Source organism: Phyllostomus discolor, chromosome 2, assembly GCF_004126475.2.
Source record: "Phyllostomus discolor isolate MPI-MPIP mPhyDis1 chromosome 2, mPhyDis1.pri.v3, whole genome shotgun sequence".
Taxonomy (NCBI): domain Eukaryota; kingdom Metazoa; phylum Chordata; class Mammalia; order Chiroptera; family Phyllostomidae; genus Phyllostomus; species Phyllostomus discolor.
In genome coordinates, this window is record NC_040904.2 from 23,931,740 (window position 1) to 23,991,708 (window position 59,969).

Below are 59,969 nucleotides of genomic sequence, written 5' to 3' on the forward strand. Positions count from 1 at the left end.
TTTTCAGTGAGTGTTTCAGCAAAAAATCATCCATGGATGCCAAAATTAGTAGCTAGAATTATAATGAAAAAAAAAAAAAAAACCCACCAAAAAACCCTATCTAAAAGTATCTCCCCCATGAAATACTTATTGGTTACAAAGGTAAAAATAGCAACCTTTAAGCAGAGAACGCCACCTTATCCAAAGCTAAGCACAAAGTAACACCGGCAGGACTGAGACAAACCATGTGCCCCCTACTCTGCTGCATTTAGGACCCAACCAGAAACACGAAACCCAGAAATCTGGTCACGAGGAAAGACTGGACGAATCCCAGTTAAGGCACATTCTCCGAAACCGCCATCTTCCACTGTGAGGCTGGAGGGAAAGAACCTTGGAGTGATGGATTGGAATCAGAGGTTCCAAATGAAAGGAATGAATGACACCCAGTACCATTGGGCCTACCCGGTGCCAGAACTTGATCCCTCACTAAAAAGAACACGTACTTGGAGGAATGGCTTGTTCCAGGGCTGAAGCTGAGACGGTACCAGGTAAGCCCGGATTATCTCGCTGTACAAGAAAGTAACACAATGCCCCCAAACTAACGGGGACACATTGAAAGGTCAAGGGAGCTGGCTTACAGGAGCTTCTACCGGCCTAATTCAAGATGATTTCAGCATCATAATGCAAAACGATAGGAATGAATTATAACATTGAATTTTTAAAAACCTGTGAGTCCATAGATACTTAAAAAAAATAAAAATCGCTAGAGAAGGGAAAGTTCTTCTTTACAGAAAAATGTCAACCAATAAATGTTTAAGCTGGCTAGAAATAGAAAAAAACCCACCATTTTCTAACTACTATTTAAAAATAATACAACTTGATGCAGGAAAACCCACTAATGGATGGTAAAGCAACTGGTGAACACTAAAGGCACAGGCACTGCATTCGGTTTTCATGCCCAGCCCCATGGAGTGCCGCTCAGAGACGCCTCTGGCGAGCACCCAGTCCGATGACGCATGATAGAACTGTACACCTGAGGCCTGCATAACTGTATTAACCCCAATGAATCTATCGCCCCAGTGAAGTCAATTTTAGAAAAAGATACTTTCACAATGGAAAAATCAGTTGAACACTATTTTAGTCAAATTACCAAACTTAATGTCACTGATAAGGGGTAAATTGATAGGTGCCCTCTTAGTGACACATGGAGAACATACCATCCATGCCTACCAAAAACGTTTAACCTGGATCTAATCACGGGGAAGTCTAACAAGGCCTGAGAGACAGTCAACAAGATCCAATGTATAATCTTTGAGTGAATCCTAGATCAAACAACTGATCCATGGGTATAAAGAACATCCCTACAACAGTCTGGAAATTCAAATATAAACTGTGATGCGTAACACTGATTACATAGCCGTCTGTGTTGAATTTCTTGAGTGTGCTGACAATGGCACTGGAGCTCTTAGGCAAATGTACTTGATCTTTGGTGGTATGTGCTGAGTATTTAGGGGAAAAGTAACTCAAATGGTTCAAAAAAGAAACAAAAATAACAATGTATCTATACATGTGTGTATATATACACACACACACATATATCTATAGAGAGAGATGAAGCTAAATATTAACTGTAAGTGCATCTTAGGTAAGGAATATAAGGATACCGGTTGTGCTGCTCCTGCAATTTCATTAGATTTGAAATTTGCCACACTATAATATCAAAAAGATAAATTTCCCCAAAACAAAACTGTCAAAGTCAAAGACACACTGAGAACTATTTCAGATGAAAGGAAACTAAGGGCAACATGCGACTCTAGATTGAATCCTGAACCAGAAAAGTGGTATTAGCAGGAAAATTGGCAGCATTCGAAAAAGATCAATAGTTTTGGCCATTATATTCATTCCCTGACTTCCATAATGACCCTGTGGGTCTGTAACACGAACATCTTTGTTTCGCGGGAGTACACACTGACATACGCACAGGCAACGGGACATCAGGACCACAACGTACTCTCGGACATTCTCGGAGAGCCCATCTGGTGCACGTGCAGAGGCAAACGGAGAGAGAGGGCGGTGGAGCAAGTGCGGTTAAATGACAGCATCCGGGGAATCTGGGTGAACAACATATAGGAATTCTTTGCACTGTTTTTGCAACTTTTTTATGTTTGAGATTATCTCAAAAAAGTTTTTCAAAAGCATTCAGTGTCTTTCAACATTATTTTTATGTCGCTGTAGTGAGTTGTGTCCCTCCAAAATTCATGTCCACATAGAACCTCAGAATGTGACCTTATCTGGACATAGTGTCTTTGCAGAGGTAATTAAGATGAGGTCACACTGGACTAGGATAGTCCCTAAATCCAATGACTGGTGGCCTTATAAGGAGACACACACACAGAGGCAAAGGGCACATGAAGACGGAAATAGAGAATGCAGTGTCACCGCTACAAGCCAAGGAACGCCAAGGATTGCTGGAAGCCACCAGAAGCTAGGAACAATGAAGAAAGAATTCCTTCCTAGAACATTCAAAGGGAGCAGGGTCCTGCCAACACCATGCTTTCCGACTTCTGGCTTCGAGAACTGTGAGAGAATAAACGTGTCTTAAACAATCACCCACCTGCTTGAAACAACGGCACTCTGGTCTATAAAACACCTTAGTCTGACACCCACAAGCTTCTGATGATGCTAATGGTGATAATACCATTTACTGAACATTTACTAGAAGACTAACACTGCGCTAAATGCACTATATACATTGTTTCTTTTAATCTTCTAACATCTGAATAGAGCAGGTTCAATGGCTAATTCTACAGAAGGGAAAGGGAAGCTTAGAGTGGTTAAGCAGCGTGTACAAGATTGGACAGCTAGTAACCTGAGAAGCTAAGCATTGATTCCAGGCCGTCTGAATTCTGAGCTACACCATCTCTGCTCCAATATTAGTTCTCCAGTCCACACACAAGCTCCCCTGACCAAAGCAAACAGGCCAGTGTCTGTCAGCACACACCCCAGCTGCCCTGAATCCACACTTCAAACCTGGCCTCAATATTACACAAATGCTTCCCATCCTGGGCCCAGGCTCTGCTCCCTACCCTCTAGGGAAACTTTTCAGTCCACCCCCACCTGCACCGGGCCCCAGCAGTCCCTCTTCCTTCTCTAAACTCAGCCCTCATTGTACTGCTTGCTTGGTGATAAAATAACCTCAGGATACTTTGGATGTTATTTGGCTTTTAAAAAATGTGTTTGCCTACACCTAGATGGCAAGTATTCTGCAAGCAGGTATTAATTATACGTAGGCATTTGCCACATACATATCTAGACAGTGAGATTTTTTTTTCTCTAGGCAGATACCCGACAGCCCACATCAGCTTACAAGCAATGATAGCAGACACTTAACTAACACTGGCAATTGAACTACTTTTGAGTAAGTCAAAAGTTAATTTGCTAACTCTTAATATGAATTGTGTATAAAGTATGGCCAGCTAGGAACTGAGAGGCTGTCTAACCAATTTCACCATGTCACTGTTACTCTGTGTTGCAGCAATTATCAACTGAGTAAAACCTGTTTTGTCTGATATGGTCCAAGAACATAATAGATTTTGAGCAGAAAATCAGTTTTGTAGCTTAGAGTAAAATATTGAACCTCGTGGTGGCTTAGATTTATGATGTGCCTTGGTCTCCATACAAAGATCTGGCATGTCATATGCTCCACAGAAAAACAGGAAAAATCCATTTGTGGAATTCACCTACAAGTGCCCCAGCAATGCAAGCGCTGCTCAAGGGAGACAGTCTAGTTTGAAAAGGTTAGCTGTATTGCACTGTGGTTAACGAGGAGATGCGGAGCACAGTACACAATCCGAGTATCAGCGGACCCAGGAGGCTGCGCAAACGATGCTGCATTCGCAGGTGAGGGGTTCATGTAAGTTTTGGATTGTTCTCTGAGATGTCAGGGGTCTACTGCAAGGGCCAGGCAGGTAACATCAATGAGCAAGAGGAGCACTACTCAAGAAAAATAGCATCGTCAGCACACTGATAAATGCAAATGGACACTTGCCTTCAGTGTGTCGATAAGAGGGAGGACAAGGAACTGTAACGCCCTGGAGCATGCACACCCCAACCCGTGGGCTACATGGTGTCAGTCGCCGCCTTGGGGGATTGATTGATTGTAGATCTCATGACTACTTCCAATTAAGAAGAAAAAAATAATGTTAGCTAGTCCATTTAAAACAAACATTGCACAAACCAAACACCTGTGCAAGCAAGGATGGGGCCCATGGCTCACTGGTTTGTTAGTGCTGGGCTGTTGTTTACATGTCTGTCTACCCTTAGACTGTGAGCTCCGGGTACCGAGAATGGCGGTTGGATAAAGAACACGTGTTCCCACCGGAAAGACGAGGGCTTAGAAGTTTCAAAAAATTGGTAGGATGTAAAATGCACTCCTCAATATTTATTGCATACCTTGACACAGCCAAAGCACTGTTGTTAAGATTAGCTGAGGGGCGTGCATAATGAGTAAATTGCAGTCCTGTTGTTCTCTTGAAACCTATTCTAATGAGTGAGAATGCAAAGCCTGTCACAGAATCTGGGAGGAGAGCATCCCAGCCAGGGAGGACAAGTGCTCAGGAAGAAATGCATGTATCTGAGGGAGACAGGCGAGGTTGGTTCTGGAAGATGCTGGCAAGGGTAAGCTCCCATACAGCAGAGTCAGGGGTTTGTATTTTATGCAGTTACATGGGAAACCATTAGGTTTATGTGTTAGAGCAGTATGTGATCAATGCTTTGAAGAGATCATTAGCTCCTGTTTGAAGAATTGTGGCCCAGGACTACAGGCAGGGTAGCAATTTCTTCTGTATTTAGAACTGGGTTAGATTTATACAGAGCGGAGGTGACAGAGGCACAAGGGTCAAGAGGACTCCTGGAATCAAAGTGCCCAGTGTTGTCATGCTTCATGAAAATCTTGTGCTGTTCAGAAATCACATCCAATCTCAGTGAAGCAGTGTTCTGAAACAGCTGTACTTAGGATGGTGTCCACTAGGGAACAATTGACGTAGATGGATGTTTCCTAATGGGGTTGGGCTTGCAGGAGTAAAAATAGAGTCCCCTTATACTCCTTGAACACATGTACTATACAAACCGCTGTGAGGTAAGGGTCTGTCTGCAGTCAAGAGATCAGACTTGCTAAATTACCTTAAGAGGCAGGAGGACCTCGGATAACATGAAAGGCCATTATTTTTTTAAGGACTAAGTTCAAACGGTTCCAAATGAAGTCAAGTTGTGACTTCCAGGCACACAAATAGCTACTCTGTAGGGGATCTCAGGGATCAAGGTCCACACAGTGAACACTACTCTCCTTCCAGTTTTCCGAGTGGGATAAGTGATGAGTTTCCTTACCAAACCCCGTAGACGCGGTTTCTCCAGCAAAACTACACTTTCAACGTGTCTAGGCATTTAACATGATTCTTAAAAATTTGGCTAAGCCCTGGCTGGCATAGCTCAGTGGATCGAGCATGGGCTGCAAACCAAAGTGTCACAGGTTCGATTCCCAGTCAGGCCACATACCTGGGTTGCAGGCCATGGCCCCCAGCAACCACACATTGATGTTTCTCTCTTTCTCCCTCCCTTCCCTCTCTAAAAATAAATAGAATCTAAAAAAAAAAAAAAAAATCTGGTTAAAAAAATTCCTTGACCCTCACACTTATTTTTTACAGTCCAAGATGAATTAAGAAATAGCTCTTAGGACAACCAATATGTTATCAAATTACCTTGTTTTGGGGAACTTTCCTGAGAGCTAACTTTGAATTTTTAAATAACACTTTTGATGCAGGTTGTGGGCATTAATAATGGGATTAATACCTGATGGTAAGTGTGACATTTAGAACTATAAAGCAAAACTTAGAATTTCAATCTGGAGGCATTTAAGAATTCCACTGGCCTCTTCTCCTCTAAAAATGAGTAAATAAAATCTTAACATTTTTTCATTGGTCTTTTTATAGAATTAGGATACCAACTGAAAAGGACAAAAGTTGTTACCTTTGCTCAACAGTTAGATCTGATTTAGCGTCATGTTAAAAGTTCTGATTTGTTCACATGGGCAGCTTACTTTAGAAACAGTACTTAACACTGGCCTAACATTCAATGTTACACTATCGGGCTCGGCTCTCATTTCCTTTTCCCCTCTACAAGGGGACACACACACAAAACAAAATGAAAACAAAAACCCTTCCCCTAAAGAACAAAAACCCCACAACAAAAAAAACCACCCTGATTTATTTTCTGGAGGGTGGGCCCATTGCAGCACAGGCTCCCCCCAATAGGTGTGTTCTGGGAACTCATCTGTATCAGTGTGCCAGCTGGTGTTGCTGTGAGAGGCTGTGCTTGGTTTCAGTAAATTTTCTTTGAATTCTTTCAATACAGCATTTACCCTCCTCAAAATGAGTTATTTACAAGTGCACCTGCCCACACTACACTGTTTAGCAGTTTTTCACAAAAACAAACACACACACACAGCTCCCCCACTACATGCCCCAACCTCCCTATTCACCTGATTTTGCCCTGACTTTTGTTTCCCCCAATGAAAAAAGTCCTCAAAGGGAAACATTTTGCTGATGTGGAAGAGGTGAAACAAAAAATGGAACAAGCACTACAGGGCATTATAATTGCACTAAAAGCAACAAAATTGATTACTTCAGACTGTTCTGAGCAGTGGAAAGAATGTTTTGATAGATGCATTGCATCAAATGGAGAGTATTTGAAGGTGACTGAAGTTTAAACATAAGAACACACAATTTTTAATAAATTGTTTTTTGGGGGTTCCCCCTCGTATATAGGGAAGACTTTTACAATAGCTCCTACTGCAGGTTAGAATTGTTACTTCAATAATCTCAAACTCTAGGTAATAGAGGAAATTAGTTTATCAGAAAATCAGCACAGCCATTTTACTATTAAAATTTTGCTCCTTTTAATAATTTATTTAAATAAGGTATTTTGGAGAAGCAGTTTAGAAAAACAAGATTTGTATTTTATTTCCTTGTAAAAATCTTTACACATGCAGACAAACCAGTGTTAAGAAAGTATTCACCATCATTTAAACAAATAACCACTTAAATAGAACAGTGTCTGCAATTTTATCTGTATAAAAATAAGATACATTTTTATAGAATTCACACTCCAGTTCTTATAGCAATAAACAATACACAACTATTAAGTACAATTGAACCTGACCATGGTTTTCAATTAGATACTGCTAGGGCATTTTAATGTGCAAAAAAAAAAAAACCAAAAAAAAAAAAACAAAAAACCCAAAAAACAAAAACAAAAAACATACTTCAAGAGAAAATGTCCTCAGTGTTTCTAGAGACCTAGAGGGTTTTAAGAAATCAAATCCTAATCAGTTTGTCTTTAATGTTCTGATTATGAGTCCATACATCACACTGAAGATAGGCAAAAGCAGGAATTGAAGCAGGCTCAACAGAAAGAAGTCAGCGCCTGTGCCTGCCATGTCCTGAGCGACTGCCACCATGGTGCTTGCCTTTATGGGACCTCTCAAAGGAGCGAGATCTTTCACGCCTGTCCCTATGATGTCCCCTTTCATGCCTGTGTTTCTTGGCAGCATCTGAGTGATCCCGAGACTTGCTCTGAGATCGAGAACGAGACTTTTTCCTTTTGTGACCGTGTCTATTTGAACTTTTTAAATCATCTCTGGTATGCTTGGCCTTAAGGTGAGGAGAACCATGATTATGATGTCTTCTTGGGCTTTCACTGTGACTGCGGGACCTGCTTCTTGATCTCGAGCTGTATGTTCCAGATCGACTCCGCCTATTATTGTAACTTAGATAATAAAAAATTTCAGGTTTAGATTTGATTTCTACTGGACAGACTTACTTTGGTGGTGCGCATAACAGGTTCAAAACAAAACTATCAGGCCTGTATTGACAACAGGCCAGACAGAAGACTTATTACGTTTCTCCCCCCTCACTCCCTCCCTCCAGCCTGTATCACACAAATTGTAAACGAGTGTTTAAGATTTGGAATATATGTCTATATTCCAAGAAAAGTAATTAGCAAGTTTTATAGAATGCTCTAGATAGCTATGCTTTTTGTTGAGTATCTCCCATATTCTCAAAATAGCCACAAATAGCTAGCAATCTCATTAAAAGCTTATCAGAAGATTCTTTGGCTATGGTCAACTTATTGGTTAATAAGTGATTATGAAACAGTCACATATTCTAACTGAAGCCAAACAGAAAGACAGTATTTTCACATCATATACCTCCACAGCACTTTGGCTAATCCCTATACTTCTCAATAGCCCCCCACCCGCACCCCTTTTGGCAAAAACAATACCATTAAGGTATACAAAATAAACAAAGCCCCACACATGCAGATCATACGACCAAACTCATTCTTCACAGCTACCCTTATGATGTGAAATGCCTCAATCTAGCCTAACTTGTGGAACTATTTTTTAAAAAGGGTAACTTTTAGCCCTGGCTGGGTAGCTCAGTTGGTTAGAGCGCTGGTCCCCTATGTCAAGGTTGCATTTTGAGTTTGATACAGCATCAACCAATGAATGCATAAATAAGTAGGACAAATTGATGTTTCTCCCCCTTCCTCTTTCTTTCTCTAGGATCAACAAATAAAATTTACAAAGAGTAACTTTTAAACACTCCAAGATTGTTTCCCTAAGAGAATCTTTACTTATACTTACTGTCTCCTTGGAGTATGTGATCTAGAATGTGATCGTGTTCTTGACCTTGATCGACTTGCACTTCTGCTATTTCTACTCCTCTTGCTATCTTTTCTTACACTTCAAAAACAAAACAAAACCCAAACCTTAGCATTTTAGTGTTTTAGAAATTAATCACAAAAGGTTCCTCAGACCAGTTTTCTAACTCAAGTATACTCACCCATTATAAGGGCTTTTGGAAGCCTGTTGTCTGTCCTCAGGTTCTTTTTGACCATCTTCACATTAACGGAGACTGGTGACTTCTCTTCAGCCTTTACTTCTCTTGGTGATGCTTAAAAACAACAAACAAAACCATAATAAAGACATGCTGATTAATGGATTCAACAGAGGATCAAAGTTGTTTATAAATATAACTGAACTTATCATGCTTTTAAGTATGTCTTCAGTTGACTATCAGAGTGAACAGTAACGGCTTCTTAACATCATTGTTTCCTCGCAACTCTTACATGCTAAAACTTTTCAATAACCACACACCTTCAGTGTCCAACTCATTTCAATTCTGAATAAATCTTACATGGTTTAGAGGCTGGAGAAAATCCACCAAGGGTTGAAAGGGCTGGAGTTCCATCAGGATTCAATCCCTTTGCTTTCAATTTGGCTTCTTGTAAAGCTACTTTTCTTTTCTCTACTTCTTTTTCCAGCAATTCATAGTTTGGCTGTTGGAGGAAAATAAGGTTACTTTCACAGTTTACAGTCTCAGCCCTGAGAAAAGTATCGACACAAACACGAGTAAACAGAATTACCTTCTTCCTGGTATAAAGCCTAAGGGTTTCTATGCAGATATCCTGGATTTCCTCTTCCGTAGTGCCAAAAAGAAGGAACCAGTGGGGACGAGTTGGCAATGGAATCTAACCATAAAAACAGAATGGCTTAGATTAAATTTTCACTTTTCATTAGGATGACTGATATAAGACAAAGCACACTATATACACCTACCTGAAGAGCTCTAGCTGCAAGGTAGATACAAGCACATGCTATGGTCTCTGGTTGAAATCGAACAAATACATTGGTTCGAAGACTGTCATTCATATAATTCCTGAAAAATATTTTAATCATAAGCTCTGCACATAAACCAGTTCTAACATTTACATAAAATTGGAGACTCAATCTACTTTATTCTTTTTTCTTCTCATATTTATATTCACAACTTCACATTCTAGCATATAACAATTCTTAACTCAAAAATCAGTGAGATAAGAATTTAACACTAGAACAACAGCTTTCCAATATATAACCAAAGTTCTTTAAAATAATTGTTATTATTCCAAATAGAACTTACTTCTAAAGTTTTAGGAATACATTTCTCTGAAAAGCAATGCTTTGAAAGTAAATTCCGACATGACTAGTTCAGAAATGGTAAACCACTCCAACAATACTTCAAGCCATTAATTACTGACCATCTCTCCTTTATCCACAATGAAATCAGTTGTCAACCAAGTTCTTTAAAAAACTCAAAAGTACTGTGACAGGGGTAAAAAAGGTAAGCACTGAGTTACATTAAGAAAGCTAAGCTACTTCAAAAAATCTACAAAGGGATGTGAAGAGCAATCAATATATAAAACAGCCTTGTGACTAAGTAAAAATAAAAGCAATAAACTACTTACTTCAGTTAATAAACTGCTCAACTTTTAAAGTAGTAAACCCTCCCCACACAACATTCCTGGAGTATTGAAAAAAAATTTACAAATTGTTTAAAAAGTTAAAGGACTGTTTCTTGAAAGCTAAAATCTGTTTTATAGAACATATATTAAAAATGTCATGCATTTTACAAAAACAGTGACTTTTCTATTATTAGTATTTACTGAATCCAGAAACATGGCAGTCATATGTCCAGAGCATGTGTCTTGAGGTAGTAGTTGTGCCTGGACCACTAACTCGTTTTTACTTTACCTTTAAAAACAAGCCAGCAATTCCAAATCACACATCTGCATCTCTAAAGTCCAAGTTCTAAAGAGCTTATGTTAATAACTCTTTTAAAAATCATGTATTCCCAGCCCTGGCTGGTGTAGCTCAGTGGATTGAGCGTGGGCTGCAAACCCAAGTGTCGAAGGTTCGATTCCCAGTCAAGCCACATACCTGGGTTGCAGGCCACGACCCCCAGCAACCATACATTGATGTTTCTCCCTCTTTCTTTCTCCCTCCCTTCCCTCTCTAAAAATAAATAAATAAAATCTTAAAACAACAACAAAAAACAAAACAACAAAAAAACCCATGTATTCCTGCCCTGGCTGGTGTGGCTCAGTGGACTGAGTGCCAGCCTGTGAACCAAACGTTCCCTGGTTCGATTCCCAGTGAGGGTGCACGCCTGGGTTGTGGGGCCAGGTCCCCAATAGGGGGAGCGTGAGAAATAACCACACAGTGATATTTCTCTCCCTTTCTCCCCACCTTCCCCTCTAAAAATAAATAAAATCTTAAAAATAAAAAAAACACTTAATTCTGTTATTGTCTGCAATAGCCCAGCAGCTATAAATTCAACCAATATGGAAACGATGCCCACTTTAAGCTACAAGCTGTAGTTTCCTTGGTAAATTCACGCTATACATACTGAAAATAGAAATCTAGTCAAACTCTTCACAAAAAAATTACTTAATTCATAATGGCTGGATAACAAATCTATCAAAAAATGAGCTATTCATTTTGATAGTTACAGGTACACATTAAATACATAGGCATGTGAATAGTTACTTCTAGAAGCAAATATACAAATCCTTTTGACCACCCCGACAGAACTAGAAGATGCTGCCAGATGGATATGGACCACTTCAGTGAATCTCGGATGAGAGCTTGCACTGGATTGGCTGGAGAGCAGGGCAGCCAATCAGGCCATCCTGAGGTCATGGGTTGAAGTGCAGAGGGCAGAGTTCTATGACTTACCATCATGGACTACCCTTTAATTAAAGAGTAGAAAAAAGAACAAAGTTAAATTGAGTTCTCCATTAAAGTAATTAGTCAAGCCAAGAAAACAGGAAGCAGAAATAAGCTTTATTTACCTTTTGGTTAAAAAACAAAAAAACAAAAAGCACTAAAAGAAACTCATCTCATTATTTTGGAAAGGGAAAATGAAACTTACTTTATTTCTGCTTCTGTTTTCCTGGCTAAGAAAGAAATGTAAATAAAGCAACTTACCAGGCAGTTTGAACCAGGGTTTGATTACGTTCACATTCTAAGACTTGTAAATACATAACAATGATCTGAAGGACAAGGGGAAAAAAACCTCAATTTAGCACATCATTGGTTCTTTCAGAGTACATAGTTCAATGAATATAAATAACTGAAAATGTTAGGTCCAAGCTTTAATTCTTCTATAAACTGTAAATGTATCTGAGTCAACGTGGGTTATTATGCTACCAGGTTTCACAAAAATTATTTTTAAAAATGTTTCAAAATTGTACAGAAAAAATTGAGTTAATTCAATGAAAATACCTTTTTTTTTTTCATAATTGCTATGTGGTAGGCACTGTGTCCTGTGAACAAGTTAAAGCTAAAAGACCACAGCATTTAATTTCCCAATATACAATTCTCCATGTCCCACAACCCTATAGACTGTATGTTTTTAGGGTTATACAATGGGCACGATACATATCTCATAATACTCTGAGTGGGCATTATTTTAAGTAATTAAACACTACTTCCACAATGAAGCTCATCATACTACATACAACTAGCTTTACCACAGTTCAGATGAGGCATTTCAGGACCTTATTACATCACTCCCATTTTACAATTTAGAGATGTGAAATCTAAGAACCGAGTTATCTGTCAAAGTCACACACTAATGGCAGAGACAAGTTTCTACTGCACACAGTCCTGCCCTCAGAGGGAGCTATTACTTTGCTGATCACATTCGAGCCAAGAGTTGCTAGAGAAACCTGTAAACATTCAATAACAGTGAGCAGCCACGCTTTGGAAATTTTACTATGCCAACAGGTAGCATGCCAGGTTCTTTTGTGTGCACACACACACAAACACAATTTATTCCTTGGCATTTCATCATCTGTTTGTAGGTAGGGAAAACTGGGTTAACCAGAGAGGCAAGAAGAACTTATCTATGCCTACACCATAAAGAATGAAGATGTGAACCCCCGTCTTTCTGACTCCCGTTTTTCTGAAAGATTTCAATATCCAAAAGGACTGCCTTTAAAAGTCAGTTAACTCTCAAATATAAACATAAATTCATATAAAATAAAATTTTAATAAAATCCTAATACTTACGAATGTAATTTCTGTATCCTACAACTCACCTTATGGGGATGCTTGACATGAACACAAAATCCCAACTCCTTTAGCACCCTCCTTTCTGCCTTGATAACTTGATTTTTGGTGTTAATGTAGTTCTGATCAAGGATCAGGGGGCTTGGAGTCCTATAGTTTGTAAGAAATAAAATCAAAAATGTTTTGCACATCCAAAAAATTTTATTTGTGGCATCTCCGTTTTCCCTTCCAACCAACTATTGGCAACAGAAACCAGCTTTTTAAACTCCTGCAAACAAGTTAAGGCATTAATCTTGTGCTGTCCAAGTTATGCTAATTAAGTATATACACCTTTCTAAATTCCTACAGAAACTAACTCAACCCTGCAACGAAAAGAATTCACTCTAATTCTCTTGGATTTATCCTTGTTGGTTTCTCATATGATTATGGAAATATCTATATATATATAGATATAAATACACAGATTAACTTAAGCAATACCTTGATTATCACAAATCCTGTTCGTCTCCTAACTCAAGTGACAAAACAAATGTGCCTTTGAAAAGATTTACTCTAATACCTTGTAAAATTAAAAATGATTTTACTTATTTTATAAAATATCAACTCTTGGTTACTTATGGCCAAAATTAAAATTAGGTGAAAAAATGGTGGGCAGTTTATCCAGATTTCCTCAAAATGTACAATTTGTTTAAACAAATTTTTCTAAGAAGCTATCTCTGTTAAGAAAACCTGCAAACTGATGATTTAGTTCAATTACCAAGTTGTAAAATTCTATGAGATTCGAAACTCAAAGTGATCAATTAAAGCCATGCCTAAATTTGATTGAGCTGTACTTATTGGGCAGTATGTTTAGCATACAATGCAAGGGCAAGACCATTAACGAGGGAACCAGAACCACACTCAAGGGTCTCTGTGACAAATTAAATTTTGGTAGCTTCCAAAGTTATTATGCAGAGGCTGTAATTCAATCAGTGGTTCAATGCTTTAGAAATAGCACATTCAATTAAAAGGCTATCTTATTTAAGTCTTGAAATTAAAAACTGGTTTCTTACTTTTATTTGAACTTTAATGCTCAACAGTGGTTTCTTACAGAGAATTTTTTGGATCAGGACTTGGACTTTCGTGTAAAAGCCCATTAACATGTCCTAATATCTTTCATTTGATACATTTTTAGATCCAACCAACAAATACATTTTTGTTGATACGTGTGTGTATATATATATTATATATGTGGGGGGGCATGTGTGTATGTGTAGAACATTTAAATACCTTCCCTTATACTCAATTCATTTTCAGTCAAAATATTCTCGAGTTTTTTAAGAGTCATTCTGAATATTACCCCAACTCACAACTCCTTTTACCGTGCATAGCAAATCCAGAAAAATGTAAGCTCATACTTCAAAATCAAAAACCAATTTAAATACATTCACTTGAAGATTAGAAAACAATCTGAAATAAGCTGCATTAACGACTTCTGTATTGACATGTTATCAGAGTAGAAATAATTTCCTTATTTTCTCACATTTAAATGAAAACCAGAATGCCTACTAGACTATATCAAGTTATTCTATTTTTTATCAGATTATATTAAACAAGACAAAAGTTGACAAAATGGAAAATAGCTGCTTCTCAGGTTACCAAATGCTGAAAATGACCTTCACTCAGATCAGTTCCTGTTACAGATACGCAAAGGTGTGAGGAATGAGGCCACCAACTGGAGGGGAGGTTGACTTCTAGTACAGTATCACAATGAATCCATTTTTATCAGGACAATAAGCTACAAGTTAACTGCTCTTTGGAAGGAAAAATCAAATTTAACTCACATGAGAGCAATAAATGTACATATGAAACCATTTCCCAAAGATATTAAGGGTTAAGAGTTTTCAGGTTTCATAACAGGAAATTTGGAAGTAAGTTAAATCCACCTCAGACTTACTGATGATTAGCTATCTAATGGTCCTCCTTCAGAAGGCATTAGGACAGAGGACACCCTTGGTGCATACCACTTTAACTCTTAACCCACTGCAATTCTGACAGCAAAACTGCACCATGAGAATCTGTATAAAAAACCAAAATCCACTAAAAGCACTTTTGTCTCATTTTTACCCTATTTATGTTGAGCAAGCTCAATCTCTTATCCCTCTTACTAAGCTTGCTTTAAGAGTTGCCTGCAAATTGTTAAAATTCATTTTTCTTGTAATTAACCAGCTACACAGTTGAATTACGACTACTACCTGGTGCCCAATCAGGCTTAATTATTCATTAACCCTGCTTAAATGAATTGTTATTTTCCCTTTACTCTGCCACTATCTTTACTAAACCTTTTTTTATTTCAACATCCCATTAACATCAAATGATTCAAGAAACCAAATCCATTATCCATGATTAATTTAACTACATACTCAACTTCTTAAGTCTACTATTATATGCAGTTTTTGGAATTAACTTTATGAGTGCATAATCTAACACCTTCATTTTGTTCAGAGTAGGTTTTACCTCACAAATCAAGGAAGGCTCAATAAACATGTAATTTACCTTATAAAGATTCTGTGGAATAAAAACACATTGTCCAGATAAATCAGCAAGAAAAGGTTCAGGAAAACTGCCTAAGCCAAATGGTTTATTTATATTAACAATGTATCAGTTAGTACTTTCTGTAGCAACAAGCACATTAAATTGAATTAAGGTTTGCTAGAATGTCTTCCTTTCCAATTAGGTATACATTCCCTTCCAATAAAAGTTTGAAGAGGGGCATTTTAAATCTCTTAAAAAGAAACCATCTATTCAGAGAGAAAAAAATATTATCAACAAACAACCAAACCTGACTCTACTTCCCCAGTTTTTAAGTTCATCACACTTTTCAAATTAATTTATATGAAAACAGTAATTCCCAAATTTAGTCTTAATAGGAAATCCTGGGCTTTGGTCATTGGAAGTTTATTATCTGGCCCATCAGAATAGCAATTTTTCTTACCATGATTAGTTAAAACACATCTTGAAGAAAAAAAAAAAAAAAAGGATTGGAGGCCAAAACATGGTTAAGTTTTACTTATGCAGTATAAGGACGAGACAATTTGGAACTAGTTCTTCAAGGAACTACTAAAACAGATAAGTGGTTTAGAGGGAGGTAGATTGCTGCTCAATACCCAGAAATTTGCAATGCTTCTTCAAAGGACTCCCCCTTTTTTTTAGCAGTATCAAACAAACTGAAGACCACCTTAAGAGGCACCAAAATAAGCTGCAAAGGGAGGTCTGACTAAGTAACAAGATCACATAAGACTCTTCTAACTTTCACCCATGATCTATGTACATGGCGAAAATACCTCACCACATGTACCAGTGAGTGGTTGTACCAGTCTGAAAACTTTTCTTCTTCAGACAAACAAGTCTTATAGTATGAATGTGGGCTCCTTAAAACTACAGAAAACCCTTAATTTGCTGGGAACATGTTGCACCCCAAAAGCAAGTAATTGGCAACTATTAAAATGGAAAAGTAACTTCCTTTAAATTCAACCACTTATTCTTTACTCTGAGCTTAAAAGAATTACCAAACAACCCCCCCCAAACAAAATAAAAACCCACAAAAACAAACAAAATCAAACCAACCCCCACCCCCCCCCCAAAAAATCAAAGAGGAAATAAGTCAAAAAGTCCAGGATGTCACTTGGGCTTGGTACTTTGTAAAACCTGATCTGATGATTCTAATGTGTTGGCAGGACAGAACAATAACCTAAACACTACAAAATGATGCCTCCTTTGTAATTTCCCAAGTTCACACTACAATTTAAAGATTTTATAAACTATATTAAAATAATAACATTAAAATAAACTGGTAAGCCCTGGCCAGAGTTCAGTGAATTTCAGCTTCATCCCAATCAATACAAGGTTGTGGGTTTGATCCACAGTCAGGGCACATACAAGAATCAACCAATGAACGTATAAATAAGTGGACAACAAATTGATGTTTCTCTCCCCAACCCCTTCCTCTCTTTTTACAATCAATCAATAAAGAAATTTTTCATAAACTGATATTTTAGCTAACTAAAGTATAATACTAATAATACTTTCTTTCTAACACCATTATCCAAAGAAAATTAACTAAATTACAGTTCGAATAACTTGGACAGCAAAGACTAAAGCTTATAACAAGAAACAGGAGTTTTTCTAAATGGTTCACCAGTGGCCAACCTGTTAGTCCCCGATTCCAGTGACCTATTCTCAGAGCACTGGCTTCTCCTTGGGGATTTTCCATACTTCACTCACTGTTGCCATGACGACAGCTTCATCTCTATGTACCACTCCACATCACCCAGGCTTTGGTAAATGTAGCTGGTCGCTGTATAGTCGGTTGCAAGGGAAAAAAGAGTTGAAGTTAATAACATATACAAGTTACGTGTCTGAGTAAACTTGTTATATGCACAGAAACACTTTTACATCCTGCTTTTTAAAAAGCGGCTTCCATGCAATTAACAACTCCTTTTAAATTTCATGCTAGTCACTTCTAAGATTGAGACAAAAATCAGTCTCTTTGTAATGATTCCCCCCAAAAAACACTGTTCATCAGACACAACTCTCAGGTGAGATGTTTTAAATTCCAAAGTTTTTACAGTTAAGACCTACTCTGACATCAAAGAAGAATACTCTCACAGAAAAATTTCAAAGTAGATAATCATTGTGAGTGATAATGTAAGAGTTAGCTCAATGGTTCAAAGCATAGAAAACTTCCTTTAAGCAAGCACAGAATCCTTTGACTAGAGCTTTTTTTATCAGTCATTTTGTTTTAAACACCCTAAAGAATCAGCTAGATACCTAAATAAATTTTAGTTCAGACAATACTAAATACCAAATTGAAATCTTCCCAATTTCCAGGAATTCCTCACCAAGAAGCTAAAAGATATTTTAAAGTGAAATAAAAAATTAGTCTATCCCTGGATATGGTTAGGATGAATGAGAAGAGATGGCAGAAAAAAAATATGTAAGAAAACTGAAAACATGTTGTGACAACTATCTGAGTAGCAATGTTTCAGACTTTGTAACTAGATTAATCCTTTCAAGGTTACTTTACTATTTGCTTGTTACTGAATAGTTCTACTATGCCAACTTACAGATTCAGCCTATAAAAACCACTCATGTAAGATACTAAATTGGCACTAACCAACACCCAACCCCCCAAACAACTTAAAATCCTTTTATAACTTCCTTTCAGACCCAGTACAGGTTTCTCTAGCATCATCACAATTACTTAAGAAGTGAAAAGAACTAGTCTACACCAACTTCTGCAGCACCTACTAGAAGTCACCTGAAGACACATAAGTGCTGCAACCAAAATTTTGGTACAGCCTCACATGAACACGCAAGTCCACATAAAGTATTATGACACAGCCACAGCACCTATAAGACACTATTTTGGTCTCTCTTTTCTTACAAGAAAAGTGGCCCTTATCTACATGGAACCCAATCGATTATTTTTCTAACCCACTCACTGAGACTGTATCTGACCCAAACAAAATACCTGTTTAATCCCTTTGACTTCAAACTTTATCATCCTGCAGTCCTTTCAGATCCGGTATTATGCGATATATCGTAGTTCAATGTTGAGAGGTACTCTAACAACAGCCAACCTCAATTGATCAAGAGTTAACTGGGACTTCCAAGTAGAGAAACAACCTACACAAAACTTTGCCACAATATTAACTTGAACTGCAGTGTTTAAACTTCCAGCCTTCAGTTTTCCAGAGAGGGGTGGGGAAAAACAACTTACAGAATACACTCACACTTGAGCCAAACGTATTCCCTTGTTTAATCTTAAGCCACAGGACTGCTTCACAGCACTGTTAGGATTGTCCATAAATGCCACTGCCTCTATAAACTTTAGATAGCTGGTTAATTGTGGTTTCTTTCATTAAGTTATCAGTGTGCTCCTATGTGATTTTCAACACCTAAGTTAAGTTTTCCTGTGCATGGGTTTTAACTTGAGAGAAAAGAATGTTTTGATGATTGGTGCACAGTACAGTAGTATCAAGAGCTGCTGTGTTCAATAATGCCAATCTTACCTTTTTCCTCTTAACTGGCGTAGGTGGTGAAACACATTAATCACATCTCTTATTCTTCTAGGTGCTTCTTCGATTTTTGATGCAAGATTAATACAAGCCATGGCAACAATCTGAAAGAACCAATAATCCAATAAAAATATTATAGCACTATCATATGTAGTTAGGAAAAAGTGCCCCTCCCCAAACCTGACAGACTTATTTTGACTAAGCAACTTTAGCACATAGTTGGGACAACCTTAGGTGAAATAAAATTAGTTGACGTTTCCAAGCCATAAGCTTATGACTTATTTAATTTAAAATTCTAATTACCGACTTGAGGTGTCTGGACCCATTTTCTAGTTTCTAAAACACTTTCCCAAAGCCCATACTTCCTGGTGGGTGAGGACAAGGTACAAAGGCCTGAACTAACCACTTCCTTTCTGGAAAAGCTGGCTAACACTACCCCCCTCCTTCCTATTTCCGGATGAAGAAATCCTTTTTCATCCGCCCCCGCTCTGCTTACCTCGAAACTGTGTTTGACGAAAGACTTGGAGTAGAAAAAACGATGAAACAACACCTGCCCCGTTGCCATCGCCACCTGCAGACAAGAGAGAAGAACGGAAGCGCAGGGGTCAGGCGGGCCCGCACCAGGCGTCGCCGCCATTTTGTGCCGCCACTCGCTCCCCTTCCCTTCCCCGCCGCGAACAGCTAGTGAGGTTCGCCTCCCTGCCCTCCCGCCCACGGCGTGCCACGGCTCCGGCTGGGACCCGCGGCCAGAAAGCCAGAGGGGTCCTTCCACCCTGCTGGGACAGGGCGGTACGGCAATACAGCGGAGGGGGGGCACGGCGGGGAGCAGAGGAGCGCCGGCGGCCCGGGACCGAAGCACTGACCTGCGGAAGCCGGAGGAGAATGCCAGCGGATTGGATGAGCTCGCAGCCCAGGATGCGTAAGTCCGTCTCGCTGGGCAGATCGAGCCCGTCCTGCATGGACGGGGTGGGTGAGAGCCGCTCCTCCGGAATCAGCGAGTGGTCGATGGTGAGCGAAACTTCCGAGTAGAGGCGGTCTCCGATCAGAATTCCTCCCGACGTAGTTGTCGTTGTAGTCGTCGTCCCGGAGCTGGAGCCGCCCGCGCTCGGGGCGGCCGATGAGGCTGCGGCGGCAGCGGTAGCTGTCGGGTGAGGCCCGGACGCCATAGTCTCAGCGAGCTGCACGCACGCCCAACGCAGCCGGAACCCGGAGCGAAACTAACCAGCGTTCTCGGCGCGACGGATATTCCCGTGACCGCCGCGTTCTGGGCCGCTTCACGCAGCGTGCGCTTCCGCTCTGACGTCACCACGCCGTGCCGGCCCGCGCCAACTAGTCCCATGGAGCCTTGCCACCGCCCACCGTACCTCCTCCCGTACTGTATTGAGAGCTGTAGCTGCTATGTGGGACCCTCGGGTGACCTGGTGTCCTGCTGGGGCTCCAGAGTGGTCTAGGAGGCCCTTAGTTCTTTATAGCTAAAATAGATCCAAGCCGCTTAATTTGTAATATTTTTAGCCACAAGGATAATAAAAGAGTTTTACGAGGTAACTTCTCCCGAAGTTGGAGTTGGCAAAATTTGCTCTAACCCCTGCGCGATTTTGTTAATTTGTGTAGAATGTGTGACCTTTTGCTTCCTTCTGGTGCCCTCTCCGAACTTTCCGAATTTGCGAGGCGCAGCTTCAGTATGTGCACCGAGAAGCCTAGGGCCGACCTCCGCCCCCTTTGACGCCCCCTTTGACGGGTGTAAGCAGTACACCCTGCTGTCGTGTATGGAGGACGAACTTAAAGTGACCCGCACAGAATCTGGAAAGGACTGTTACACTGTATTTTTAAGGAACAGGAATGTGAACCACATCGGTTCCCCCCAAAATCTTGTGGATGAGCGTTTTCTATCAAAAGTCAAGGTTTAATGAGTGAGAGGACGATTGCTCTCACTGCTTGGCTTGCGAAACAGTGACAGTGCCACAGTTATCCGTAATCTGGAAAATCCCTAGTTTCCAAAAATAGTTTTAGGATAAGAACCTTACAGAGATAATCTGATTATGCCTGAGAGTCCTGGTTAGCGCAAATAAGAGAAGTCGATCTCATTTATATTTTTTCCTGTGACGTTAGCTAACAATTCCCAAAATTTCCTGAAATTTGAAGTAAAAACAATGATACTGAATGAAACTACTGGAGTCCAGAGTTAGAGAAAAAGGACTTGACCATCTTGGTTTACTTCAACCAACTTTATATCCCACCCTTGAATTTCTTAGAGATTGTCTAGGGATGAGATTCCCCACAACTTTTCTACTACATAGTTCCGTTGTAAGGCTTAATTTATTTAACTATGAAAAAAGCATTGAAACTTTGATCTGTAGGGTAAAGGGAATTTGAATACATTTTTATTTTGTCAGTGATGTCCCTGAGATAGGATAGTAAGAAGCTAGGACAATTCTTTGGCCAGCGGCATGGGGAAACAGACAGCTGAACAAACTGACCCCAGCAATTTACAACCAGATACAGAAGCTACCCTCCATGGAGATGACTTCTAGGCTTCAGATGTATTTCAGCTCCAGGCCCAGAAAAGCAGCAAAACCAGGTGGGCAGTGCCAGGACCAGCTGCAATGACTAATGACCCCCTGCCCTGGCATTGACCAATAAGTGAAGACCATGGTCCTGAAAGTTTACACCTGGAGAAGCTGATGAATGTTCTATTGAGATCTTCCCCTACGACCTCCCAAACCCTAAAAACTGTCAAAATGAAGGTCCCAGCACATGCTGTCCTTCCTAGAAGCATGTTGTTCTTTTCCTTTTCCCCTCTTTCCCAACAGGCTGCACAGGATTCCCAGGAGACTTGTAACCAGGTGAGAAATGGGCAGTGGCAGCTTGTCCTTGGCTAAACCCCTGAACCTGTCTCCAAAACACTGTTTCTGCTGACTTCTCAGTGAGCCAAAGCAGCCCTACCTAGGCCCTTTCCTGTTGCTTTTTAAAAAAAATTGTATTTCTTCACTTTACAAAGAGAAGCATCAATTTGTTGTTCCTATTATGTATGCATTCATTGTTTGCTTTCTGTATGTGCCCTGACCAGGGATTGAGCCTGCAACTGTGGAGTGTCTGGATGATGCTCTGACTAACTGAGATACCTGGCCATGTCATCCTGTTTCTTCTTTCCTCTGACTTCCCAGTGCGCCAAAACAGCCCTGCCTAGGCCCCCACCTGCTTCTTCTATCCTAGGCCCTTCCATGTTTCACTGTCCCCCGCTTCAATAAACATACTCTGTAAATCATTTGGACTCATGTGAAATCTTTCCTGTATGAAGTCAAGAACCTACACACTATTGGCTAGCTCTAGGCAGACCTACTCAGGGCCAGGTCCCCTTTCCACTAACATCACTAAGGCAAAACATACTCAAAAACTTCACTTTCAAAAAGCATTAAATCAATCCTACTTAGTAAAGACCGACATCAGTAGTTCTGATCCCTGGCTGCCCATTTAGAACTTCTGAAGAGTCTTTAAAGCATACTGATGAATTGATTTGGAGTGGGCCCCAACTAGTGATTTTGCCCATCCTCCAGTGATTCCAATGTTCATCCAGGGCTGAGAAACCGTACTCCCAGAGAGTCTAATTTTGGTACTAGCCAAAGCACTTAATCTCTGCATGTCACTTCCCTTTTCTACTAGGCGGCTTCTAACGAAATGTCCATCCCCAATATTCAGAAGAGATGTAAAATACTATAACAAATGTTGCAATCTTTAAAGACTAATTGATAATATGCTTTTTTTCCTGGTTCTGATAAACTACTTTGGTTGTGTAAGATAGTATCCTTGGAGAGAGTTGGGTGAATGGTACACAGGAACTCTGCTACTTTTGTGACTTGTGAATCTTTAATTATTTTAAAATAAGTAAAAAAATAATTGCTTTTTTTAAAAAAAATTATTGATCGATTTTGTAGAAGAGAGGGATCGATTTGTTGTTGCACTTATTTATGTATTCATTGGTTGCTTCTCATATGTGCCCTGATCAGTGATCAAACCCGCGACCTTGGTGTATCAGGATGACATTCTAATCAACTGAGCTACCCAGCCAAGGCCAAAAAACTAATAGTTAATATGCTTCATTGAACACTGAGCTTCAGTGAAATCACTGCCTATATTTGTAGTATAGGTAATTGGTTTGAGAGTAATTTATTTTTAAGACTATTTTTAATGGAAATTTTCTCCTGTTTAGAGGGTCTCCCACCATGCTTCACCAATAAATTGACTTTGGTGATGTCCTGATACATAATTTTACCATCTAGGTCCATAGTTAATCCCCAAAAGTTCACAAGGTGAAGCTCTAGAAAGGGGAGAGGTTATTTTGCCCCACCTGCATTGTCTGGCAATCATTTCTAGAAGAGCAGAACCACCTAGACTATGACACAACTTTGTGTCCATTCCCCACTCCCTTCTGGCTGCACCCCAAACTATATCAATAGATAGGACTCTTTTCACTGTTTCTCCTTTCAGCTTCAACATAGGTGGTAGAGAAGGTAAACCAACATTTTGTTTGATGAGTTAGTGCTAAGCATTAACTATTACTTCTAATTTTAATATCTTAAAAAAAAAAACAAACCAATGACTGATCCAGAGGATGGGAAGCAATGGGTCTAGAGGCTCTTCTTCACAAGGTTACCAAAGTACAGGGGTTAAGTTTTTTTGTGTTACTGTATCTCCCCCTTGTCAGGCTTAATTTTTTTTTTAAATTATGGTTTGGAAGAGTCATTACATTGTGTCTAAGTTATGAAGAAAGCTATTTTTCCATGTACCTACTTCTAAACATCAACATTAAAATGGGGAAATACTAAGACCTATTCAGAGTTATAAAGGATCCAAAATTGGGAAGAATTAAGCATATGTTTTAATTGTATAAAAACATTAGTAGAAATGAGTTCAGGCAAGTGAGACTCTGCCAGTGAGACTCTTCCAGTAGTGATTGAATTCTTTGTCACTCAAGGAGAAAGTGAAATGATCAGTCTGTGTTTTATATAGTCTTTCTCTACAAACAGGTCCTGCAGTAGGCCCTTAGTGAACCCAAGTCTAAAAGGAAATCAGTGATGACAGCTAAAGTTGTGTTTCTACTATTTTAAGACCTGCAGGCTTCCGATAATGGCTAAAGAGGCAAACAGAATTATCAGTGGCCTCGCTGGGACTACTGAAGAATCAGATTCCTGATGCTTAAATCAGTTCTCACTCCATTAGTCTCTGTAGCCTCTCTGGAGAGTGTGTTTTACATTATTTAAACTTTCAGATTCTTTAAGTGAAGTCACAATCGATATAATTTCATTAATTTCTTAGCAATTGGTTATTCCTCAGTAGATCAGCAGCATTTAATAACACAATACCATAAACTTGGCTAGGGCAATGAAGTGTAAATCTTCACCTTAATAAAGAGAATGACACACACAAAGGTAAATGTCAAGGTGACCAGTAAGTGCAAAAAGCAGGTTGAAGGGGATAAGTCATCATGGTTAATGTCATCAGGGAGAGTTTATAGCTCTGAGAAACTGCTAACCTGTTTATAGCAGAAATCATACAGTATTTGACTTTTTCATGAACCATTCATGTGGTTACATGACTTTTTCTTCATGTCCTTTGGCAGTTATTATGACATCACATTCTGGTCTGGTTCCTCTCGTCATTATAACTAGTCATTCTAAAAATGATTTACATGTAATTAGTACTTGGCATCTACTCCTTGGAAAAACCTCACGATTGCACTAGCCTGGGCATCCTGCTGCTGGCTCTGCTGAGAGGTAGTTCTGAGACAGGAAACAACCAGTTTTATCACTTCTTGAAGTGAGGGAGTCTTACTCGACCCCTTGCGGGCCTAAAATTCTTTAACTCTGGTCAACCAGATATCTTGAACCTCAGACTCATCTTTGGTTCTCATTTCTTCTTTATTCTATTTCAGTTACCAAGTCCTGTTGCTCCTTACTTCAAGGAAGGAAATTTTTCCTGAACCTGTCTGTTCTGTCTGCTCTACCATATCTGCGATTACCTCGTGCCTGGGCTGCTACAGTGGTTTTTTAAATGATCCTGCTTCTATTTTCTCCCATCCCTCCCTCATTCTGGGAAATCTGTAAATACTGAAATGTCAGTTTCTTCACTTCACTTACTCAAATTAAAAACTTTGGAGATAAAAGATAGAGCTCAAACACCTTTTGGCAGTTGAGGCTTTCCTCAATCTACATTTACCTTGTCATTCATTTCCTTATTGCATTACCACCTGGCCTTATCCTGCTCTCTCCCCATCAGGTGTCTGCCAGCCAGTTCAGGTGTCAGAACCCAGACCAGCCAGACCTGTCTCCTCACTAACATGCCATTTACTTTGAGATTTCACACTTCCCCTTGTTCTGTGTCTCAAGCCTGCAACATTCTTCTACTCTCTAGTAATCATTTCCTACCAATTTTCTGAGATCCAGATGAAGTTCTACCTCTTGCCAGGAGCCTTCCCCATCCAATCTAGCTTTCATTAATTTCCCTCACCTTTGGACTCTTTCAGAGTGCCTATGATCTCTAGTATACATTTGGACACATACTTCCATACTATTATGCATTGTTTGAGCACTTCCTGGGTGTGTCTTGACTTTTTAAAAACAGTATCACTTTTGTGTCCATTTGATATTCACAGAATCTGGCGGACGCTATGTGTACGGTACTTAATCAAAACTTGTGCACTGAATTGCATGTTTTTCTCCTCTTGTCTTGCATAGGCAGCCTGGTCTTGCCTTTTCCTTTCTGTCCAGGAGTCAGTTTCATCTTCACGTGTCTGTCCTACCACCACAAGCCCTCTCTCCCTAATAGAGAGCTACAGGTCCCCATGTATCCTGTTCTCTTTGCAGCACTTTGTAGCAGATCAGCCATGTTTCTACTTCTGCACTATTCTGTATCCTTCCTACAGGGGTTAAGTAAATAGCCCATAATGTCTGTTCTGTACAGGCACGGGCTTTAGAACAGAAGGTCTGTGGGAATTGCTATTAAATAGAGAGTTGTTGGGGAATGGGAGTTCATAAAAGCAATACCGTGAAATTGGAGGTGTGTCCAGGAATTGGGCATGTGTGACTAAGAGTTAAGGCCGGTGCTAAACAATCAAACAAACAAACAAAACCACAGGTTTGCTTTGGAAACTAATTTAAAGTTAATATCTATTCCTCTCTTCTTTCTCATACAAGGACACTAAAGTCCAAAGAGGAGGCTACAAATAGTAGATACTCAATATTAGCTGAATGCAAATGGTCCAGTCAAGCCAGTCCTTGGATGGATTCATTCTCTATGATACTGAATATCAGAAATTAACTAACTAGTTTGAAAAGGTTTGCAGTGGAGAACTACACAAAGTAAAAGGTAAAAGCCCCAATCTTTCATCAAAATTATCTAATTACGTTCCCCAGAGGTAATAGCATGATGTCAATCCTTCAGATATACACATATCTATAACATATACAAATTATTAATTTCATATAAAAGGGAGCACCCAATACATATCCAACATGGTGTGGAATGATACTTTTATAAAATCCAATAAAGATAAATCGTTATGGAAATGAAAACGTCAAACACATTGCAAATGCAAGCCTAAATTGCTTATTACTAGATTTAACAAAGTTGTGTCAAATTGCCGTAACAATTTCTTGATATTTACTCTCAATCTCTGTACTTAGCTCACTGAGGACGCATAACAAACAGTTCAGAGTTCAGTGCTAGTCTGTGGATAACTCTTTGAGTGGTATTACTCTTAGAATGTTTTAAATAATGATCATGTATTATTTGTACAACTGCAGTTAATTTTTTTTTTTTAATTTCCAATTCCCTGATGATAGTAGAAATAGATTCAAGGTTCAAAAGTGGTTTCTAGGATGGGCTAATTTTATGAACAAGCAAACAAACAAGGTGGCAAAAAGGAGGTGATATGTGATCTGGGTTTTAAAGGTTATGCAGGAATTTCTCAGGAGAATAGATGTGGAAGAGCATTTTAGGCACGGGCGGGGTGAGGGGGTGGGGCGGAGGAGCCAGGCAGGGAAGACATCTGTTGTTTCAGCTTGCTCAGTATTCCATCGCCCTCCTGTTTTACTTAGTGACCCTTAACTTCCCTGTGCTCTGTGTTGGTGGTTTGGGAGGGGCTGACCTCTTCCCCAGCTCAGGAACTAATCAGCATCTCCCATCCCCCTTCACTGCCTTCCAGTGATTAATGCGTTCAGAAGGGCGATCAAGTCCAGGACTTCTGCTGGAACCTTGGCCAGCGGAGGGAAGTGCTTGTTGCTGCTGCGATCATTGAGTGGAGGGTGTAAGCCCAGGGTTACAGACGCCCTTCTTTACACTGGAGAAGAGAAGCAGTTTGAGAAGGGAGCCGGGGGAGAAGAAAAGCAGAGACCAGAGATACAAACCCTCTCCTGTCCAGTGACTTCACTTATTTACGGCCCTGCATGTGGCCACACCCTATGTTCTAGCCCTGGGACTTTCGGTTTCATGAACAAATACAGGGTTGGTCAGAAAGTTCATTTGGTTTTCTCCATAAAATGGCTCTAGTAGCATTAGATGTCTTTAACTTCATTCAAAACATTTTTTTTAGATTGTATTGTGACAGCTGTCATATCAGCATGCATTTTTAAAAAACATCAAAATTGGTGAATTTTTGTGTAGTCTTTTTAATATTTAAAAATAGAAAAAGCATTTTCAGTGTATTGTGCTTTATTATTTCAAGAAAGGTAAAAATGCAACTGAGCCACATAAAAAGATTTGTGCAGTGAATGGACCATACATGTCAAAAGTAGTCTGAGAAGTTTCGTGCAGGAGATTTCTTGATGGACAATGCGTCACAGTCAGGTAGACCAGTTGCAGTTGATGGTGATCAAATGGAGACATTAATTGAGAACGATCAATGTTATCCCACGCAGGAGATTGTCGACATACTCAAAATATCCAAATCGATAAAGTTACTGGTGAAAATGAAAAATGTGACTTTTATGGAAAAAACTAAATGAAATTTTTTGGCCAACCCAGTAACTTCCTGTTTATTCATTTACTCTTAAACCCACCTTAACTGAAAAACTTACATAAGGAATATTATGATGTGATAAAATATTGGGTGTGTGTGTGCACACTAGGGACCAAGGAGGCTGCAGAAGTGGGCAGGGGCTGGAAAATGAAGGGCTGAGGAATAGGCCCCCTTTCTGGAGGCTCCCAGGAGGGCGCTCTAGAGGATGTAAAGCAATGATTACCGCAACCAAAAAATCAAGAGCTATAAATCAGAAACTCTAATATTAAGAACATTAACTTCCTCAGGCTTTTCTAGTGGTTTCATTTTTGATACTCTTTGTTTCCCTCTAGGCGATTACAAATAGAAAAGAGGAGCAGGTTCCTGAAAATAACATTTCAAAAAAATGATTCCATTTTCCTTTTGAGGATTAAAAGTTAATTTCATTTAGAGCAATGAAGTAGCTGATCCTGCTTAGGACTGTTTTCGTTTACAACAAAAATTCAGTGCAAGCAGATTTTCAGTGCAGAAACCATAGGAATAGTCAGAATCAGCTTTTCTGAAGCTCCGTACACATTTAATTAGTTTTCTCAGTGGGAACAGGAAGTAACTCAGGGAATCCGAGGATCACATTAGCCATGTTGAACATTATAAAACAAAGTTCTCTGCATAGAGTTGTCATGTCTCTTTAATCTACAACAGTTCCCTGGGGTTTTTGTCTTTTGTGGTGTTTTTCATGATTTCTGGCCAACTGGCAGCATGTTCCCCAATTCGGATTTGTCTGATTGTATCATTACAATTTGATTCAGTTTAAACATTTTTAGGAATGCTCCACAGATGATGTTTCATCCTTCTCTGACCTTTATATCAAGGGGCACGTGATGTCCAGTTTTTGATGACTTTTGATCATTTGGTTACTGTGGGGCCCGCTAGATTTATCCATTGTAAAGCTCCCTTTACCCCTTTAACTAATAAGTAATCTGTGGGATGACTCTGACAATAAATACCTTTCTTTTCTAAAGATTTTAGTTATTTTTAGAGAGGGGGGAAGGCAGAGAGGAAGAGAGGGAGAGAAACAATAATGTGTGAGCCATTGCCTCTCCCAAGCACACAACTGGGGACCTGGCCCAACATCTTACACACATCGTTTAAAAGAAGAAAAATCGTTCATAATGAACGTCCATAGAGATGGAAGGAGGCATTTAAACAAACCTCCAGTGATCAGTACCCACTGAACAGTGTCATGCTAGGTGTTACAATGAAAGTGGTAGGAGCCTAAAGAAAAGTCTTTCCATGGTCTGTTGGCCATTTCAGAACTTATGAAATATAACAGTCAGTTCATTAGAAAAAAACATCTGAAAAGAAGAAAAAAAAGACCAAAGTGATGAAGACTGACCTGCAAACAGAGTACGTCAAATGCTAAAACAAAGGGCAAAGTATCACAGATTTCGGGAGAGTCACAAAAACCACACTAAATGTCAGGAAAGGGAAGTTGAGAGATATGAAATGACTTGGCCAAGATTTGGGAGCAGCAGGGGTGCTCATGCCCAGTCCAGTATTTCTTCATGACAGTATCCAAAGGCAATACTGGTTCTCCAGGATACAGTGTGACACCTGTCATTGGTGAAAATAATCCATGGTATGTCACTATGTCACTAAAAGAACAATTTTTTCCAGCCCCGCATAAGGTACTTTAGAGGAAATTTTACTTGGATTGATTTAAATTATGTACATTGTGACACTAAACTCACTGCAGACCCAATCTTGTCACTTGCCTTAGGGAAAGGTGTCCCCACAGTGCCAGTGACGAACACACACACATGTTCACATGCTACATAACCGGATATTACTCATCTCTCACACCTTAACACTACCACAGGACAAGATTTTTCTATTCACAAATTTGGGATCGTTCCAGAGGTATCTTAACTCCTACTTCCCGTGAGTAGCCTAGTTGCAGTTGACACATAATTCCTTCATAGTGTACAATGTTTTTGTATGCGTCACCTGAGTCTCAAAAACAGTCCGGTTACTCCTTAAGTGAGAGGTGTCAGCTGGGTCACTAATTATTTTGCCTTTAAATTTAACATCCAGAGTACATCTAATTTTCAAAATAGAAAAATAAGGAGAACAGCCTTACACATAATATAAACTCATCAGTTTATATTTATTGTGCCTTAGTGGGACTATCGCAGCTTCAAAATTAAAAGCTGGGTCTGGAGGTGAGCTATTTTGGGCATTATCTGGGTGAATCGTGAAGTCTTTCGGTCTGCTGAAACTTCGAGCCCAACCTGGTTTCTTCCCTGGGCCGAGCCAATTCAGGGAGAAATGAATGGTTGCAGGGAAGACAAAAGATGGAGCAGCTGAATTTTACCCCCCTCGGTAGTTTCAGAAACGATTTTGAAACGTTAAGGCCACGATGTCATTGGCATTTTGCTCGCCCTGCACCGTCTCAGTAAGTCACCCCATGAACATTGCGCTTGCTTTGTGGGGTTTAATGAAACAGGTATTATGACATTTACAACTTTTACATAAGGACCCTGGCGAGACCTCAGTCACCATAAGCCGCTCGAGGGCCATCGCAGATTTAGAGGCAGGCTTCCCAGAAGGCTAACTACACCGTGGGGAAAGGGGCTGAAGGGGGCTGGAAAGCTGGGGAGTCCTTGTCCCCTTTTGACCACCTCCGCGGCGACAGCCTGGTGCCCACACCCGGTCCAAGTCAGCTGAGCGTACTCCCCAGGCCCGGCATCCCCGCCAAGCCTCCTGAAGCTAGGCCGGGGGCAACGACGCCCAGCTTTTCCAAGGAACACGGCCCAGTCGCGGTTGAGGCACCCTGCGCTGTAGGGGGCGAAATGATTTCGCAACGGCCGAGAGGGAGGAGCCCATCTTCGTCATTTCTAGAAAGCCTCGAGCCTACCAGGATGCAGGGGCTGCCGGGAAGAACCGCTCACAAGCCGGAAGAGCTGCCAGTCAAGGCATTCCAGCGCACGCGCAGTGCGCTCGTCCGCTCGTGAGTGAGGTCGAGCGGCTCCCTCCGCCAGCGGCCGGATCTAATTTGCCGGCTTTCTCGGCCCGCCCCACAGACTTTGCACCGCCGTGAGGTCTCCGGCTCGCTCCCTTTGCCCCCGAGGTGCCGCCTCTGTGACATCACAGCAGGACCCTCCCACCTAGTCCTGCTCTGATACTTCTCGTAGGGCGGGCAGGATGGGTGGGTTTTCTGCCTGTTGGCAGTCTAAATGTCCTTTGTAAAGGACACGCTTTTTTGTAATTTCCTAAGACTTCAAGTGAAGGCTTTGAGCTGTGCCCATTTCCTAATAAGGGTGGAAACGAGGGCAGCCCTCCCCTAGCTCATTTCCTTCCAAGCTGAGTTTTGTTTAGAGTACATTGTCAAATGTGTTATTAGTATTATTTGAAAGCTTTTGCTTTTTCTGTGTTCTCTTAGTGTGCAAACTGGAAGAGGGGCATCCATAAAATGGCAGCTTTGTATGTGAATGCTGGGATAAGCGGTATCTACTCTGACTGCACGAAATGAATGCAATTTAAATTTAATTTAAATGTAGTTTTTGTTTGAATTGTCCAGGAGTGGCATCTTGAAAGGATGCTTACTGAAAGCACTTGAAGAGCTTCGAGAAGTGATCTTTTTTAAAGCTATTTCAAGCTCAAATGAAGTTCAAGGTATATTAGAAATAAGGATTACACTAACAAAGGGCGAAGGTTTTGCTTACACCGTACAGATAATGAAATAGGTTCAAAGGTTGCTGGGACTTGCCCAAGAGGGGCGGAACGCAGGCCACCCCTTTCCCCTCGCCAGCGCCCCAGCCAGGCGAGCTTGACCAAGGCGACCTTTAGAGCAGGTCCCGCCTGGGCATGTGCTGTCCTTTCCCGGTTCCGCCCGCCCTGTCCCTCCACTCCCCGTTTCCGTGACTGTGGTTCTCCTCCTGAGTTCTCTTCTGGTGCCTGCCCCTCCCCACTTGCTTCATCTGTTTCTTTAACTTCGTGTTTTCTTGGTAGTTGAACCAGACTTTCGAAACTTCCTTTCCTTTAGATGTGTCTCCCACGAATGACCATAAAAGGAAATAGAATAATTGTAAAAGTTTATTTTCATAATGGTTTTTGTTTTGGGGTTTTTTAAAAAGATTTGTTGGGAGGGGGTGTTCATAGTGGTAGATGTGTAAAATTTCCTCTAGTGAAAGCTGCTTTCTGCTTACATAGTTGCTCAGTGAAAGGGCGTGTGTGTGTGTGTGTGTGTGTGTGTGAATAGTGAAGATGAGAGGTAGAAGAGAGTGTGTGGTGAACTGTTTAGAGTGGAAAAAATGTTTATACACTCTGATGCAAAACTCAATTTAAAATAACAGCATAGCTGTAGGTTCTATAGAACTCTCAAGACTCTACATCATGATTTTGGTCTTTCACGCAATAAACCTGGAGCTGCAAGAAGAAGTGATTGCAGGGATTCCATCTGTGAAATGGTAAAATATCAGTGTTTCCAAGCTGTATGACTACTCTGTAGGCTTCTCAGTGTGGTGGCACCTGTTCCCAGTTCTGCCACTCGATTATTCTTGTTGCACTCGGGGAATATAAAGCACAGAACATAAGTCCCTTGCCTGACATAAACCTTCAAGGAGGCAGAGTTTCTGCTGCTATTTCCAATTCTCCAGTGTCCAAGTGAACATGTTTAGTAATAATGAATTAATGTCTAATTTTAAGTGGATAACAGAATTCACTAAAACGTGCCAATACCAACCCACTGAAGTATGCTCTCATTACCACTTCGTCTGTTTTGTGTTTCTTATTCTGCTTGGTCAACAGTAACTTGCAGAAATTGATTTGCATTATGTTTGGTATTTTGCTAAAGTGTTTGAAGGTACTCTTGAAGTTTGGTTTATGTTTTAATTCCTGATTTTGAAAGAAGATAACACTGTTCTGTCTTTCATAATTTAAAAATAACTGGAAACCTGAGGGCATGACGTTCAGTGAAATAAGTCAAAGACAAATACTCTATAATCTGACTTACACGTGGAATCTAAAAAAAGCCAAACTCACAGGACCAGACAGTAGAAGAGTGATTACCAGGGGGTGGGGGTGGGGGTGGCACGGGATGTTGGTCAAACGGTACAAACTTAGTTCTAAGACGAGTAAATTCTGGGGACCTAATGTACCCCACCATGGTGACTAGAGATAACAATACTATATTGTATACTTGAAAGTGGCATTTGTCCCTACAGGTTTCTTGAGACATAATTAACAAATCACAATGTGTGAGTGTAAGGGTGCTGATTTGAGACACATATATGGCAAAATAATTACCACCATAGCATTAGGCGCCACCTCCAACCTGTCACATAATTACCATTTCTTTTTTGTAGTGGGAATATTTAAGATCTACTCTCTTAGCAGTATTCAAACATATAATACAGCATTATTAGCTATAATCACCACATTGTACATTAGATCCCCAGAATGTGTTAATCCTGTAACTGGAAGTTTGTACTCTTTGACAAATAACTCCACATTCCCTCTACCTCCCGGGCTCCTGGTAACCTGCACTCTGTTGTCTGTTTCTCTGACAATAGAGTTTCTCTGAGTTTGGGGTTTTTACATTCCACATATAAGTGAGATAATTGAGTATGGTTTTTCTCTGTCTGACTTACTTCACTTTGCATAATACCCTCAAGTTTCATCTAAGTTGTCAAAAACTGCAGAATTCCCTTCTTTGGGGGTTGGGGGTATGGATGTATAGATCATACCTTCTTTATCTGTTCATGCTTTGATGGACACTTAGGGTGTTTCCAAGTCTTGGCTATTGTGAATAATGCTGCAAGGAATATGGGAGTGCAGGCATCTCTATAAGATCATGAATTCAATTTCTTTGGATTATACCCCAAATTGGGATTGCTGGGTCGTATGGTAGTTATATTTCTAATTTTTTGAGGAACCTCTATACTGTTTTCCATAACAGCTGTGTCAATTTGCACTACCACCAGTAGTACACAAGTGTTTGTTTTTATTCATGTCCCTACAAACACTTAATTTCAAGTGTTTGTGGTGATATTTTACTGTGGTTTTGATTTACATTTTCTTGTTGATTAGTGATGTGAAGCACCTTTTCATGTGCTTCAGGCCATTTGTATGCCCTGTTTGGAAAAATAGTCTATTCAGGTCCTCTGGTCATTTTTACCTTTATTTATTTATTTATTTAGTTTGCCACTGAGTTGTAGGAGTTCTTCCTATATTTGGAAGTTAAGCGCTTTTCAGATATATGATTTGCAAATATTTTCTCCCATTTCATGGGTTGTCTTTTAATTTTGTTGATTGTTTCTTTGCTGAGTAGAGGCTTTTTAATTTGATGTAGTTCCACTTACTGATTTTTGCTTTTGTCACCTGTGTTTTTGGTTGTTCTATCCAGAAAATTGCTGCCAAGACCAATGTCAAGGAGCTTTGGTTCCATGTTTTTTCCTGGGAGTCTTGCAGTTTCTGGTGTTATGTTTAAGTCTTAGTCCATTTCCAGTTAATTTTTGTGGGTGCCGTAAGATTTTTCCGCATGTGGCTATCCCATTTTCCCAAAAAGAGAGACCTGAAATGTTCTCAACATAACACCAACAGTAAGGTGGTAATTATGTAAGGGATGTGTTAATTGCCCTTAATGTGGTAAACATTTTGCAGAATATACATGTTAAATAATCACACGGTGCACTTTAGACTTATGTTGTATACCAACTATATCTCAGTAAAGCTGGAGGAAAAAAAGAAAAAAATGTTCATTTACCTTAAATTACATTTTTTAAAATTTATTGATTTTTTTTTTTGGAGAGAGAGAAGGGAGTGCAGAGAGAAAGCGAGATTAATGTGTTGTTCTACTTATTTATGCACTCATTGGTTGATTCTTGTGTGTGCCCTGACCTGGCATTGAACCCACAACCCTGGTGCATTGGGATGACACTCCAACCAAGCCATCCAGCCAGGGCAAATTGTTCATTTTAATGACATTTGATAGCTGGATAGTAAAAACAAAAAATGATACACTCTATGATCTTCAATCCAAACATTTATGTGAGGATTAATCACTCCCATAATGTTTGTATAATGTTGTAATGTTATAAGTCTACCATGAAGTCTACAATTCACAGGAGCAGTATTATTCTTTATCGTTCTTTTTTTTTCCAAAAAAATTCTTCTAGGCTAGTGATCGACCTTTACATTTTATACCTTACTCCACTCTCCCCAGGCTCATCCAGGAGGCGTAGGGGAGCTTAGAGCTCTGCCCCATCTACAACACTGGAGAGAAAGTGGGCCTCGTGTCTGCACCCACATATTCCTACAGCTTCTCAGAGGCTCAAGAACAATGACTAAGGAGATAAACCATGCAGGAGATAGCTAGAAAAAAAAAGATTAAAGGAAAAAGGAAGAAAAGAATATATATCATCTTATCATAAAGTTGAGAACCTGGATCCCCTGGGTGGTAAAACACAAAGGTTGCATAGTCTAAGGAGAATTTTGTCTATTTATAGGATTTTATTATTACCCTTACCATATACTGTGTTTTGAGGACAAATTACACAAAACAAAAACAGAAGCATTGTGGGAGTTAGTATTATTTTTGTGGCTTTATAATACAAACAAAAATAGTGATTTTGTTAGTCTTTAAAATGTCAGCAATCATGTTGACATTTTTACTGCTAGAACTGCTAAACTCACAGACATGACATAAAGTCACCACCAGAAAAAGTGTGCTAATCAATTCTCTTGTTGGGAAGCTTAAAAATACACTTTACTAATACCTGCATTCGTGGGATAAAATTTGCAATGGAGGCTCAAAGAGCAATGTTTGGAACTTTAATCCTTCTATCTTAAAATAACTATAGAGGCTCTCACAGTTAAGCAATCTGAACAGAAAGAATTAGCAAGGCTAGTTAACGGGCTTTATATGTTTCACTGCTCTGAAGCTATAACACAAAACCTCAAGTGGGACAATACACATGTGCAAAGATTAGTTCAGGTTATTTGGAAAAACTTTTATTCCAAAATACTGTAGAGGACTTCTGGTCAAGATGGAGGTGTAAGGAAACACGGCTCTCCTCCTCACACAACCACATCAAAATTACAACTAAGCTATAGAACAGCCATCACTCACAATCTTCAGAAATCGAGTTGTATGGAAGTCTGACAACTATGGAATTAAAGAAACCACATCCATCCAGACTGGTAGGAGGGGTGGAGATGCAGAGGCATGGAACAGGCTGGTTGCAAACCCATGTGTGGTAGATAAAAATTCCACGTGTGGTGGAGGAGGGATATCTTGGTAATGAGGGGTCCCGCCTCCACACCAGGCCCCCTAGTGCAGGGTTCCATTGCCAGGAAGATAAGTTCCCATAACTTCTGGCTGCAAAAACCAGTGGGGTTTGAGTCAGTGAAAGGAACTATTGGATTCCCAAGAAGTGCCTAAAAAGCTTGCACATGGATTTACTCAGACTCACTACCTCTGAGCTCCAGCATCTGGGGAGCAGCTTGAAAGGCACCAGTGGCATATGGGGAGGAACTGAAGTATCCGGCATCAAGGCGAGAGCTAGGGGATGGCTTTTTCCTAGATACAACTGTGAGCGGAGGCTGTTGTTCCTTTTCTGAAGCCTCCCCCCATAGAACCACAAAGCTGGCAGGTGGGGGCCATATCTGCAACCCATCAACCTGGCTAACACTGTTTGTCCCACCCTGGAGATTCCCTGAGGCTCTGCCCCACCCAACTTGTGGGTCATCCAAGCCGTTAACCCTGGCTTTCCATTATGAGTGGCTGCTCTTGGCTCATGTTTCACAACTTCTTAAATTTGATCAAACAAGCAACTGCTTTCCTCAGCAAGCCTCCAGCCTCCATACATCTTGCTAAGTGGCCCCAGGCCTGGCACTAGCAGCAGCCAGACAGTGTTTGCAGCTTGGCTTCTGGGAACCTTCAAGCCCAGCACAAGTACCAGCCATCTCACATTGCTCTACAGCTCATGCAGAGTGGCCCCAGGCAGAACACAGGTAGGGCTTGATATTGGTCAGTACCACCCAGGAAACCCAAGAACCTGCACACCCAGTGGACAGCTAAGACCCTGTCGAGCACCACCACCCTGCCCTGGCACAGCTGACCCTTCACGGCGGGTGGAATTTCGTGATCAGTGGTCATAGCCAGTCCTTACAGTTGAATTGTCTGGTAAAATCTCTCCCATTGATCTGCCAACAGCTATCAAGGCTCAACTACAAGAGGAGGATGAACTCAACCTACACAAAGGATGGGTGATACCCAGCTTGGGTGTCAGGGGAGGCTGTGCCACTGTAACCTACAGGACACCTACTACATTAGACTATACTACTAAAACAAGGAGTCATAGCAGCTCTACCTGATACATAGAAACAAACACAGGGAGGCTGCCAAAATTAGGAGAAAAAGAAACATAGCCCAAATGAAAGGACAGATCACAAGTCCAGAAAGAGAGATAAACTCCAGAAAATGGAGATAAACAAACTATCAGATGCAGAATTCAAAACACTGGTTATAACGATGCTGAAGGAACTTAGTGAGGACCTCAACAGCATAGAAAAGATGTAGTCAGAAATGAAGGATACACTAATTGAAATAAAGAATAACTCACAGGAAAACAACAATAGAGTGGATCAAGCCGAGAATCAAGTCAATGATTTGGAACATCAGAAGCAAAAAGCAACCAATCAGAACAACAAGAAAAAATAATCCCAAAAAAGGGAGATAGTATAAGGAGACTCTGAGACAACTTCCTGCATTTCAACATTCGCATCATATGAGTGTCAGGAGAAGAAAAAGAGCAAGACATTGGAAATCTATTTGAAAAAATAATGAAAGAAAACTTCCCTAATTTGGTGAAGAAAATAGACATGCATATCCAGGCAGCACAGAGAGTCCCAAACAAAATGGATGCAAAAAGGCCCACTCCAAGACACATCATAATTAAAATGCCAAAGGTGAATGATTAAGAGAAAATCTTAAAAGCAGCAAGAGAAAAGAAGTTAGTTATCTACAGGGGAGTTCCCATAAAAACTATCAGCTGATTTCCCAAAAGAATTTTTGCAGGCTAGAAGGGATTGGCAAGAAATACTCAAAGTCATGAGAAGCAGGGACCTATTGCTCTACCTAGCAAAGGTATCATTTAGAATTGAAGGGCAGATAAAGAGCTTCCAAGATGAAAAAACTAAAGGAGTTCACCATCACCAAACCATTATTATATGAGATGTTAAAGGGACTTATTGAAGAAAAAGAACAAAAGTATGAACAATAAAATGGCAATAAATATCTGTCAACAATTGAACCTAAAAAACAGACTAAGCAGTCAAGAACAACAGAAATAGAATCATGGATACAGAAAGCATTTTGATGGTTGCCAGGTGGGAGGGGTGTTTGGGGGAATGAGTGAAGAGATGAAGGGATTAAGAAGTACAAATTGGTAGTTACAGAATACCCCTGACCAATGGACATAAACAAAGGTGTGGGGACTGCCTGAGGGAATGGAGGGTGCTGGGTGGAGGATGGCAAAGGAGGAAAGATCAGGACAATTATAATAGCATAACCATAAAATATAATTTCAAAATGTTGTAAACTTCCATTCTGCAGATGATTGGAATATTTTTGAATAATGAATCTATCCATTTATGTTGATAGGTTTTTGACCCTCATAGTTTATTGCAGTTTCTACTGCAACATAATACGTTGACCCAGATTTATCATATCGAAACAATTATTGTGTGCTCACAAATTCTGTGGGCCAGGGATTCAGATTGGCAAAGCAGGGATGGTTAATCTCTCCTCTTCGAGGTCTTAGGTTTCATCCCCTGGGCTGGGCTGGTCAAGACTAGGATGGCTGACAGGAGCACCTGTAGTTGGTGGTTAGTTTTTTGTGTTTTTTTTTCAGTCTCTGTAGAGACTGTGAAAAATTGCCAATGCCAACTATATTTTAAGTCGTCACACCACAGTATTGGGAAAAGTTTTCAATTAGCAATAATCACGCCTTGGATAAACCTCATTGGCTATGATACTGCCACTGCACAAAGTTTTTAAAAAAAAATTGAAAGTAAATTTATTGAAGCTGGGGGCAGTGAAACAAGGAAGGGCTTAGGATGGAAGAAGCCACCTGAGAGAACCTAGGCAGGACTGCTTTAGCTCACTGGGAAGTCAGAGAAGCCTTGGAATCATGTTTCGGGGGCTCACCTGGGAAAAGCTGCCACTGCCCATTGCTCCCTAGTTGCAAGTCCCATGGAGTGTTTAGCGTGCAGGTAATGTGTGCCTATAAAGAAAGAAAGGTGAGGGAGTGTGTACCTGCTCTTTGCTTCTTTATGTGGCTCAGCTTCTAAACAGCTAGTGGTTTCAAGGTAGCTAGACTTTCCTATAGCAGCTCAGGGCTTCAAGCTAGAGTGCTCTAGTGCATAATTAGATGCTGCATTGCCTTTTATGACTCAACCTTATTATTTAGTTCACAGCAGTCTGTTGGTTGAAGGAGTCATAAGGCTGCCCATAGTCAAGAAGTATGCCCACTGGCAGACCCTCTCCCTCACCTTTCAATGAGAGGAGTCATGACCCCATGACCTGGGGCCATGTTCTAAAACCCTATATCCAACTCCCTCATATTTATGTTCAACTTGAAAAGATTTTTCTTTAGATATTTTCTCAAAGTGAATACAGCATATTCATAAAATGTCTTACATGTGGCCTAAAGCCATCAAAATCACTGTGTTGACATGACCACTGGCCTGCAGTGACTGCAGAACGCTGTGGATGGCTCGTTGAAACATGAAAAAAACATACACAGAGACAATCAGGTCCTGTGGGGAAATACGGACGGACCGGCCACTCTTTCTAGTGGGGAGTGTCATGGCCACCCGCCCTAGGGGAGAGCACCCCGTTCTCCCACCCGAGCAGGCTTTTATTGGGTTCATTTACACAGGAATTCAGGTAAAGCTCATTAATCATTGCCAGGAAGTAAGGATCAAACAATAGATAACAAAGAAGTCTGAGGGCCTAGTTTGAGTCAGGGTCAGATAGCTAAAGAGCTGTAAAACTTTGAGGGACAAACTTACTTCTTGCTCGGACCCTTATCATTTCATTGAGAGCATTCTAAACAAAGCAGGTTTCACAGGATCTTACATATTCTTTCTTAGGCCTGATCACCCGGGGATTCCGCCCTTTCCAGCACAGGGCTGCACCACCCTCTGTCATCGTTTCAGGCTTAGGTAGAGCAAGGGAAGGAGATTTTCTTGCAGACAATGAGGACTCAGGCTATGTCAAAGCCAAGGGGTGAGGGTCCATCACCCCCTTTTGCTGTAGCCTCCAAAGTCCTTCCTTGGGGGCCTCCATGTGATCGTGCCTGTCTTAGGTTGTCCACCCCCCCCCCCCTTGGGGAATCTTACCTGTCATTGGCTAACCAACCAAGCACTGGGGGCCAGGCAGGGTGAAGTAAAAGGACCAGAAGTGGAGCTCCTGCCAGGGAGATAAGCTTTTGTCTCCTAGATGGCTTACAGTCCAAGGTCGTTCCTTCAGCTTTAGCCTTGGTGGGGGTTACAGCTTCTGATACCAGGCAGGGAGGTTCCCAACACCATGTCATGATTTTTCTTTGTCAAGGAAAACAGATGAAGTGATCAAACTGTGCCTACTGTATTTAAACAAGGCTTCCCAATATCTGTGTGTTCTTTCCGTGAAATGGGCTGCAATTCTGCAAAGAGAGAAACCGTGAAGCTATCTCTCATTGAAGAAATCAACCGTTTTATTTAGAAATCATATTTTCTTGCTTGCTTTTACTGCTTGTTCTTTAGATATACCTATATATCTCTGCAAATAGACTGGGAGGATTAGGGGGAAGAAATGAGGCACTAGCTTCAGCTGCAAAATTTAAGGGAGCACCAAAATACTCAGTCATCAAAGCACATATTTTAATGCAACAGTTAAAAAAAATTAATGCCAAGCAATACATAATAAAATATCAGAATTTTAAATAAAGACAGCGATTCATTTCCTAGGGCTGGTGTAACAAAGTGCCATAAACTGGGTGACTAAAAACAGCAGTTTGTCCCCCAGTCCTGGAGGTCAGGGGCTCTTGGAGAAACCTCATGCCTCTCTGCTAGCTTCTGAGGACAGCTGCATTCCATCTTTGATGCTCCTTGCCTCGTAGCTGCATCATTCCCATCTGTCTCCTTCACATGGCCTTCTTCTTTGTGTGTCTCTGTGTCTGTCCTCTTCTAATAAGGACACCAGTCATTGGATTTAGGTCCCACCTGAGTCCGGTATGATCTCAATGTATTGCATCTGCAAAACCCTATTTCCAAACAAGGTCACATTCTGAGGCTCTGAGTGGACAGGACTTTTTGGGAGACACTATTCAACACTGCAGACAGGATCAGTATTACTGATTTTCCCTTTTGCCTCCTGATCCACTGCGGCTTGGCATGGTGCCCCCTATGGTAGGAGCTGCCAGCATGGGTTAGCCACTGCCAGGTGAGCTGCTGTTACATCAGCGCTGGGGCCCAGGACTGAGGAGGCCATTCTGCACATTCTTCCAGCGAAGTTTCACCCACTCACCTGCTTCAGCTTCCACATACCTATTTGATAACTCCGAAATCTCTTCACAACCTCACTCCTATCCTGAGTTCGTCTCAAATTTTGTCTCCAACTGAAGTAGTCATATCTTCCTGTCCTCTTTTCCTGCCTCCTTTACTGATTTGATCACCCCCACCCCCAACAAACCCGTGAGAGGTGTTCTTGACTCTCCCTCTCTCCCAACATTATCTTTGGGTCTACCTCGGACATGATTCTGGATCACCATCCTTTGCCAGAGCTCACAGATCTTGTAGATATCCCTGTAGAATATTATATTCAACACGACCTGCTTTGAAAATAAGGGTTGTGACTTTGTTGCAGGGTTTGCTATCAAGCACGTTTTGGCTCAGAAAGCCCAATGATGATAGATGATTTTGTAGTTGTCAGCATAACTTGGACGCTATGATTTGATGTTTGGTATTATTGCTAAACTTAGTCATCCTAAGCAAATTCCTTCTCTTCTCTCTCATGATATCACTCCTTTCAGTTCCCTACATCAGAGAAAGCCTGCTCGGTGGAAGGACACTTCTCCCTGTGGCCCTCTCCAATGTGGCTGCTTACAGGCTCCCACGCCCCTGGGCCTGGAGGAGGATGAGTGGGGGTTGGGGGGTAGGGAGTGGATGTTCTCTTTCAGCCACTTCCAGATCACTTCTCCCCCTCCTCCATACCCCTCCTCCCAGGGTTATTCTTAGGCCACCAGACAGTACCTTATTCCACTCCTCTATAATGCAGTCTTATGGACCCCTGGGTCCTTCCTTCTCATTTTTTGAAGATTCTAATCTGTAGGCTCACTACTGTTCTCTGAAGCAACTCCTTATTTCAACAGCCAGTGGGTGAACTTCCAATGGCCAGCCCTCATTGTTCCTTGACCTGCCTTCCCCTGCAAACCATATCCTCCCTCAACAACAGCTGCTCAGCTCCTACAGACCTGCTCTAAACGTTGCCATACCTCATCCTAGTGTTAACCTCACCTCTCTTCACACCTCCAGTCTTTGCAGGTACCTCCTTCTCACAGTCCTTTTGACCCCACGCCATTTCTCAATATTCTCCTTACCTGGCTTGAATTTCACCATCAGTCATTATAATTACTCCCTTGCACAACTCTCAGCTCCCAACCTAACCCACTCAGCATACCACAGCTGCAGGAAAACACTCAAGTGTGCCAACTGGACTTACTCTAAGTGCATGACTTCCACCCCAAGTGGACCATTCATTCTGTCTGTCAACTACTCATTTCCCTGGAACATGCATCCTCTCTGGATAACCCTCCTGGATAACATGCACACTCTCCTAGTCACCTGTTTTCATACCTTTTCTTATTTCTTCTAACCTCTGATACTTCTTCCAACCTCATTCTCTTAGTTGTTTTTTTTTTTTTTTTTTTTTTTTTAAGAAAACAGAAACCATCCAAATAGAATGTCTCCAGCTCTCGGCACCTCAGCTCCATTCCATCCACATCTGGGCTGAATACTCAGCTTTCCCTTCCATTTCTGTTCATAGTCTGTCCATGCTCCTAGGTAAGGGCTGTCCTTTTGCTGTGCCGAAGATCAATGACCAGTTGCTGAAAAGAAACTACAAACCCAAAAGGGAGTCACTTCTGTTACGCTCCACCAAGACTCAATACCGAACCTAACTGCAGTTTCAGGCTCTCCCGGGAGTGGAATTTTAAACCAATCAGTCTGGAATGTCCTGGTTAGCCCTGATGAAATAATCCACCTTATCAATTCTCTTGCCTTCCTAAGGAAACGTGACATTTCCGGAACTAATCCACTTTTTTAACTTTCTTGTCTCATCCTCTTCTTGCCTATAAACCTTCTATTTTGTACAACCCCTCAGCCCCTCAGAGGTCCCTTCTAGCTGCTGGATTAGATGCTGCTGATTCATGAATTGCTTAATAAAGTTAATTAGATCTTCACATTTACTTTGGCTAAATTTTATTCTTTAACACAATCATTTAATATAATTGTCAACAAATGAATTATTTTTTATCGGTACATAACCTGTGCTTTGTCTGATTTTTTAAAAATGTGGTGATTGCTGGGGGCAGGGGGCAGGTAGAGGAGGGTGAGGGAGGTTAAATGGTGATAGGCGGAGACTTGACTTGGACTGGTGAACACACGATACAGTGCACAGATGATGTGCTGTAGAACTGTGCGCCTGAAACCTGCAGAACTTTGTTAACCAGTGTCACCCCAGGAAATTCAATAAGAAATAAATTAGATAAAAACACAAAAAATTTCTCTCATATCTCCTCTAGCTACTGCTCCATCTCTCTGCTCTCCTTCACAGCAAACACCCCAGTATTCCTCAACTTCACTTTCCATTCTTTCACGGACCCATTCAAACCAGGCCTCACCCTTGTCATTCCACCAAACTGATTTCCATCAAGGTCGTGATGACCTCCACATACTGGTGAATTCTGACACCTCATCTTTCTTGACCTACCAGCGGCTGTGACACAGTGGCTTCCTAATTGGCTTCACTGCTTGTACCCAGGGTCCCCTGTAGTCTAGTCTCAACACACAAGTGACGATGAGGATTTGAACACCAAAATCAGCTCATTTTTTCCCTTTGCTCATAAATTCAGAACAAAAGCCAAAATCCATGCCATGTCCTATGAGCCTACAAGCCTCCCTGAGCTGACCTCTCAAAAACACTGGAAGCTTCTGTTATCTGCCCCTCCATCACTCCCTGTCAGCCCCGCTGGCTGCCCAGCTGTGCTTCCAGTGGACTGGGGTGTACATCCCCCAGGACATTTTTGCAGGGAGTTTGCGCGGCCTGGAAGGCGCTCTCCACCATTGCTATCTGCCTCTGCCTTTTGTCCCTCCTTCCACACCCACTACGAGAAAGGCTCTCCTTGAAGGCAGGGGGCCTGGTTCCTTCAGTTAATGCCATAGTCTCACTGCTTTGGGACTGTGCTGGACACGCCCAGTGGATAAGTGGGCCCTTATCCAATGCCTGTTGAACGACTGGAAAAGTGCCATGCTTTGTCTTGACCTCGTGCCTTCCATCATGTTATGTTCCCCTGGCCTGAAATGCCCTTCTTCCCACCTGGAAAGCACTCATTTCTTCAGATTCACCTCTTCTGGTGAAGAGTCTTTTACCCTACCAGGGGTGTCCAACCCGAGGCCTGTGGCCCACCTGAGGCCCAGGATGGCTACAAATGTGGCCCAACAAAAAATCATAAATTTACTTAAAACATTATGAGATTTTTTTGTGTGTGTGATTATGTGTCACAATGTATTTAATGTGTGGCCCAAGACAAGTCTTCTCCAGAGACACCGAAATGTTGGACACCCCTGCTAGGCAGTTCCTTTTCTCTTCAACCATACTGGTGATTTGAAATATGAGTATACTTAACCACAACATCACTATTTACTTAAAAAACTTGACATTGATACAGTTGTTTTTTTCCTAAAGATTTCATTTATTTATTTTTAGATAGAAGGGAAGGGAGGGAGAAAGAGAGGGAGAGAAACATCAACGTGTGAGAGATACATCGATTGGCTGCCTCTCGCATGCCCCCAGCTGGGGACCTGGCCCACAACCCAGGCATGTGCCCTGACTGGGAATTGAACTGGTGACCTTTCAGTTTGCAGTCCAGCACTCAGTCCCCTGAGCCACACCAGCCAGCGCTATATTTTTAAATATATAATCTCTATTCAAATTTCCCCAACAGTCCTAGTAATGTATTTATGGCTTTAATTTTTAAAAAATATAAGATTCAGGCCCTGGCTGGCATAGCTCAGTGGATTGAGCGTGGGCTGTGAACCAAAGTGTCGCAGGTTTGATTCCCAGTCAGGGTACATGCCTGGGTTGCGGGCCATGACCCCCAGCAACTGCACATTGATGTCTCTCTCTCTCTCTCTCTCTCTCTCTCCCCCTCCTGTCCCTCTCTGAAAATAAATAAAATTCTTAAAAAATATATAAGATTCAGTCAAGGATCACACATTATCTTGTTTTTAAAGTTTGCTTAGTTTTTAAAATATATCTATCCCTACACTATTTCATGTCCATAGTTTCCTAGAGAATAGTAAAATCCCATCTTGGCAAGATCAAATAAATGAGAACATCTATTCATTCTACTTTTTCTCCTTTTGGAGATGCCCTCCCAGACATCTCCATCCACACAAGTTCTACATATGCTGGGGTGGCCAATAACCAAGAAAACAACTTTTTTTTTTGACACTTCCCTTCAACTCCACCTGAGGATTTCCTTGACCTCTCTTCTAGGTTGAATTCCATGTAGCCCGGACCCTGGGTCTCCCTCTGTCTTGATTCAGTTACTCATTTGGGTAGAAAACACCCTCCGGTAGCTTCTGTGGAAGAGGGTGCATTGAAGGTAAGTTTCCTGAGAATGTACATGTCTGGAAAGATCTGTATTCTACCCTCAAACGCTATTGAGAGTCTAGTTGGGTACAGACTTCTAGGTGCATAAATAATTTACCCTTAATATTTTGCAGGCATTGTTCTGTTGACTTTCAGTTTGCAATGTGATTTAGACCTTCAATAGGTTCTGATTGCTTGTTCTGTGTGTCTGACTATGTCTCCCCCACCCCCACCCCTGAACCTGCAGGGCTTTTAGGAGTATTTCTTATCCCTCATGTTCTGAGATTGTACAATAATGTGCCTTGGATTTGTTTTTTCTTTTCTCAGTGGGCTGGATACCAGGTAGAGGCTTTCAATCTGGAAACTCATTTCTTTCAATTTGGAGGAATGTGCTTTTACTATTTATTCAATAATTTTCTTCCTTTGAGTTATTCACATTTCTCTTTCTGGAACTTCTGTTACTCTAATGTTGAGGAGCCTGGATTTATCTCCTAATGTTCCTGTGGTTTTTTCTTACTTTCTTCCTTTTTATTTATTTTATGAGAAGTTTTTAAAAATTATCTTCTACCCTTTCTATTGAAATAGTTTTTATTCTAGTTATACTTTTTTTACAGCACTTTCTTTATCTGATTTCTCCTACTTCTTTTTAAAAACTGTTTTAATAACACCTTATTGGAGTGTCCTGGGTCCATTCATTTTTCTTTTTCAGGGAATACTAGCTAGTTTCTATGAAATTTTCTTCTGTTGTCTGAGTTGTTTCTCTTTCTTCTAATTTTTTTTTAAATTAAAAAAAATTTTTTTTTTAGTCCATAGGCTTGGACTATGCCTCTTAGGTTGGAGGCTTTTCTAAATATCTGCTGGTCCTGACTGCCTGTATTTGAGAACGAGTATTGAAAAATCTGATTTTGGTGGGAAGGGTAAAGTTTGATGAGCGCTGAGCTTTACTGGGGGATTAAGAAGCCAGGAGCCAGAGAACTCCTGTTGGGCCTGCCCAGTGTTAGTCCACAGAGGATCCATCCCTTTCTAGCTTTGGAGGGAGCGAATCAGCCAGATCTGACAGCTTTCTGGGAGGTGAGTGGACAGAGGAGCCGGAGGTCTTGCAGACTGGTATGTAGCGTGGATGAAAAAAAAAAAAAAAGCGGGGGCAGAGGGGCGGATTCTATGGAAACTGACCTCACAGGGTGATCCGATCATAAATTCCTAACTGGGCAGGTAAGTAGTCATGCCTGTAACTTTTCATGCCTACAGTATAGGCCTATAACTTTCTAGTGGTTTATCTTTGCCTTAAGCAAGCTCTGTCCCTGGTTTCTGTGCATCAAGGTTAATGCCTGTGAACAAAGGGACACAAAATCTTGTTAACTGTCCTGTAATCCTGTCCCCACCTTGCTTCTACCACCTCCATGTTATCTTCCCTAAATTCCCTCCTAAATTTCGATTGCGTAAAAAAAAATACTAAACTTTATCTCTGGAGCATCTGAGATACTGCTTACTTGCTGGGATACATTGTCAGTTTGTCTCAAATAAACTTATAAAAATTCTCTACAGGTTTGGTTATTTCTTGTATTGACAGTAGGTTTCTCCAAATTATATTCTGGCCTCTGCCTTTCAGGGCCCAGGGTGGGGGTGTTTAGGGGTCAGAGGTTGGGGGTAGGGGGTTCTTTTGATCTCTGAGCCCCCAGGGTTCTGGTGTGGAACAGGCTTGCTTCTCACTTGTCCCCCTCTGTTGGTGCTTGGGTTTCAGCTTTTTCCTGCATTAATCACACACAGCCCCTCGTTGCCAGCTTCCAAAAATGCGATTAGGTCTGCTGTTTCGTTCTCTCCCATTTTTTATTTCCTTGTGAATTTGTAACTTTTACTTTCCTTTTCTGTCTTTTGAGGGGCATTTGGGAGAATTCAAATCTCCATCTTTTTTCATAGCTAGTTCTGTCACCGGACTTACAGGGGTCCGCTCGCCTGTGTGCATCAAACCCCAATAAAACTCCAGCAGGAGTCTGCAGCAAAGAATGCAGAATTCAGGAAAGGGCACTGAGTTTGGAGACACAGGTAAGCTAGTGCTCTGAAACCGAGCTAGCTCCCTGATGGGCTGCATGAGGACAGACTTTGTACAGGAGAAATTATTAGTCACGGTGATTAAGAGGGCTGGGCTCATGGGCTCTACTGATTCTTTGGGTCCAGGGTAGGGAGCAGTGGTCACTGTGTCAGGTTTTGATGTCAGCTGTGGCGTCACTCTGTCTGGTTTTGTGAGTATGGTCTGTAGGGTTTCCACCTTCATGGGTCTAGGGCTGAACACAGCTGCAGTCAAGGCGTCATCTTTAGTTTGACCAAACCTCTGTTTCTGTGGAATAGGTCTGAGGGAGGGTTAGTGGGAGGGAGGGGATGGATGTGGAGGGGAGGGAGGTCTTGGAGGGTGAGTGGGGGTGGGGGGAGGGAAGGAAGAAAGAAAGGAAGGAGAAAGAAAGAAAGAGGGAGGGAGAGGAGAGAGAGAGGGAGGGGGGAGAAAGAAAGAAAGGAAGAACAAAAGGAAGAAAAAAGGAGGGAAAAAAGGAAGGAAAAACAGAAGGAAAAAGAAGAAAGGAGAAATAAGCACTAGATCTATCTCTCTCAAATTTCTCTAGGTCTCTCCTTCGCTCTCTCTCTCCTTTCTCCCTTTCTCTATTCTTTATTTCTTTCTTTCTTTTCTTTTATTTTCTTTCTTTCTTTATTTCTTTTCTTTCTTTCTTTCTTTGCTTTCTTTCTTTCTTTCTTTCTTTCTTTCTTTCTTTCTTTCTTTCTTTCAACAAAGGGAGAGAAACTTCAATGTGTGGTTGCCTCTTGGGCCCCCAGTCATGGCCCCCCAGTGGGGACCCAGCCCGCAACCCAGGCATGTGCCCTGACTGGGAACTGAACTAGCAGCCCTTTGGTTCACAGGCCGGCGGCACTCATCCACTGAGCCACACCAGCTAGGGCAGAGGCTTTCTTCTTAGGACAGTTTGATGCTGACCAGAATCTCATGTCCTAAGGGCTTAATGACAGAAAGGAGAAAGGGTCAGGTTAAAGAAATGGAGTTTCTGCGTGGATACAATTCTTTATTATTAAACTTTTTTAGATGGTCACAGCATGGTTTTTTTCTTAGAAGAGAGTTTCAATCAGATATATAATTAAATTTGCTGTACTTCATCATAGGAATAAATGTTCCACCGGTTAAAGGAACTCAGTGTGTATTAGGGCCATCTAGTGGACAACTTGAACTTAGCACCATAGGCTTTAAATCTGACTGGGCACCTTCTGAAATATAAGGAAAAGAGCTAGAAAGCATCACTTATTCAGTCCTTCGTGTCTCTATTCAAAATCTCCCCAGATAAAAGTGTCTCTTTTATTATACTGAAAGAACACACATATTTATTTTGTAGTTTATTTTAGTACCTGTTTTATTTAATCTTTATGGCTATCTTAAAGTCTCCCTGTTAAAATTTAAAATGTTTCCCTGCTAATATCCTTGTGGGAAATGAAAAAAAAAAAATTGACCTAACTGTTCTCCTTTATAACAATCTTTTTATTCATTGAGGATTAGATTCAATTTCTTTCTCCTCTGGGTTGTTTCCCAAGTCCGCGGCTGGCCTTTCTGAAGAATTAGTTGAAGAGGAAACAGCAGGTGTGATTAGGCTGCTGGACCTGGTAACACGGTAGAGGCCACACGTGAAGGTGTCCACGGGCAGTGGAGACCAGCTGCCAGCAAATTACACTACTGTGGTTATTAAGATGACATGTTACATGAGTGAATTGAAAAGACATAAGTGATCCAGTCCCTCAATCTCACCCTAAATAATTTAGTTAAAAAAAAAATCTGATCTGAAGGTTTCAGCCAGAAATGTAAAATTACTGCTCTTTTTTTAAATGTCTATAGCTGCGGAACCTGAGGTAGATTTTCCTAAGCTCCGATGCTGCCAACTCCTGAGAATTCCCATAGTGTCAAAGTACACGAACCGCCAGGGCTTGAACCAAGTGCAAAGCAATTAAGGTTTTAACTAGATCGAGTGTGAGCTGAAATCTGCTACAACATAATTGAAATGCCATCTAGTGGCCAAGTGCCATTTTTAGTTCTCAATCAAAACATCGTTGGTGCCTTCTAGTATTTTTCTTAAGCTGACTTACCAAACAGTTTTGAATAGAGGATGTCATAGCTGCTTCTGCTCTTGGAGTGAAATGGAACATTTCCTTATCGTTAAAAAAGTATTTAACAACTTGAAATGTGCATAAATTCCAGCTCTTATTCTAGGCCCCACCTGTTTATATGGCTGCCAAACAAATAACTGTTGCTTGATTTGGCTACTAAGTCATTAAATAACACCAGTAGTTATAATTTATTACTTCGTAGTTGAAAAATAAAAAGAAGTGTATATGTAATGTTAGGCAACTAGTATAGGAACAAAATTCTAAATATTGATGGCCAGGGGGTTTAAAGGAGCAACCTTCAGTCTCAGAAAATTGAAGAGCTATGAGGGAGACGTATCATTTGTTTGTAAATTAATGCCATGGACAAACAAATTAGTGTGGTGATAATAATAGTGGCGATAGTAGTGGCAGCCAGCATGTATTGAGTGCTTCTGTACTAGACACTGTTATGAGTGCTCTGCTTGTAATAACTCATGTGATCTTCACAACAGCCTAACGAAGTAGGTACTACCATTATCCCTATTTTATAGACAAAAATCAAGGCACAGGGTGGTTAAATTGCATGCCCACTACTGAGAGGCTGAGTAGGGATCAGCATATTTGGGGTGTCCTTTGGTCTCTTAGCAGGTTTGGGTTTTGGGTAGTATTGGTTTGGTGGAAGGATCCTTGAAGAATTATGAAGGTCCCTTAAATAGAACCAGGGCACAGTCAGCACTTGATCACTCTGGCCTGGGGCCCCAGGCAGGGTTTGGGGATGTTTATGCAAAGATGAAGTGAGTGATGGGGCCCTACTCTGAGGGGAGGCACTGCCCCTGGAGAACTGAGAGTCCATTGGCTTGTGTATAATTGTGGTCTAGTGTTATTTGTCACCTCCTCCAACTCTTCCCCAAACAATAGAGACTCGATTGATTTGAGTGTAACCAAACTAGCTGTGGTTATACAATAAATAGGACATCACTAAGTATTTCTCTTTTCATTCATCACAAATCTAGTTCTATTTTTTCCCTTCAGGCATTTGATCATTTAAATCTTTAAAGATAACAAGTGAGCTTAATACTTTGCATAGTGCCTGTTGCTTTCAAAGGGCCTCACAAAGTGTTTCTGAGGGGATAACAATGGGTGTGTTGTCCTCCACATGCAGATAAGGAAGCTGGCACTCAGACATATTAAGCAGCTTGCCAACATTCACAGGACCACTGGCTATAGAGTTAAGGCTAAAACTCCAAGGCATTTCATTGCATCAATTAACACATGATGACACAGATTTTTCTAGGCACGGAGTGTGATATGTGTGCGTGCATAAATGACAACACCAACCGGATGTTAAGCAGGGTAGGCTAATGTAAAGGTCACTATTATACTAATTGTAATTTTTGTCATCTATTTTTTTTACTTTCCCAGTTTACTGTTCAGAGATTTTTAAAAAGAAAGTCAGATAACCAAATCAGTTATATAGTATAGATAGTGTAGGTGATTTATAGCCCCAGAGGAAAAATTTAGGTAATCTTTCAAGGTTTATTCTAGTCCTCTAATTTTATTTTTTAATTTAAAAATTGAGAATTCTAATTCTTTGAACAAATTTTATCTGTAAAATGACATACTTCTATAGCAGCATTACAAGCTTATCATGCCGGACACAATGTATCCAGAAGGAGGCAGCATTTTACTATTAAATTGATATTTTTGCAAAGATGCTAACAAGCATTTTTTTTCTTTAAATACATAGACTACCTAATCACACACATCCAAAACCATTTCAGGGGAACAATTCTTGGATATCACCAGAGCTTTGCATACTGAGACAGTTATAAAAGCAAATTCTGCTCAGATTAGCCACATTTAAAATTACATATCGCATGTATGTTGCCCAAATTCATTGACAGGAACTGGTTTTGCAGTAAAGATACTAATTAAAATAGAGAGTTAAACAGAAGATGGACTAGAAGGAAGGGAAAAGTAATAATTCAGTCATTGCTAACTTGCAGAAAGTAAGTATTTGGTCAATAAGAGACCAACTTTAGAGAAAAAGAACCTTTAATTCCCTCAAAAATAAGGGTAAGAGATGAGTTTTAATCATCTGCCTGCTTCTTTCCTTATGTTCATAGAATCACAAGATCTTTAGAAGGGACCTTGACATTTTATGTGACATATTTCAATGACCGAAGGTCAGAACTTATTTCATCCATCCAGGGAAGTGAGAGTCCATTTGCTTTCCAAAGGCACCTCATTAGCCTAAAAAAACACACCTTTACTGTCATTGCTTCAGAAACTCCAAGGGTTTAAGGACCTCTGTGCCTGGAATCAAAGACCAAATGTACGAGTATATTTCCTGTTAGAAATCACAACATCACAGCACAAGTTAAGAAAAAGTTGTATTTTTCATATTTGTGCCCCATTAAGTAGAGATAAGTTGGTTATGTAAGTATATAATGGGAATGCTATTAGAAACTGACATAATAATTTTATTTTTCCTAATTCCTGTGTTTTCCTCCACCCTTCACCATTGAGGCTCATTTCCTGGGGACAGGACAGTATCAAAGTGGTGCTGAGGCAACTGTGACAATCAGTGTTTTCCACAAAACAGGAAGAGAAAGTAGATAGTACTCTAAGTTTCTAGGAAGCTGTGTGTGTGGGGGGGAAGTGGGAGGGACAGGGGAGGAGAGACAGATAGATGTACACACTCGTGCACCCACTCACACAGTCTACACCCAATCTATACCCAATACACAAGCAAAAGGGAAGTTCAGGAAGAGGAAGGGAGGGAAGTGGTCGAATAAATGCACCCTGATTTTCTTCTCATATCATCATGGTCAAAGGAGAGAGGGAGTTAAAAAAATTTTTTTAAAGGGTGTGTGATCCCAGAGCAAGAAGGTTTGTTTCTAGTTTCTCTAGACACAGGCTATGAATATTTCAAGGCATCTAAGAGAATCATAATAGCCAATATGGAACCATCCAGGCAACACAGCAGAAGTGGCTGAAGGTAACATCTAAGCAAAGAGAGGGTCCCAAGAGTCCCTTGGCTTCTGTGTGATGTGGAAGGACCCAGAAGGCCTTACGGAACCCTAGTGCAGAAGTCCAAACCACAGGCCTGCTGAGGCTGTGGTAGCAATAGGTGGGGTGTCCCCAGTGAAGACCTCTCTCAGGGCTGTTGGAAGCTGACGTGGATATTAGAGGGTTTGCAGGGCTGGCCTGAGCTAAGACAGAACCACTTAGCAGAGGAAAAGCCCCCTGAGACCTCCAGCTTTGTCAAATGAACTGACCACTAATGTCACCAGAAGGTATGACCAGGTAGTGCAGGGGCCATCTCTAAGGAGGCCATCTCTGGGACCAACTTTCCCCTTCAGCTGCCTCCAGAGAAAGGTCATCTCTGCCCTGAGGCAAGTCTCAGAGGGAGTTTGAACTTTGAACTCACTGTGTATTCATCTGGAGTGGGCTGTTTAAGCCAAAGTATCTGATTGATTCTTAACTGGCAAGTCTGTAGTTTTCCTTATTCCACTTCATCTCCTCACCTCAGAAAGCGCATATAGGGGTGCATTGGTCAGCTCGGGGTACCATAACAAAATACCATGGCTGGTGGCTAAAAAACCCCACAAATTTATTTTCTCATTATTCTGGAGACTGGAAGTTCAAGACTAGGTGCCAGCAGATTTGGTACCTGGTGAAAACCCTTTGCTTCTCACCATGCCCTTCCCTGGCAGAGAAAGAGAGAGCTCTGGTGTCACTTCCTCTTGAATAAGGACACTAGTCCCATCACGGGGCCCCACCATCATGGCCTCATCCAAGCCTTCCTATGGTCTCATCTCTAAGTGCCGTCACAACTGAGGGCTAGGGCTTTAACACATGAATTTTGTGGGGGAAACGATTCAATCCATTGCATGGGGCTTGTGAGGAAGTTCATGTCATTTATGGAAAGGCACAATCTCTTGGCACGTACAAATTCAAGTGTGCCATTAAAAAACCAATTGTACTACACGTGCACATTCAGTTCCCCACCTCCTCACGCACGGGAGCGGGGTGTGTGTCGGTGGAGAAATAGCCTGAGAGGATGGAGGGAGGTGGAGGGGAGGGAGCAAAAGAGTGGAGGAGGAAGGAAAAGAGAACAATAGAGGGAGATGAAGAAGGAGAGAGGGAATGACCTGGAGACAGGGAGGGGGTGGGGCAGAGCAGGGAAGACAGAGGTGGCAGGTGAGGGGGAGAGGGAGTTGGTGCTCACGGGAGCACTGGAGGGGGGAGTTTGCCAGAAAGACTGGAATTTGGGGGGAAATTGGAATTAAGGAGGATTCTCAGGGAGCCTTGCTCTGTGATACGACACTCTCCTGCATTTCTCAAGACACCTTCTATCAAGAAACACATTCCTGTTCTTCCCTTTTACGTTGCTTTCCTGTCTTCATTCTGGAACTTTGTTGGGTTGGGACCCGTGGGGAGGCAGTGGCCGAGGGTCACGTGCTTTTCGAACGGTGGTGACCCAGGCTGAAGTTTAACAGGCCCCCACTATCCCGGGGTCTGTTTTGTGTCTGATTCCGTTTAGGACATCCCCTCCTGTTTTGTCCCCTTGGAGCGCGTCTGTCCCTGGTGTGCCTAACAGTCACTGTGAACTGAAGTCTGACAGGAGAGCAGGCTCCCAGGTGGGAATAACCTCAGTTTCTTTATTTTTCTCTCCTAAGCTGCAGTAGGCTTTCCTTCTGAATCATTGAATCGCCCTGAGCCTTCCTTGGATGTGCCATGTGCTTCTCCAGCGAATAAACCTGGAGTGGGGTTAGCAAATACCACTGAACGGTGTTTAGCTCATATGTTTCTGAATCATGCTCTATCTCTTCCAACAACTTTACATTAATTTCTTCAGGTTATTTGCTTAATTAAGTCAAAGGTCATATTTTAGTTGTAACGGTCCCAATGATTTCAGCTGTTTGCTCACTTACTCCATCTCCTTAGTGACAACATTGGCTAGAGGACACTGCTGCTATATGGTTTTTTTCTGATAGTCTGTTTTCAATGTAAAACGCTTAGTGAATATTGAGAAGTTTGGTTTATTACAAAATTTAGAGTGCGTGCTTACTTAAAACGAAAGAGCTCTAAGTCCATCACAAATGTCTATTTTGGTTGACTGCTTGCCTAATGAGGCATAATATACAAAAATGCTGAACATTCCATTCAACCCTGTGGGACAAACTGGGAATGCTGAAGGATTGAATTTCAACCTTAAAAAAGTGAGACAGTTCCATACAATTAAGAGGAGACTGGAAGAAGGAAATGGTAAGTTTGTAATTTTCTGAAAAAAAAAAAAATAAAGAATTTTTTTTCCTGGGTAGGAGAAAGAGTTTCAGATAATTTATAAAATATATAAACTGGCTTTATGTCTCAGGGTAGATTTTGTGATCCATTTTAAGGCTGAAAATAATGTTTGCAAAAGTTGATTGGATTCAATATACTGAGGGTGTCTGTCACAGTTAAAAGTTACCCGGAGAAAGCCCTCTGGTATTTCAGAATACTAATAAACACTTTAGTACTCAGGATTCCAAGCACCAAGTAATCTAAGCATTGGGCTGGCCAAAACTTATGTTTTTTTTTCCATAAAATAAAAGACACATTTTTCATTTTCACCAATAATTTTATCAATTTACATATCTTAAGTTTGTCAGCTCTCTCTCGCTAGTGGCTTTGGTGAGTAGAGGCTGGGGTGCTGCCAAACATCTTCCAATGCATACGACAGCCCCATAGCAAAGGATTATTTGGCTAAAATGTCAGTAGTACCAAGAAACTTCACCAACCACTTTTAACACATTCAATCAGTTATAATACCTTCTCCACACACTGTACAAATCTTTTGTGTGTGTGTGTGTTTCAGTTGTGTTTTTACTTTTCTTGAACTAATAAAGCATAATATGTCAAAAATATTGCATATTTTCTTCCATCTTCAAAATTAAAATGGCTGCACCAAAATTCACCAATTTTGATAAGTTTCTTTTAAATACATGCTGATATGACATTTGTTACAACACAGTTTAACAAAATTGTTTCAAATGGAGTTAAAGACAACTAAGCACGACCAGAGCCATTGTACAAAAAAACCATAATGGACTTTTTGGCCGACCCAATGGTTTTCAAGTCTTCCTGGAAGTGATGTGGACATTTTTTTGGACAAGGTCAAAGGTATTTTGAAATATCAAGTACATTGTTTTATTTTTGACCAAAAGAATTAGAAAAATGAAGCCATGCTTAATTAAATAAAAAGTAGCACATTTGAAAAATCGGACATGCTAAACATCTGGACTATTTAAGAACATCATTTTAAAAGAATGACTATTGTATCTATGTAACATCACCTGTTCTCTTTGGTAAATAAAAGAGGAAATGTTTGTTGGGAGACGATAGCAGAGTTCATGTTTTCATGATCACATCTCAAACTCAAAATAGAAATTTGTTGTTTGTTCCAAGAATATGTCAGTTTCCACTTGATTTATTCTTGTTAATAAGGGGAAATATATTAAATTAAAGTTTTGTATCAAACTTGTGTCCTAAAGGATTTAAAATAAGCCAGTCTGAATAACAGAGGAATCTCATGCAAAAAAGTCACTAATGAAAATGAGGCAGGATCCCAAGTGTATCCGATATCCACGTTTGTGTGTGTTACATATTAAAATAATGGATTTGTGATGTCATAAACTTGCCTTGGTTTAAGATTTTGATATTTTAATGACCCATCCAGGCCCTTTCTTCATCATTCCTTGATTATGCCAAAGCCTCTGCTTCTCCGCTTCTGCCAGCTCTTGGTGTGCTCATACCCTAGACCTTGTTGTCACCTGGAAATACTTTACCGCCACATTTTTTTTTCCCTTTGGTCACAACCTTTTCTCCCTCAAAGTCCCCCATTCTCAACTCCTCTGAAATGGGTCTTTCTCCCATGCCAACCCTGGCGCTGTGGTATAGCCTGTGGCAGGCTCACTCCAGCCTCTTGTCTCCCCTGACTCACGTGGGGGCCCGGAATGTTGTCTGGGCCATTCTTGGTCCTTGAGAACTTGCTTTTAGAAAGGTGGACAGCTTTGGTCTCATGGTGATGTTCTTTTCCTTAATACCTCCCTCTTTTTCCAGCCTGTTGGCCCACCATTTCCTTTGCTTCAGCTGCATGTTTGGGGGAGTATAGGGAAGGCACAACCTAGTAGCTACCCTGCTCAGAAGTGACCCATATCACTCCTGCTCACACACAACTGTCCAGTAGAACTGCCAGGGAGGCAGGAAAATGTAGAGGCACAGAGATATCAGTGAGCCTTGATGCCTTCTTCGACATCTGCCTTGGAATTGTTTTGAGAATTAAATGTGTTAACATTGGTAAAGTATTTAGCTCAGTGCTTGGTAGCTAGTTTTCTCAATAATTATTTGGTATTCCAGTTCAACAAAAGTTGTCTTCCTCATTATACATTGATGGATTAGCATTCGCCTATATATTTCTGTATTTCTGTGAGTTTGTTTAATGCAAGCAAAAGAGAGAGAGGCCACCTGAGACTGAGTGTACGAATAAAATAACCCTCTGGGTCTGCATATGCAATGACCACCTAGAAACCACCTAGAAACACCACCCGTGGAGTCACATCTTGGGGCCAGTCAGCTTGGAGGTAAAACTGCTCAGTCGTAGCTGGTGCCTTTCTTGGAAGTGCACCAGGTTTTAGAATGTATTTTTCCTTCTGATCTTAGCTGGGCTTTCAATATTAAGAGCTGTGGGTGGAGTATCCATTTCTCCACATGAATTTTTTTTTGTCATTCTTAGTTATCTTTGCTAAATTCCTTTTCCTATTCCCGACAGCAGTTTCTGAGCTTTTCCTACGAATGCCTGCTATGGAGTTGGCTCCAGCGTAGCCTGGCATGGCTCACTCTGTAACCAGCAATACTCCCACTAGCTTATCCTTTAACCCTGACTCTGACTATGTCACTCTTTTTAATAATACCATGTAATCATCCTTCTACTACTTGCCTCCCAGATTAGGGCATGTCCTACCCCCAGGAGATGCACGGCACACCTGCCTCAACATCGTTTTTACTGGTGAGAAATAAAAACTATTGTTTTGTTTTGGAACAAACATAAATATGTTAGGGAATAGAGTGTTAACTCTTCTTAAATGTTAAATCTAGCACTACAAGAAAATTTCTTCTACAAATTGGTTGGAACCCTTGCTCCATTTCTAGTTTGGTTTCCTTTGCATTTTGGATGTATACTGGGGGAAGAGTTTAAGGACCACCACTTACTTCTCTCGCTTGCCCATCTGATTAACTTGGACTTGATCTTACTGAGTCTAATATGCACCCTCTTTCAGCATGGCATCTTCTTTCTTTTTCAAACCTCTTTTTTGTTAAGATTTTATTTATTTTTAGAGAGAGGGGAAGGGAGAAAGAAGGAGAGGGAGAGAAACATTAATGTGTGGTTGCCACTCATGTGCCACCAACCAGGGCTCTGGCCCACAACCCAGGCATGTGCCCTGACTGGGAATCAAACCCATGACCCTTTGGTTCATAGGCCGGTGCTCAATCCACTGAGCCACACCAGCCAGGGCTCAGCATGGCATCTTCTGGTAGGCCATTCCTGATATCCTTTGGCTGGATATCTGGAGTAATGCATGGTTCTCTTATGGCCTTTGTTCATATTTTATTGACTATGTAGTTGTTTAACAAACACTTGTAGCACTTATTAAGGGCAAAGCAATCTTCTAAGTGATAAACATTTTAATTCTTATAACTACCATATGAGGGAGGTACTGACTTGTGAGTGTGTAATACACACAGTTGACTCTTGAACAACATGGGGTGGGGAGGTGATTAGGGGTGCCAGTCTACATGCAGCTGAAAGTCCCCACATAATGTTTGGATCTAAAGTCAGCTCCTTGCATCTGCAGGCTCAACTAACTGTGCATGAGAAACAGTTTTGGGTACAGAAAATTGTTTTCCATCTGTGATTGGTTGAACTTGTAAATGTGAAACCCATAGATCAAAGGGCTGACAATATTGAAAAAATTGCATATAAGTGGACCCACACAGTTCCAACTTGTGTTGTTCAAGAGTTAACTGTACTGTATCTATATGCAGGTGAATGTATACATACATGAATGTTAGCATGCACATGTATGCAACACTGAGGCACAGAAGTTACATACTGTTCTCAAAGTTGTACAGCCAACATAAGCTATAAACCAGAGCCAGGATTGGAACTCGGATACCACACTTCTAAGTCCATATGCCTAATCACTATGTTATGCTTCCTCTTGCATTCACTGCGGGATAATTTTTCCCCTTCTCTCTAGACTATAAGGGTCTTGACAAGAGAGTTTTATTTATCTCTGTCCCTCAAGCTTAGAATGAGGCCAGGCACACAACAACAGTGCTAAGTGGAAGAAGTTGTGAAACTTTTGTATAAAATATCTTCAGATGTTTTCCTAGAATATTTGAACAATTCCTTTGTTAATGTCTGAGTGGGAATTCTAAGATTTCAATTTCCTTCTACACCCTGTTGTTTGATTCTAGGAATTGCATTTTAGTTGCACCCATTAGAGATTTGTGGAAGTTTGGGAACCTTTGTGCTGAGATCTGAGGTTTCAGTGTGTATTCTGTGTGTTGGAGAGGCAGACTCTACCAGAAACAAACAAACAACCCGCCACCCCAAAACACCCCAACATTATCGAAGCTTTGAAAGTAGAAACAAATGCCACTACCTACCATACAGCAGTTTCCCTTGGCATCTCTCCTAAGCCATAGCTCAAGAAGGTGGTTTGGGATCACAATTTCATATTCCCTGTGAGCTAAAGCATTGTGAAAACATACTCATCACAAGTGATGACTGGTTAGAAATAAATCTACTGAGTACCAGCTTGATGTAGGAGTAATCGTCAGAGCTTAAGCAATTAAAACCATGTTTCTCTTAGAAATTATTTT

General features: G+C 41.0%; 1 protein-coding gene, 2 long non-coding RNA genes and 1 other non-coding gene across 5 annotated transcripts; 2 read left to right on the forward strand and 2 right to left on the reverse strand.

Annotated features, from left to right (window-relative positions):
* Positions 1-8,749: 8,749 nt before the first annotated feature.
* CCNL1 (cyclin L1) lies at positions 8,750-20,255 on the reverse strand. 2 transcript variants are annotated; one of them, XM_028503828.2, is made up of 10 exons: positions 19,854-20,248; positions 19,487-19,561; positions 18,985-19,094; positions 12,961-13,081; positions 11,846-11,910; positions 9,656-9,755; positions 9,463-9,567; positions 9,234-9,375; positions 8,880-8,990; positions 8,750-8,779 (listed from the first exon to the last, which is right to left on the reverse strand). In XM_028503828.2, the coding sequence occupies exons 1-10, from the start codon at positions 20,154-20,156 to the stop codon at positions 8,775-8,777; spliced, it is 1,137 nt and encodes a 378-aa protein (XP_028359629.1). In that variant the 5' UTR covers positions 20,157-20,248; the 3' UTR covers positions 8,750-8,774. The 2 variants fall into 2 exon arrangements, with proteins under 2 accessions (XP_028359629.1, XP_028359643.1); XM_028503842.2 differs by lacking the exons at positions 8,750-8,779; positions 8,880-8,990; positions 9,234-9,375; positions 9,463-9,567 and adding an exon at positions 11,594-11,607 and having other exon boundaries at positions 19,854-20,255.
* LOC118498788 lies at positions 20,254-22,255 on the forward strand. The gene is made up of 2 exons (XR_004901251.1): positions 20,254-21,913; positions 22,058-22,255. It is a non-coding gene; the product is annotated as an uncharacterized LOC118498788 (long non-coding RNA).
* A 3,353-nt stretch (positions 22,256-25,608) lies between these two features.
* LOC118498789 lies at positions 25,609-47,453 on the forward strand. Its single transcript, XR_004901252.1, has 3 exons — positions 25,609-26,352; positions 45,807-45,915; positions 46,736-47,453. It is a non-coding gene; the product is annotated as an uncharacterized LOC118498789 (long non-coding RNA).
* Positions 38,899-39,039, reverse strand: LOC114491291. The gene has a single exon (XR_003684073.1). It is a non-coding gene; the product is annotated as a U4 spliceosomal RNA (small nuclear RNA).
* Positions 47,454-59,969: the final 12,516 nt, after the last annotated feature.

Coding starts and splice junctions, on each gene's coding strand:
- CCNL1 (XM_028503828.2), bottom strand. CDS start 20,156: ATGGCGTCCGGGCCTCACCCGACAGCTACCGCTGCCGCCGCAGCCTCA. Junction 11,911..12,960: donor ATGTCAAGCATCCCCATAAG/GTGAGTTGTAGG, acceptor CTTGTCCTTCAG/ATCATTGTTATGTATTTACA. Junction 9,756..11,845: donor ACCCTGGTTCAAACTGCCTG/GTAAGTTGCTTT, acceptor AATATTTTTCAG/GAATTATATGAATGACAGTC.